This window comes from Myotis davidii, unplaced genomic scaffold (assembly GCF_000327345.1).
Source record: "Myotis davidii unplaced genomic scaffold, ASM32734v1 scaffold200, whole genome shotgun sequence".
Classification (NCBI taxonomy): Eukaryota; Metazoa; Chordata; class Mammalia; order Chiroptera; family Vespertilionidae; genus Myotis; species Myotis davidii.
This window is the reverse complement of record NW_006293700.1, coordinates 4,685,589-4,736,629: the sequence shown is the minus strand read 5'-3', so window position 1 is coordinate 4,736,629 and position 51,041 is coordinate 4,685,589. Positions and strand designations below refer to the sequence as shown.

Here is a 51,041-nt window from a genome sequence, read left to right as displayed (position 1 = left end):
TTTGAGGGGAAGACTGACAGCCAAGGTGGGCACACAGCTCTAGAGAAAGCAGCAACATGGCTACCAGGCAGTATTTTGGAACATGTGCAACAAGAAGTGCAAAGCTGTAAGGCTCACTCAAAGAACTTGTATAAATCTGTATTTGTCATGGGAGTTCGTGGAATTAATAAGTAGGGTTTTTTTTCTGCATAGATTGGATAAGGGTAGCTGAGGATGGAACAGCTAGCTGAGATGGAGGGTCATATATTGAGCGGGAACAAAAGCTTTTCACTTGTTTAGATACCAAAATTACTGTCTTGGTTCCTTATACGGGCCGAGGATCCTCACAGGAGGCTGCCAGGATAATGGTTGGCTGACTTCTTCCACCTGCACATGGAGCTCGTTTGTCCTTCCCAGGTTCTGTCCAGAAACATGCCTTGCATTTAGTTCACTTCACTTTAAGCTCCTTTCATTAGCTCATAAGCTTGAGATGATGGTCTGGGTCCTCAAGGGTCAACCTTCTCGACATTAGCCAAAAGGCTTATGTATATCCACACATGGTTTGGGACCATAAAATGTTTGTAATAGAAAATGGAAAAATGTGCCCTGACTGGTTTGGCTCAGTGGATAGAGCGTCCGCCTATGAACTGAAGGGTTCCAGGTTTGATTCCGGTCAAGAGCATGTACCTTGGTTGCAGGCACATCTCCAGTGGGAGGTGTGCGGATCTATGTTTCTCTCTCATAGAAGTTTCTGACTCTCTGTCCCTCTCCCTTCGGAAAGAACATCAATTTTGACCATCACCCATGGGCAAGATGACTTTGTGGAAGTCTGGAGTCAAGTGGAGAAGTTCCAAAGAAACCATTGGAGCAAAATATCTGAGATTGGACTAATTGATAAGATTAAAAGGAACAGTTTCGCTTTACCTATGTCACCTCCCCATCCCCACCCCCACCCCCACCCCAAGACAGCAGAACGTAATGCCAAGGGTGGTCTCCCAACAAAGCATAGTGCAGGATCTGGTTGTGTTACTGGTGAACTCTGCCAAACATTTAAAGGAGCATTAATGCCAAGCATTCCAAAAGTCTTCCAAAAAGTTGAATAGGAGGGAACAATAAATTCATTTTATGAGGCCAGCATTTTCCTTATACCAAAGCCAGACAAGGATACCAAGAAGAAAAAATAGAAGCCAATATCATTGATGAACATACATGCAAAAATCCTCAACAAAATACTAGCAAACAGAATATAACAGCACATTAAAATGATCATACACAAGGATCAAGTGGGATTTATCAAGTAGGATTCATCCTTGGAATGCAAGCACTGTTCACCCTACACAAATCAACCAATGTGAGACACCAACATTAATAAAATGAGGGATAAATCGTATGTCATCTCAATTGATACAGAAAATGCATTTGACAAAATTCAACATCCTTCCCTGTTAAAAACTCTCACCATATTAAGTATAGGAGGAATATATTCTCAATATTATAAAGACAATATTTAACAAGCCCCTAACTAATGTCCCACTAAGATCAGAAAAAAAGACAAGGATATCCACTCTTGCCACTTCTATTCAACATTGTACTGGAAGACCTAATTCAATCAATTAATCAAGAAAAAGAAGTAAAGGTATCTAAATTGGAAAGAAAGAAGTAAAATTGTCTCTGGTTGCATATGACATGAATTTATACATAGAAAACCCAAAGATTCTACCAGAAGAACTGTTGAAACTAATAAATAAATTCAGGAAAGTTACAGGACACAAACTATATTACAAAGCTCTAGGAATCAAAACAGTGTGGTACTAGCATAACAACAAACACACAGACTAATAGAACAGACTAGAGAGTCCAGATATAGACCCAGATATACAGTTTACTAAGATTTGACAAGGGCACTAAGAATACAATAGGAAAGGAAAGTCTCTTCAAATGGTGTTGAAAACTGGATAGCCACATGCAAAAGAATAAAACTGGATGCTTATCTGATTCACTCACACAAATTAACTTGAAATGGATTAAAACTTAACTGTAAGACCTGAACCATAAAACCCCTAGAAGAAATCGTAGGGAAGATGCTCCTTGGCATTGGTCTTGGCAGTGACATGACACTAAAAGCACAGCCAACAAAATAAAAAATGAATAAGTGGACCTACACCAAACAAAAACTCGTCTGCACAGCGAAGGAAATAATCAACAAAATGAAAAGGCAATCTATGGAATAGAAGAAAAATATTTGAAAATCACACATCTGATAAGGCACTAATATCCAAAACATATTAAGAACTTAACAGCAACACAAAACAACACCAAAACACAAATCCTAGTTAAAAATGGCCAAAGAACCTAAATAGACATCCTATAAAATAAAAGCCTCATGTGCAAATTGTCCCCTTGTGTGGTCATTGACTGGGAGTTTGACCACTTGCTATGACATGCGCTGACCACCAGGGGCCGGTGGGGAACATGGCAGGCATCAGCGAAGCGGCACTGGCAGCAGGTGGCAGTGGAGGCGCTGCCGGCCCTGATGGGCTCTGATGGGCCCGGGACAGCAGCAGGATAGTGGAGCAGGTGAGCGGGCAGCATCAGACCAACGCGGGGTGCCAGGTGGGTCTGTAGGGCTGCGAGCCTGGGGGCGCAAGCTAGGGCCCAATCTCCACAGGCCACCCTAGGGACCGCACCCATTCATGAATTTTGTGCACCAGGCCTCTATTTTTTCCATAAAAGATATACAAACGATCAACAGGTACTGAAAACATTCTCCACATCACTAATTATCAGGGAATGCAAATTAAACTACAATGAGATATCACCCCACAATGGATAACAAGTGCTGGCAAGGATGTGGAACCTTTGTATACTAGTGGGTGGTAATGTAGAATGGTGCAGTATGGAGGTATCTCAAAAAATTAAACTACCCTATGATCAGCAATTTCTGGGTATATATTCAAGGGAAACAAAATCAGTGTACTGAGGAGATATCTGCACTCTATGTTCCGTGGAGCATCATTCACAATAACCAAGATACGGAAACAACCTATGTTCCCATTGATACATGAATAGATAATGAAGATAAAATTATATATACTAGAAGCCCAGTGCATGAATTCATGCACAGGTGGGGTCTCTCCGCCTGGCCGGTGATCAGGGCCAGTCAGGGCCATTTTGCCCAGTCCTTGGGGAGGGACTGCAGGAGGTTGGACGGCTGGGGGGAGTGAGTGCACTGACCACCAGGGGGCAGCTCCTGCGTTGAGTGCACATCATAGTGACTGGTCAACTGATCATTTGGTTGTCCGGTTGTAACAGTCATTTCGGCATATATATTTGCATTTTCTTATTGCATATAATATTGCATATTATTCATCCATGAAAAAGTAGGAAATCCTGCCATTTGCAACAACATGGATGAACCTAGAGGAGATCATGCTAACTGAAATTAGCCAAATAGAGAAAGATAAAAATTGTATGATCTCATTTATATGTGGAACCCCCCCCAAAAAAATAGAACTCATAGAAATAGAGAGTACAATGGTTGTTACTAGGAGCTGGGGGGTGGAGGTGGGGGGTGGGGAGGTGTAGGAGATGGCAGATGCTAGTCAAAGGGTTCAAGCCTTCAGGTACCAAATGAATATTCCCTGGGGATCTAGGCACCGCACAGTCACTATGGTTAATGATAGCATGTGGTGCATATATTTGACATTTGCTGAGAGTAAACATTAAGCCACACAGAAAAAGAGGTAAGTATGTGAGGTGATGGATGTGCTACGTAACCTGATTGTGGTCATTTCACAAAGGCTATATAAGTAAAATTTTCACATTATGCACTTTAAGTATGTGCAATTTTGTCAATTATGCCTCCATAAAGCTAAAAAAGAAAACTATCTGATTAACATTCCCATGTAAAGCATTTGGGAAAAAGCGGGGGGAAATAAAGCAATGGGAGGACATAGAAGACTAGCAATTATTGGGCACAGCGCTTAAGAGTCAAGGAAAAATTATCTTTATAGATATTTTTGAAAAGCAAAGATTGGGATGTTTAGTCGCAAATAAAATCCGTTTAGCTAGTTGATGTATTGTGACTATCTTACATAACAGGCAGAAACAATTAAAAATATTATGTACTGAAATACCCCTTAGTTAGCCTATTAATCACACACTGAATCTAAACATTTTCATCATAGACACCCTGCCAACAGAATAACACAAAAATTATTCTAACATGCAAATTAGCTTCCCATTTCCTCTAATTGATTTTGTTCCCACCCACAAATTTTAGTTAAGCTCAGAATAGTCCTAGTACATTTACTCCTCTAAGGGAATGCAGCTACTAAGAGGAAATTTTTTGTTGGCTTGGATTTTGTTTTTATTTTATTTTGTTTTTAGCAAAGGTTGGGAACATCTGTGAGTTATATTTAGGGGGTTAGGCATCTCTTTTGCAAGCTAATATGAAAAACAACATTTACATCTTCAAGGTTCCAGGAAGACTATACCTAACTCAGAAATACATGGCATGTTAGAGCGTCTGAGGCTTAAATGACTGACTTAAAATGCTCTTTGTTTCTCAAAGAGTATTCTAAAAGTTCCAAACACTTATTACATTTCTGTGGTTAGTGCTCACCATGATGTTCTTCAAGAGATGTTTTAATAAGATCTAGTGGTTGTGAATGGACACAAGTCTTTACAGATGGTAAAGCAACAAATTGTGATGAACTGTGATGCTGCATGTGGCTCATTCACCTTATTGTTGCAGGATATTCTACTCTGTTCCCTTTTCTCCACATCCTTGCCAGCGCTTTACAATGGAAAATCAGAATCAAATACGGTAGCGCTCACCCAGTAAGCTTGGAGACTGAGTCAACGCTTCTATTTCTCATGCTTGAATTGTTACCGTACTTAATTGTTTTCATTGATATGCCCATTCACTTCCTTTGAGTCCTCATGCCTTTTTCTGTGTGAGGATCAATTGGCATACTCCACATCTTGATGGAAATAAAATTTAACTCTACCTTTCATCCTATTGTTATCATTCCCTCTCTAGTTTAAATTAGGAGTTTTAAATCTATTTTCAAAACTTTGATCACACAAATTTTGTACAAAATTGGGGGGGTATGGTCATGGGTAGGTTACTATGGGTCCATTGATTTCATGGGATTTTCAGAATTTGTAGTTGGTTAATCTTTTATGAATATCTTAAATAACAGGGGCAATTGGCAAAATTATGAACTAAAATGTCCCTTTATTAGCCATCTGATAACACACTGACTCTAACAATTTTATCATATATGTGTACTCAAAACCCCCACAAATGATTAACCTAACATGCAAATTAGCTTCATGTTTCTTTTTATTGATACTTTTTGTTTTAAAAAGTTGAAAATCACAGGTTAATACTCAATGCAACAAGTATTACTAGGAATGATACTGAACACATAAGAAATAATTGAGAATATGAATAGTGAAGATGACAGTGAACAGAAGGAAACAAATATTTCTCTACTTGATTTTGCTGAAAACTTTTTAACGATTTATACACCACCATATAAGCTTTTTTTGGTCCACATATGAACTATTAATGGTTGCCACATTTTTTAAAAATACGACAATCTCGTGGAGAATGTTATTTTTTCCATTAGAACTCAAGCCATTAAATCCATTATCCATTTTTGTTTCCTTGTCAACGCGATCTGTCTCTTTGCTTTGCCCCTATTAACGCCATGTTGAAAAATTGAATCTATTCCTTAAGTTAGTCTCTAATCTCTTTTATTATTTGAAAGAGAGTTTAGTGCTTGGAAACTTGCTCAGGGAAATAGAAATCCCTTCCTAAAATTTTCCACAGCACAAACATCAGTAGTGCAAGGGTGTACACCAGTGAGCCCCTGGCGTGCTTTTGAAGAATTGTTGAGCAAAATGACTGAGGTCAGTACAAGGCCTCTCAGAGGCTCAGCTAATTCATGTGTTCCAGTTGATGCCGATCCCTTAGACTACAAGAAAAAGCCATTGCTGTCTGAGACCCACCGCAGGCACAATTACGGTATCTGGGAGGGTGTTTGTCTGTTCTATTCACCTTCTGGACTCGAAGAGAAAAAGCTTAATAAACTCAATGCGAGTTTCAGATACCTTAAAACACATTTCCTTTTTAGTCCAAGGTAGAGTCCGTCTTCCCATATGAAATCATGTTATTTATTGCTTGACAACATTAATGAACATCATTATACATAATTTGTACATATTGGATAAACTAGAATAATTTGGATGCTCAATATTGAACATGTATTGTGGATGAGGTAATCGAAAGAACAAATGAAGTCACCCCCCCTCCCGCCCCAAGCTGTATGGGAAGACTAACGAGCAAATTTCAATCACCTCAGCCGCCCTAAATTCTGTTCTGTCTCTTGAACTCAACTCAGTGAAAGCACATATGTGTGTTTCAAATTCCTCTCCCCACACCACTGCCTAGCAGGGGTCCTCAAACTTTTTAAACAGGGGGCCAGTTCACTGTCCCTCAGACCGTTGGAGGGCCGGACTATAGTTTTAAAAAGAAACTATGAACAAATTCCTATGCACACTGCACATATCTTATTTTGAAGTAAAAAACAAAACGGGAACAAATACAATTGTTGTATTTGCATGTGGCCCGCGGGCCGTAGTTTGAGGACCTCTGGCCTACAGAGCTAGACTGTCCCCAAGGAAGGAGTCGAGGCGATTGTAGGGCTCACATCATTTCCCCCCTAAGGAATCACAGCCCTGCACTTCCTGCCCTGAAGCCAGTCGTTTCATTTATTTTGTCCAGTTTTCTGTCTTACTGTGGGAGAGTAAGTCCATGTTCTCAGAGTCCCTCATGATAAGATGTGGCAACCCCTTCATTCATTTAAGAAGTACAGCTGGTCCTGGAATAATTAAAATGTTGATGAGATGGCTAGGAACTTATCTGTATCAATGAGCCCTTTGGTGAAATTGGTTTTATTATATATCATTTTACTTAAATTTGCAGAATCTATCAGCAACATTAAGTGAGGACTTTCTATATAAACCTTCTAGTTACATAGAGCTCACATACACAAAGGTGCGCAAACCATGAACACAAAGACTAATTTTCATAAAAGAAATGTATCGGATACAGCATCCAGATAAAATATATCAGTGCCCAGCCCGGCCTGCACCCCTCCAACCACTGTAGCCACCGTTTGTCCTTGAACACCACTGATGACCTGAGCTTGTTTTTATTTTATTTATTTGTTTGTTTATTTAAAATATATTTATATTGATTTCAGAGAGGAAGGAAGAGGAAAGAGAGAGAGAAACATCAATGATGAGAGAGGATCTTTGATCAGCTGCCTCCTGCACACCTCCCTAGTGGAGATCGAGCCTGCAACCCGGGCATATGCCCTTGACCGGAATCAAACCTGGGACCCTTCAGTCCACAGGCCGGTGCTCTATCCACTGAGCCAAACGAGCTAGGGCTGGGCTTGTTTTTAAAGTGACGTGCGGTACATGCTCTTTTACGCCTGGGTTCTTTTGCCCGGCATATTTTTGTGGTTAACTGTGATGCTGCATGTGGCTCATTCACCGTATTGTTGCAGGATATTCCACTCTGTTCTATTGTGTCTCTACATCACGGCTGGGCAGTCTGTGCTTTGGAGCTCCCATAAAGGTCCCCTGCCACTATAACCATTCCTCACGGGCTGGTTTCCACAGCATCTGTACTCAAGGTGTTAGGAATGGACCTAGAAATTAAATTGTTGGGTCACAGGTAGATATTTATTTAACACAACTATATACTGGAAAATAATTTTACAAAGTAAATTGTTTACAGGTTCATTAACAGTGTATACTATTTCCTCAGAAACACCCTCAAAATTTGATCCACACCCTCAGACACACCAAGTATTTCCCGTCTGCTTCATTGAGCTACCTGGGTCGGTGTGCGTGGGACTGCAGGGTGGTTTTAAATTCCTTTTCCTGGTGCCTGCTCAAGTTGTCACCTTCCCATGTTTCCTGGCCAAGTGGGGTATCCCCTTCTGTGAGATCTTGTGTAAGTCTTCTGCACATTTTATAGTGGCTTGCTTCCTGTTTTTGAAAATTGGTTTGTTGGAATTCCGTATATATTCTTCTTTAAATCATTTGGCAGGTATATGGATGGCAGAAAAGTGGGAATAATCATCTCTTTTTCACAGGTGACTGTAAGGATTAAAACACACACACACACACACACACACACACACACACACACACTATTTTAATGTTCTTTTGATGAAAGTATTTTTTCTTCTTTTAATTCAGTGTAAGTTGCTCTTTTTCTCCTATTGGTTGGATTTTATATCTTTTTTTTTTAAAGCTTTGCTTAAACTAAATCATTATTGTCACTCTCATTTTATTTTCCTAAAAAAGTTTTGTTGCTTTACCTTGAACATTCTGATTTTGATTTTTCATGCGGGTGAAGTCAGGCTCTTGATTCATGTTGTTCACGTGAATATCCAATTACACAACACAAGTTATTGGAGACATCATTTCCTCGCCATTCTGAATGTTACCTTGTGATAATATAGATGCGTTAGTCTGTTTCTAGACTCTATTCTGTCCATTGTTTTATTTTTCTATCTTTGCAGCCATCTCTGCACTCTTAATTTTTTTGACCTTTAAAATGGGTTGGTACTATGGTGGTAGCATAATCCCCAAAAGTAAGAAGCTTAGTTGTACCACGTCCAAGCAAATTAGACTTCAAGGCAACAAGCATTGGGAGAGGTGAACAAGGAATTTTCCAAAGATGAAAGGTTGGCAGCTGAGAAAGGCATTTGGCAGAGAAACGTCTCTCATTTTGCGCTTTATGTTTGTCTTGCTTGTTGTTGATCTTTTGCATTCTTGAGAGCATGTTTGGAGGTTCTAGCAGGGGAGTATAGCTACTCATATACCCTTGACCCTCGACCAAAGACCGGTCCTCTCCTCTGGGGGGAAGTTCCTCTTCTCTGACCAAACTCGCACCTTGGGGAGGGATGCGCATGGATTGGTAAGGGAGGAGGCGGACACTTGCCTAGCCAGCCAGGTCAGCCCTGGCTTCAATGGGGTGACAGATGTCACAGCCAGATCACCCTCACAGCCCGTTTGCATTTTCGTAAAAATTTTAGGTTCATCTCATCCAGTGCCAGAAAAATATTTTGTGGGGATTTTTATTAGAATTGAATTGAGCCTAAACATATTTGGGGGGAAACTGATTTCAATTATTTATAATACTGAATCTTCTAGTCAGTGAACTCAGTATAGGTTAAGTTTTTCATTTCTATTTACATTTTTGGTTTTCTATATGTGAATACAAATGAATCCACGTGTAGGAAAGCACCCAAATCTTGGGTAATACCATAACCCAAGTGATATTATTTTTACAATCACTTGCATCAGCAAATAAATTGTTAACTTGTAAAATGGATTATATTTGGTAAGCTTTGTCTTCTATGAACTTTGAGACAGTTTTAAGTTTTTAAATTGATAGGACAATATGAAACCCCATTTACTCATGTGTGTGGTTTCAAGCTGACAGGCTTAACTCCTCTCTACCCTACCTTGAAAGATGCAAAATTACAAGTTTGTTGAAGTCATTGTGTGGAGGTCAGTAATAGGGCTGGAGGGTTACCACAGGAGTGAGGAACCTCACAAAGCTGTAACACTGTATTTTGATGTGTAAAAGTAAAAAGAAGGTTTTATCACATAGTGATGTTGAAAGTGTGATGAATACGTGGCTGTTTTTGCACCGTCTGCTTTCCGTCACCTTCCGTTTATGTGACTCACGGGAACAGACGGAGCTGAGCACTGGTACAAAGCTTAAATATTAACTGGGCCACACGATTGTTTCAGTGGATCTAATTGGCCAACAGGGATTATGGAAGAAAATGTTCAGAAAGTTGAATGTGATCAATCCAGGTCTCTATTTGGAGATCACTTCTGTTCCTTAAACTCTTCCCCTACTCCACACTATCCAAGACCCAGACCAGTTCTCTCTGTCACTTTGCTTTTTGGGTGTAGATATTGCCTCAGTGTTTTGCAGTACCATCTATGCAGTTGCTAGGTAAATGATGATATATGGCTATATAATTATATTTATAAAATTATGTAAATAAAATAAATATATAGCTATGTATATAATCATATATGACTTAAGGATAACTCTGATATTCTGTGTCATAAATAAAACCTTAATTGAACCCTATAACCCACAGGTTTCTGATTGCACATTCCCAAGCCCAAAGTCCAATCCGACAAATGAGTTACAACTAACTACCAAGAAATACTGTTGAAAGTTTCTATATAAACAAATGAGTGCTCCTACTTTTATTCTAAAATTGCCAATTCACCCTAAAGATGATCCTGTTTATACACTAAGTATACTAAGGAAAATATCTGCTTGGTAAAGGAAAAATGCTTTTCATGTATTGGTGTAGATATTTTCAATAAATTCTATTACAAGGTTGAATTGCCATGGTGATTATCTGGGTTGTCTAATCGGTTTACCTAATTAGACGTCCAGTTCCTACTCTGGGCTCCTCTCACCTATCTTAGATCACTCCCTTTCCTGTTCCTGGTTCTTACTATAACTTATATTTTCACTCCCCGATTGGGAAATATCCTCTTAGGAATCAGATTGTAATTAGAATTTTTTAGCATAATGTAATACAAGTAAACGTACTGACATCTCACTTGGTCAGACTCTTGCTATGAAAGGTTTAGCCTCAAGCACAAAGTAAGAGATGATTACAAATGTATATACCTTGGAGTCTCATGAAGGTTCTTATTTGAGAGGTTGGCAACATCTCACTGGAGCTACAGAAGAGCTAGGTCACCAGGACCTAGTGTAGGTCATCAGGGTCCCAGGGTAAGACTCTGTACCTCAGTCCCCGGTGAAAATACAGATGGGTCTGGAAGTGAACACTGGACTCCAGAAAAGAGAAAATTGTCAATTGAAGAAACAGTCATGGAAAATCAAAAGGATAATATTAAGCAAATTTTAAATTACCTGAAAAATATTTCTACTAGACAGTAATGTCAGGAATTATATTTAGAATACAGTTTTAAGAATAAATTTTCTTTCTTTTGTTAAAATATTTTTATGGAAAAACCTTAAACTATATTTTTAAGATTTTAGTTTTCTTTTTCTTCTCTTTTTAAATTTAATTTTAGTTGGTATGCAATCTTATATTAGTTATATTAGTTTCTGTTGTATAATATATGATTTTGAGATTTTTATACCTTACAATATATATAATCACATAGTCAGCATTCTATTGGCTTTATTTTTATTATTTCATTTGCTTTTCCTTTCCTATTTCTTGTAATTTTTATGAATAATATACATCTTTGTCTTTACCACTTGTTGCTTCTCTCCCTCCTCCTCCTCCTCCCCTCCCTCCTCTTTGTCTTGCTCCTTTTTCTCATCCTTTCCTTCTCTTCCTCTTCCTTTTCCTTTTTTGACTAGTATTGCATACAATCTATATAGCAGTATAAGGAGAATTAAAATTCTAACACTATTGAATATTCCAGTTTTCAACTTGGTATATTTTCCTCTCTACTTTTTCTCAGAAAATATTTTGTAGCACTCATTATAGAGGTCTTGCATGAATTTTTTTTCTTTTCCCTCTTTATTGATTAAGGTATTACATATGTGCCCTTGTCCTCACTCACCCCCCTGGTGTCTGTGTCCATTGGTTAGGCTTATATGTTTGCATACAAGTTCTTTGGTTGATCTCTCCCCCTTACCCCCATCCTTCCTTACCTTCCCTCTGAGGTTTGACGGTCTGATCGATGCTTCTCTGTCTCTGGATTTGTTTTTGTTCATCAATTTATGTTGTTCATTATATTCCACAAATGAGTGAGATCATGTGATATTTATCTTTCTCTGACTGGCTTATTTCGCTTAGCATAATGCTCTCCAGTTCAGAAAACTTCCCTGATGTGGGGAAGAAAAAAGTCACACAAGCACAGAGTGTCCCAAACAAGATGAACCCGAAAAGACTCACACCAAGACATGTAGTAATTACAATGGCAAACGTTCAGGACAAAGAGAGACTCTTAAAGGCTGCAAGAGAGAGACAGAAAGTTATGTACAAGGGATCTCCCATTAGATTATCAAGTGATTTCTCAACAGAAACACATCAGGCCATAAAGGAATGGAAGGAAATTTATCAAGTGACACAATGCAAGGTGACTGAGTCCAAGAATGCTCTATCCAGCAAGGCTATCATTCTTGTATGACTTTTGTTTGATTTATGTTTCATTAAGTTTTGATGCTATCGTAAATCATATTTTTATTTCATTTCCCAACTGTTACTTGATTACTATATAAAAGTAAATTTTTTGTTTATATTTAGACACCTGTGAATAATGACAGTTTTCTTTCTTTACCGTCTTTATGTCATTTATTATGGACTAGAGGCCTGGTGCATGACATTCATGCCATGGGGGAGAGGGGGCCCCTCAGCCTGGCCTGTACCCTTCTCACAGTCTGGGGCCACTTGGGGGATGTCTGACTGCTGGCTTAGGCCCACGCCTCGGGGAGCGGGCCTAAGCTGGTTGTTGGACATCCCCCGAGGGGTCCTTAGCGCTCCTGCCACTGTCACTGTCCTTGCCAGCCATGTGCCCGGCTTCTGGCTGAGCAGTGGGAGCACACTGATCACCAGGGGGCAGCTCCTGTGTTGAGCGTCTGCCCCCTGGTGGTCAGTGCGCATCATAGTGACTGGTTGTTCTGCCACTTGGTTGATTTGCATATTAGCCTTTTATTATAGGATTTAACTTCCAATGCAATTTTGAATAGAAGTGGTGAGTGGATATTTTAAACTAGCTTCTTCTTTCAGGAGGAGAATGACTGATATTTTATCTTTTTTATTTTTTCAGATTGAACAAGTATCACTTTTTTCTGAGATTTTAAGAATAAATTTTATTGGTTTTTTCCTGCACCATTGAGATTATCAAAGGAATTCCTCCTTTATTCTGTTAATGTGCTTAATTACATTTAATGAATGTTGAAACAACCTTGCATTCCTGCCACAAATTGCAAATAAACAAATAAAATAATAAAATAATAGTTATAAATAATAAACTAATTGAGATACATTTTTAAAGGTATTCATTGTAGTGATGGGAGAAAAGATAACTCAAGGAAAGTCTCTCTGAAAAGGTGGCATAAGAGCTGAGAGTGGTCTGTTAGCAGCATGTTAACATGAGAAACGTATTCTGAATAGAGAACACAGCATGGTCAAAGCCCTAAGTTCCACTAACCAAAATGATGATGATAATCATGATGATGCCAGACCAGTCTAGTGAGTCAGGAGGGTCCAATGTTAAGTGATTAGGTTAGAGAGACAAAATGTACACATTAAATAGGGTCTGGGGGGCATATCATGGAATTTAAATTTTACTCAGAGAGTAATGGGAAGCTATTAAAGCAGTGGTTCTCAACCTTCTTAATGCCGTGACCCTTTAATACAGTTCCTCATGTTGTGGTGACCCCCAACCACAAAATTATTTTCGTTGCTACTTCATAACTGTAATTTTGCTACTGTTATGAATCGTAATGTAAATATCTGATATGCAGGATGTATTTTCATTGTTACAAATTGAACATAATTAAAGCATAGTGATTAATCACAAAAACAATATGTAATTATATATGTGTTTTCCGTTGGTCTTTGGCGCCCCCTGTGAAAGGGTCATTCGACCCCCAAAGGGGTCGCAACCCACAGGTTGAGAACCGCTGTATTAAAGAGTTTTTAAAAAGGAGGTGGGGCAGGATCATTTATATTTGATTATGACATGCGAATACAAATTTCCAACAGAACTCCTTTTCTCATCCTACTTTAACATCTTAGTCCAGTTTTATGGTTTACCAAGGCATCTTTCTGAGCCAAATAATTTAAAAAATGACTACCTCTTTCAAAAGATATTTTTAAAAAACCAAAATATTTTCACTTGCATGAACTGTAATTTCATTGATTAAAATGTAAATTTAAGTAAATATCTTCTTTTTATACTTACTACTACTGAAATGCCATGCTTTTTTAGCTGGGAAAATATAGAAGTTGAAGAATCACTTTGCAGTTTTTCCAAAGTTTTCCTAAGAAAGGCTATGTATGCTGTGTGTCTGCTTTTATCTGAAACCACTTGGGAGTCAGGAAACGGTCATGGCCCCAGAGTGACTTGCTGTAAATACTTGGCCAGATCTCAAAAGCCATGTGTGACAAGCACTTTGAGCTTGCTGTGATTACAGAAAATTCTCAACCTTTAGGAATTAGCTTGGAGTGATTCTCATTTATAGCACTCTTGCAATTCCACCTGTGTAATTATTTACGGGACTTAGAGCAGCAAGAGCACAGGCTATGTCACTCAGACTGTCTGGATCTTAAGTATTGCCACATAAAACCTGAACCCCCGAGCTCTGCCTCAGGGTCACTCCCACTACCTGTTTCAGGTGCATCATCAATTCCAGGATGAGAGTTAACCATTTCTTTGCATATCTATCATTCCCTTTTCAGCCAGGTATTTTTTAAATAGTAATAAAAGTATGTATTGAAGTTATATATATCCATATCTATATATAAATATATAGAGAGATATAGATATAGATATTATAAATTTAAAACACTTTTTGGTATAAAATATATAGATGTTTGTTTGTCATTTTATAGTTCAATAATGATAATGTTTCCAGTCATATTTATAAAATGTTGGTCAGTAAGTCCTTGGGTAGTATAGGTAGCTAACTACAATGCTTTATCAGAATATAAAAATAGCATTGTCATCTTAGAGTACCATATAAAGAAGTAATAAGCAATATGTTTAAAAATTCCTATGTATATTCAAATTATAATCAATACCAGATTATGTGGATTACTATTAGAAGGTGGAATGTAACCCGAGAATTTATTTAACTGTTTTAAAGCTTGGCAGGCATTGCTTAGTGGTTGAGCATTGACCTGTGAACCAGGAGGTCATGGTTTGATTCCTGGCCGGGGCACATTCCTGGGTTGCGGGCTCGATCCCCAGTGTGGAGTGTGCAGGAGGCAGCTGATCAATGATTCTCTCTCACCATTGATGTTTTTATCTCCCTCTCCCTCTTCCTAACCAATAAAAATAAAAATATATATAGATTTATTCATGTAAGCTCTTAAAATTCATCTGACAGCATTAAGATGATTTATTATAAACTAGGGGCCCAGTGCATGAATTCGTGCACCTTGAAAGAAACTGTGGGCCATGAGGCTGCGGTGGGTACAGGTGTGGGTCTTGGCCCATCCTCTGCACCCCCACCTGGCCCCTCCCCCCACAGCTTCTGGTCCCCCGTCTGCCGGCAGCCCCACTCCCGCCGCTGTTGCTCCCATGAGCTGATGGCGCCGGCCCTGCTTGCACCCGCTGACGGTGTGGAGCGATTGAGGCCAGCACAGTCAGTGGGTGCAAGCAGTGGCTGCTGCCCTGATTACCCCTCAGGAGCAGGAGGAGGTGGAGAAGCCCTCAGGGGTGATCGGGGCCAGCAGCCGCTGCTTGCACCTGCTGATGGCACCAAGCGATTGGGGCTGGCGCCGGGTGCCATATAAAAATATAATACATTTTGTGCTGCAGAGTATCTTTTTAAACAAAGTTTATAATTTAAAATATGAAGTCTGAGTGGCAGCTCTGGCGATGATAGCGGGTGCGAGCGCTCGATGGGACTGCAGTGTGTGGGAGCAAAGAATTTTCAGTAACCACCAGAGGCTCGCCCCAATGACGGTGACTGGCACCCCACCTTGGTCTGGCGCCCCCACTCACCTGCTCCACCATCCTTCCATGGCCTATGCCAGTCATGTTCCATGCTCTGTTGCCTGCTGCCAACACCCGCCATGTTCCACGTGCACCCCTGGTGGTCAGTGCATGTCATAGCGACCAGTTGTTTGGTTGTTCTGTCTTTTGGTCTAGTTGCATAATAGGGTTTTATATATATAGATAGCCTGAAAAAAACTTATTTTTCAAAATGACATCTTAAAGAGAAATTTCTCCAAAATATGTTCTAAGAAACTAAGGGAAGAGATACATATGTTAAAATATAATTGAGACAACAATCTAATATCTACATTAGATCATGACTTTAAAATAACATCACAATACTTAATATCAGAAATCATTGATTTTTAAAAAATGTATTAGAGAGGAAAAGAGAGGGAAGCTTGATTTGTTGTTCCACTTATTTATGCATTCATTGGTTGACTCCTGCATGTGCCCAACTAGGAATCAAACCTGCAACCATGGTATATCAGGACAATGCCCAGCCAGCTGAGCTATCCAATCAGGGCAGTAATCATTGTTTTTCTTAAATCTGTTCTCTCAGGCTTCACTGTTTATACCTTTGATAATAGTTGCTCGTTTTTTTTAGTGTTTACTAAGCCCAAGATCCCATTATAAGCACCAGATTCCAATATGAGAATGACTTGAGTGAATTACATTCTGATAAAACCCTTTAATGATTTGATGCCACTTTCCCATATAAAAATATAATACATTTTGTGCTGCAGAGTATCTTTTTAAACAAAGTTTAAACTTTAAAATATGAAAAATAAGTTGATAAAGTATGTCTTAAAAACATCTATGAGAAGAGTTAATAATAATATAGATAGGGATTAAATGATGTTTTCCTTACTAAAAATAATTGTCTCTTACAATTTTTATTTTAAAAAATATGATGAACTGTCTTGTTCAAATAGTTACCATTATTTAAATATAATCCATTGATGCTGTCACCAGTTTGGCTCAGTGGATAGAGCATTGGCCTACAGACTGAAAGGTCCCAGGTTTGATTCTGGTCAAGGGCATGTACCTTGGTTATGGGCACATCCCCAGTAGCGGGTGTGCAGGAGGCAGCTGATCGATGTTTCTCTCTCATCGATGTTTCTAACTCTATCCCTGTCCCTTCCTCTCTGTAAAAAATCAATAAAATATATTTAAAAAAAATATATATATATTAAATATAATCCATTGAATAAGTATATTAGTTTTATCTTCTGCACATTTCCTTCTTGAGCTTATAACAAAAAAAATTCATAGTTGTGACTAATCTTTTATCTGATTGAGAAATCACTATTGATCACCTATTAATTGCTAGGAATTCTATCGACTCTTGGGAATTCAAAAATGTACCCAATGTGGTACTTACTCTCCTGGGGTTCACTCTAATTAGCAATAATAAAAGTATTGCAATAAATTCTATAAATGGAGCACATACAACCAACAGAGACACATGAGGAAGTCCTTAATTTTACCTGAGAAGGTTGTAAAAGTATCCATGGAAGGGTGAAGATACGTTAACTCAAGTAGGAGCATTAGAAGATAGAAGAAAAGAAAATGCCCACCAAAAGAAATAGTCTGTGGAAAGGGGGAAGCTAGAAATTTGTCAACTGATCTCTGACATTACAGAATCCTTAACTACCATAACACTTCCTAACTAAAAATCAGATCTAGCCAGCTTTCTTACTTAGTCACTTATTTCCAAACATCTGTAATTCAACTCCATCAACCCATTTAATGCCTTTTTCTCCTAACCCATCAGTCTTCCATGCCTTAATTTCTTTGCAAATAAATTAAACTCTCAGAAATGTTTCATATCTTCAGTGTTTCAATGTAAACATTTTTGATTAGTTTACTGTATTTTAGAAATTTGGCTACTGATGGTATTATAATCTACTAGAGGATTCGTGAACTGGTGGGGTCCCTCACACCAGTGCATGATCAGGGCTGGGGAGGGGCCAGGGGAGGGCTCCAGGGCGTGTCCAACCTGTCTTGCCCAGTCCTGATAGCCCAGACCCCAGCCACAAGCTAACCTACCGGTGGAAAGTATCTGCCCCCGGTGGTTAGTGTGCATCATAGCGACTGGTCGAACGGTTGAACAGAGGGTCGGACACTTATCATATGAGGCTTTTATTATATAGGATATTTCATAAGTCTGATTTTATAAATTTTATTTTTATTGATATTATAGTCCTTATGGTTGGTTAATTTCATCTTACAATTGCATATGATAATACATAAATATAAATGAATTTTACATGTTTCGGGTTGAGATCCTTAGGAATCACACTCCCAAGATTATCATATAGGACATTTATTAGGGATTATTAGGGAATGCTCTAAGGAGCTACACCCCCAAAAGAGGATGGAGGCAAACGTTGGTAGAGAAAGAAGTTAAGCTGTGACGCAGACTCCACACAGACTGCAGTCAATCCCATCGTGAGCGCTGAAAATGGGATGGCTCTTCCAAGTTGTCCTGAGTTGGGGGAAGACAGTCAAGCCTCTGCTCTTTGGATGTAAGCAGCATCCAGGAAGGGGCCTGGCAATGGATGAGGTGGCTTTCAAATGAAGTAAACTCCCAGAGATGTCTGCTAGCTGGGAGCTCTTAGCCAGTTGCACTCCAGCAATGGGTGGAGTACGTCCTTCAATCCAGAGTGTTGACTACAATGTAAGCCTTGTGCCTCCCACTCAGATGCACATCTTCCTATAAATGTAGGTAGCAGCTTCTCCAAGATTGTAGTGAACTGCTTTTTGGGGACAAAATTAAGAGGAAGGTAAGTGGGACAGATTGATGGTCCACCAAGGAAGCTGGACTTGAGGCCATAGCAAATACTTACCTCTTTCTTCTAGAATCTCACCTAGAGTCTCCTCGCCTTCAGCTGAACCTCTGCAGTCTCAGTGGCTCGCCTGGTGGCATGATCCAGACCTTCACCCATCCCTGGGCTCTGAGCCTTCAGTCATCGAGCTCTTTGCAAGTATTTAAATAACAACTTCTAAGTCAGTAAAATAGTAGTTTATTAAGAAATTGGGAGACTGTTGTGGGAGTTGAGTGTATACATGTAAGGTTTAAAACTAAAAACAATACTGGAAAAACGTGATATAAACATATACTTTCAAACTGTAGAGAAAAAATACGAGCAGCTGCATAGCAGAATACGCTCCACGTCCCTCCATACTGAGCAAAATATGCCTTCAGAGAAATAAGTATCACATGATCCCACTCATGTGGAATCTAATGAACAAAATAAACTGAAGGACAAAATAGATCCAGAGACATGGAAGCATGAAACAGACTGATGAAACTCGGAGGGAAATTGGGGGAGAGGGGAGAGATTAACCGGGGAAGTTATACGCATATATGCGTAGCCCATGGGCACAGACAATAGTGTGGTGAAGGCCTGGGAGGGGTAGTGAGGGGTGGAGGTGGTCAATGGGAAAAAAGGGGGGGGGTGATATCTGTAATACTGTCAACAATAAAGATAAACTGTTAAAAAATAAAAATAAATAGAGCAGCTGCAACATTTGAATGTTGCTACTGAAGGTCAGAAGGTAGGGAAGAAGGGAATGGTGGGGTGGAGGACTGCACTATAAACTTCAAGCATAATTGTGTTTTTAAAGGATGTACTGATATTCCCCTGATAAAAGTAGAAACTAAAATAAAAATTAGTAGACTTTTATAAAAACGACCGGTCCTCATAATACAAGAACATTTACAAAGAAGCTTTAACTATGACTACAGAATAACAGAAGTGAAAACATTGAGTTTAAAAATTTACATGCCAAGTATTACCTATACAAGGTTGAAACTAGCCGGAGCCATATATTTCATTACTGTGACAAAACTATAAAGCAAGCAAAACTACATAATTAACACACAAATGTGAGGATGGTCCCTTTAATCAGTGTCTAATTCTACGATGATTTGGAAATGTGCTAATTAATTTTGCTCTGGCATCTAAACACCAGTATTATGGAACTCTATGTAAATTTAACTAAATGCCCATACAAAAGATATTAGCATTATCTCTACAATTATCAAATCATTTTTGAACAATAATGAAGCACCCCATTTCAGTTTTTTTATCTCAATTTTTATTTCGAAACTTCAGTGAAACAACATGGTATCACAGTTTTGAAATATTTTAATCTCACTATAATTTAACATTTTAAAAAATCTAGTAATTTTTGATTTCAAACAATAAAATTTATAAAAATAATTTTACATTTATAAAATGAATCATTATTTCACAATAAATTATTCCATCTTATTACATGAAAAAGTATTGTGCTATATAAAAGGAATAACTTTATCAATATTTTGAAAATATCAGTTCCTCTCATCCAGCACTGTTGGCAGTTAAGTATACAAAAATATATTACAAAGTCCCTGACCACAGTTATTAAAACAAAATTGTTGGCAATAATTTGTAAAACATAACTGTTTAGTAAATACATGCAGATAAGTTAAAGGGTTTACTAATATGACTTTGTTTTATATTTTAAAGCTTTTTAATATATTCTAAGAGAACAACACAAAAAAAGTAAGCCGAAATCTACAAATAATATCTGTATTAATAACAATCAAAAACATTCTTATTCATCACATAGAGATACCAAAGTAAATCTTCAAACAGGGTAAGAAAACTTTCCTCTTCTCTTTCTCTCTCTCGGAGATTTCCCAGTGACATGAAGGTACCAGCTCTTGAAAGAATTTATTGATTCTATTTAACCAACGATAGCTTCGAAGGAATCATTTTCTATTTTAAGAGTTCAATTTCACTTTAAGAGCCAATGGGTTAGTTAACATTTACTGAACCTTTTTATTTGTAGGGTAACCGGGGGTTACACCATCATAAGCTTAGAAACCTTGAAAGGTCCTGAAATTATCAGGGAGGTCAGTCTCTTTCGGCTTGGGATACTTGTTTGTATCACTGATAATTATTCAAATGTTTGTTGCCTGCTGCAGACAGAGAGAGGAGGCTGGGGAGAGAGAGAAAGGCCATGGGTTTACAGACAACCCATCATGCATTGTTTTTTAAGAAGCTCCAGCTTTAGATGATATCAAATCGTTTAGGGCTCCAATGAACTGTGCTTGTCGGTCCAGAGTTAGGCATTCAGTATATCCCTGGGTTGCTGGATTGTTGAAAACCTGATAAATTAGTCATTTTGCTTGTTTTCATGATAACCCATCTGGTGTATCTTTTATTTTCTTTAATTTATTTAAAATATTATTTTAGGGGTAAGACTTTTATTCAAAGTACAAAAGTGGTTTCTTATCAAGCTGCCAAAATTTGGCACTCACTGCTTGCATGTAAATATGTGTTATAGGTAACATGACTGATAGTATTCCATCAATAGTCAATTACATATATTTAAAAACCATAGCAAGAAGCTCACATTTTTCATCCCACACCAGAGATTTATTCTCATGAAAGTCAACCAGACCCTGGCCTAAATGAAGCTCTCCTACTCTCCAGGTTTATGAATGTTGGTTACATGATTTAATCCCTAGGCTAAAGGTTTCTTTATAACTGAAAGATAATAAAACCTCTTTTTCAGGGTTGTTGTGAGGACTAAATGAGGCAACACGCGTGTGATAGGTGGATGGTTCATTTGTCTCCCAATATTAGTCTCCCCGAGTTGCAGTTTTGGTTGGCACAAGGCTTTCTTCCTCCTCTCCCAGTCTCCCTGGGGGTTGGATGTGGGTATGTGCCAAGTCCTAGCCAATGGATGACGACTTCCGGAAATTGTTTAGGATGGAGAAACAAATGTCTCTCTTGGTGGAGCCACTGTTTTAGGGATTTCTTTTTTACAGTTTAACCTGTAACCTATCTGCTCAAACTAGCACCTTTTATCTTAACATGCAGCTTCAAATACAGTCAGGTCTGAAAGAATACACAGTCATCTTTGGAATGGCTATTTATATTTTTCTAAACTGCAAATAGGTATATTTAACTGTGGCCCAAAGACACTTCTTAGCCACAGGATGTCCATGAGGAATTGTTCTTCAAAGAACTATGCCCGATTTTACAGTAACTGCTTTATTGTTTTCTAATTTGCAAGTTTAAAATTTATTATTTATTAAAACCTTGGTTCATTGTATATTCATCTGGGATTTCTGATATAATAATATTCTCAGTCAAAAAAGAACACTTAGTTCTGCATAACATCACCCTAAAGCAATTATTTACAGATTTAAATTAATATGAAGGCAACAAATAGAAACAGTACATTAGATTCAATGGTTTAAGGCCCGGTGCTCGGGGAGCTGGGAAAACCATATGGTATAAATGTATGGAAACTCAGATATACAATGGTTGCAACTGAAGGTTTCAGACAATAGCAAAAACAAACAAAATGAGTATAAAAACAAGAAAATAGGTTACCATCTTACAACAGCACCATGAAGAAGCCTTGGCTAAGAGTTTGCCAAAAGCATATCCTGAGATTTTCAAGACTGGTAATTTTTCACATTGAAGCAGTGCTGTTCAGAAGTAAACATATCCTTACAATGGCTTTTGTTTGGAGAGAGGCTGGTGTGAAATGACTGAAGCTTGGTTTGCGGCAATTTTGTATTGTTCTTGTCCAGAGCCTTGTGGTGGGGAAGGGAGTGGGGTTTCAGGAGTTGCTAAAAAAGAATCAGAGAATTGTATGTGATGGCAACAGTCACCCTGACCCATCATCCCATTAAGTCCTGCATGACACCAATACACATTGTTTTACTTTTCGTGTGTTTTTAAAGATCACACATAAAGTAGTGCTTTATATAACACTAGAGGCCCGATGCATGGAAATTCGTGTAAGAGTAGGCCTTCCTTCCCCGGCCTGGCTTCCCTCCAGCACCGGGGAACCGGGCTTCCCTCCTCCGCCCGCCAGCAAGCACCCGGGACCCAGGCTGGCTTCCCAGCTTCATCAGGCAGGACATCCGGAAGACGTCCGGTCTAATTAGCATAATGCCCTTTTATTATTATAGATTATCAGCTCACTGACATACCACTGAAGGTGCTCCTCTACCCTACACCTCACCAAATAGATTTATATTGGACCAGATCATTCTTGAAAACCTTAAAGAATCCTTTTAAGGTGTGGTCTGTCTTTCTTAATAGCGTTTGTGAGCATTTGATTCTCCCACACACCCAGCAGAAAAAAGTTAATGAAAAGAACGAACAGAATGCTAGTGTTTTTTTCAAATCTTAGATCTCAAGTGTTATAATTTTATAATAAAAGTGCACATGAAATAAAATATGTTTGAATTGGCTTCCACTACTTCGACCTCATTAGATGACATTTTAAAATGAAGATAAGATACTTTTCAAGTGCTTTGAAATCTATGTTGTAGTTAAAGGCATCTGAAAAATACTGGCTTTGTCACATCAAGATTATTCTATTATAATTGCTCTTGTTTGTCATGCCCCTGTCAATGCAAAGAGCAAAACTAGTTATTTCACGGTTTACAATATAGTATTTCCTTCCACTGCAAACTTTTTTCATATTATAAAATAACCTAGGAGCTAGTTCTTAAAAACTTAAAAGTACTGTAGTACTCATTATTATTTCATATATTCAACAGTGTAGAAAATATTTGATGATCAGACTGAAGCATTGCAAACTTTATAGATTTTTTTTCTCCAAAACAGTTACTTAAATTTTGAAAATAATTCTGTACAAATATGAGGACAGACTCTTTTTGCTTGGTTTTCTTTACTATAATAACTTTGGTATTATCAACTATGGATTAGCAACTACTTAGGAACAACAGTTTGAGATAGTTTAATTGACAGAAGAATAAACAAATTGCTTTAAACATTTATTTTGGGATACTTAGCGTGGATCTGAAACTGCAGAGGCCTGCTCTAAAACACCAAGAAAATATGCACAAATTAAGTTTTCCTGTGCTTATGTGTATGTTTTGTTTTGGATTAGAACTATTCTAAATGAGCACAAGCAAAGCAAAGCTTTCCTTTAAATGAGTCTTATAAATATTGTCGAAAGAGGGAAAAAAATGAAAAAATGTGATGATGAGATTCTAAAAATATTAGAGGCAACAGCATGCTTGCAAACCATTAGAAAACTGGCAATTAAAAAGTAAAGAATTCAACCGCCAGCAGAATTGTTCAACCTTCTCGCCAGCTGATGCCTATAATGCTTAATGTGTTGTTAATGTTCTAAGTTTATGAATAACTGAAATTGGAGAGACACAACTCTGAGTATTTTGGTGTGATACTGAGCTTGCCTCTCTTGGCTCTTGACCACCTGTTACATGAAAATGGTAACATCTGCTTTGCAAGGATGGTCCCCAAATTATCACTTCCAAGTACACTGGGACCCGCAGGTTAAATGAGCCACCCTAACTCCAAAAATGGTATTTTTTCTAACAATTTCATTTCCACCTCTGTCATATACTCAAAGAACTTTTGTTTTAGACACAATTACATAGGTCGACCAATGCTTGTATACTACAGGGGAGATGTGAGAACACACATTTTTGTGGCCTCTACTTTTTGGCCACTAGGTAGCAGTCAGGTGGTACTCACTGAGTTGTTACATTTCCTTGAACACTGAGGTAAAACAGCATTATAACGAGATATGAGTGGCTGCTGTCAATTCAGCAGGTCATACAGGTATGCATGATCATGGCACCACCGTAACTCAAGGCATCTCAGTGAGGTAGCTGGCTTAGTGTTCAGGGGCGATGGATCACAGGTAAATCTGGGATAATTACTATCAATTCAGTGGTAACTCTTGATATTTGGTCAAATAGGGATTATTATCTCCAGGATAGCTTACAGAAATAGAATCGTGTTAAATATGCAATGATATCAGATTAAGTGGGACACTCACAATCCTTAGTATTTATATAATTATTTTAGTTTCCAAGTGTTTGCCCAAGCAGCCCTCACTGTGCACAATTCTGATATGCACGGATCTCAGTCAGCACAGCTAATGGCACCAGTCCTGCAAAAAGCATGGCCAAGCATCGTTAGCCTGGTAACTCCCAATTAATTGTGAGTACCACATGACCAGGAACTTCACTGCTAATGTGTCTCCAATAATCACCTAAGTAACAGATGTCCTGTCATCAGTGACCTAGGGCATCATGTCTTTCATTCTGTCCGTATTTTATTCACATTGGCACATATTTTATTCAATTCACACACTGACAACAGAGTGTGTACTTGAGTTCCCTCCGTGTCTCCCAGTGATAAATCCACGTGACATTTTGCAAAAATAGACAATTGAAAGAGAATTGGCTAAAAAAAACTCCACGCATACAACACGACTCAAGTGCAGCAAAGAAACAAAAAGTGATAACCATGGAATCAAAATTCCAATTGCACATGAGTGTAGTGACAGAAGATAGCTGACCGTGGGAATGTGGGCAGGACTGCTGTTTGAGACCCTAAATATGCTTCTAGGACCTTAGTGAAGGACACTCATCAGCGTTCAGCATAAGTGAGGTGACTGGTTGTGTTAGAAAGGACAACGATGCCCCCGGGGAAATGAAACTGGCAAAAAAACTTCACATTAAATGGATTCTCGGACATATTTCAGGACATGGAAAATGCAAAGGAACCAGCACAGGAAACATAGTCAGTAACATCATAATAACTTTGTATGGTGCCAGGTGGGGACTGAAAACATCAGGGGGAACACTTTGTAAAGTATATGATTGTCCAACCACTATGCTGCACACCTGGAACTAATGTAAAATAATATTAAATATAAACTGTAATTTTAAAAAAAATAATAAAAGGAGGGGGAAAAAAGAAAATGTTAGAAGCTGATCCTAATGTGGGGAAAGCAAAAAGAACAGCATAGAGAATATACATAGGTAAAAACATTGTAATAACTATGTATGGTGCCGGGTGGGTACTTGAAATATGGGGGATCACTTTGTAAAGTATATGATTGTCCAACCACTATGCTGCACACCTGGAACTAATGTAAAATAATATTAAATATAAACTGTAATTTTAAAAAAAATAATAAAAGGAGGGGGAAAAAAGAAAATGTTAGAAGCTGATCCAAACTTCAAAAGGGTAACATTCATTAAAGCACATAAAAATCCTCACTTGCTCTTACAAGTTGCAGGAGGAGGAAGCAAAAATACTGTATAAACTATGCTTCTTAAAATTTTTACAAAGAAGTAAAACTTTAATTTTCAGTGTTTCTAATGTTTTACATTACAGTGCACAAAATAAATATTAGGATTACTATATTTTTCAACTTCCCTATATTTATTTTTTTTTAATTTACTTTGTTTTTCAAACTTCCCTATATTTTTCTAATGTATAGTTAAAAGGGTTCTTAATGTTGTGACAGATATTTTTGTTCATTTGTAACTGAGGTATAATTGACATATAACGTGATATGACAGACATTTTTAAAGGTCACAAATAACCATAATTTTCCAGTGATTATTCGGGTTTCTATGCATGGCCCCAGCCTGCGTAATTATTTCTATAAGCCTGCAGACCAGCAGATCTGGGACTGCCCCTATATTCTTTTCTGCTCCCAAACCCGTGAAGTAGAAAGATTGAGGTACTGTATCTCCATTTTAGGGAGCAAACTCATGCCTGGAGAAGACGTGACTCGCTGAATGTCACAGTCTCCCACAGTGGAGTCCTGAAGAGGATAACACCCAAATCTTACAGTTCTGGGTACTCATAGATTCTTTCCCCCAATTCCTCTTTTTCTCAAGTAATTAAGTTTAGGACAATTTATGGTTGAAAAGAAGCCCACATACTTACAGATCTGGTCTGGATGAACCAGTGTTGACATGGGGCCTAAAAGTATGGTTTGTCCAGTTAATGGGTCCTGAGACAAATGTGGATGCATCGGATGATGGAGATGGCTGCCGTCATTGGAAGCACCTACCGAAGATAAAAAGATGGTGATAGTTAATCAGAAATGGCGAGTTTACCTTGGAACAAATGTTTTGATTGACAACTTGAATATTGCTATTTTTGCAAAGTGCTTTTGGGGAGTTCAAAAATAAATTAATAGAACCACTGCTGTATTGAGGACAATGTCAGCTTTCACTGTACACTGGCTAGATGAATGCTGTATCATATTATGTTGTCTATTAATAATGGACCTTGTATGCTGTTTCCTGGAATCATTAGGGTGGCTGCCTGTTGTTAAGGCAATTCCAAGAATCACTTACCTCAAGTTTATAGTATTTGGGGTCGCCCTAATAGCATAAACAACTTTTATTTCAGGAAGACATCATTAGGGACACATTAAGCACCAGAAAACTAAAAATAAAATAAAGCGATGTTATCAGGAAATTTAATCTAGATCAAAATGCTTTCCTAACTTTCCTAACTATTCCTGGCATTTACTGCAGTAATGAAATCTCATTTTTCCCTTCTCATTGTCTTGTGTCAATTAATTATTTCAGAAGCGAAGTGTTCATATATATAGGGTGTCCCAAAATTCACGCAAGGTTTGAATTTTGCGTGAGCATTAACAACAACAACAACAACAACAAATAAAAGCCTAATTTTACTTGGTTTACTGAATCAGATTCTAATATCTGTTGCCCTTTGATTTCAATCCCTTCAATTTGATAAGCATTACCAAGTACCAATTATGGCCCAGGAGCAGGGACAATGAAGACCAATGAAGACCACGGCTTTGCGTATGTGCCAGCAAAGCCATGGAGGCCATTTACCCAATGTGCTATTCCATACATAACCCTGTACTGTACACTTTATGAATCAATACAAAATTTACAATTTTTAATTATAAACCTGTGTTTTCTATCAAAATTACTTCTTGCTGGAATTTTGGGACACCCTATATACACACACACACACACACACACACATATGTGTATATATGCATATACACATATTTTGGGTTAGTTTGCAATTCTGATATCTTTGGGTTTTTACAGGAGTAACGGCATAGAAAAATACAATGATACTTCAAGGACTATTACAAATAGGAAATATAGTTCTATTCACCACATTTGAAGGACCTGAAATTTGAGGTTATTGGGACCGTGAGGAGTTAGATGGTGGAGGCTAGTAAGAATGGGGGTTTCGTTGCGTTCGTGTATTTTGTCCCCAACCAAGGGGTACTGCAGACTTTCTAAATGTAAAAAGAAATTGAGTTCATTCTGTCACAGACAGAAAATAAAAGGGACAAACTTATTCGAAGGACAAGGTGGGATGCGAACAAGTAAAAGAGCCTCACCGCCCAGCAGCATCTCCTGGAGCAGGTTGTCGATCTTCACCATCCCGAAGAGCTTCACGAACTGGATCTGCTCGATCATCTGCCAGGTGATGCTCTGCAGCGTGGGCAGCAGCAGGAGCAGCTCCCCGAACCGCCCGCGGGAGTCGTACTGCCGGTCGTTGATATAGTCCTCCAGGCTCAGCTGTACCTGGAACCGCATGTTCTTAATCTTCATGGGGTCACTGAGCCCTTTCGCATCTGGTAAAGGAACAGAGAGGGCAGCCTGAAGATTGGGTCTTAACAACGTGCGACGACAGATGTTCCAATATTAAAAAGTCGTCTTATCTTTATTGTAATTATTGTTTAATGGGTCTTTGGGAACAAACCTGGATCAAAAAATACAATGGCCTTCAAACAAGCGTACTCATTGTCATCGATCTGGATTTCCTGAAACGGCCGGACCAGCTCGTCTAGGACCCGGTTGGCCACGCGGCTGATCTCGACCTCACAGCTGTTGCGCTGAATAATGTAGTTGTTTCCTGGGGGGAAAAATAATAAAGTCATCCTGCCCCCAAATTATCAGATACTGTTTAAATTTTTACAAAACAATATTTTAAATGGCCTTCCCTTGCATTAATATTAATAGTACTTCATTTCTCAGTAGTGTTACGTTAGAAAAACTTAAGAACACTTAAAGGATCAATAACATTGATAATATGATCACATGCATTTTCATAGCCTCAGTCACTGTTGATAACACTCAAGTACAGGCTAATAAACAAGCTAATAATTGACAAGAGAGAAGCAAAGTATAATGATTAGCTTTCCGCTATGTCAGTTTTCTACCAGTGTCTTACTCATTAATCAGCTTAATTCAAAGCCCAAAGAATCTTTCTGGCTTAGAGTGGATTAAAAACACCATCCTCTAGTGGGGTTGGTATATGTAGGTATGACTACGATTGAGACACTTTTTAACAAACCTAAGTAGATATATTTTATTCCAATTGATAATGAGAAAGGTACTGTAGGGTCCTCTGAATGCAACAGAGCATTTAATGGAATTTGACAGCATGGTCTCTATAGTCACATTATGTGGTTTAGAATCCTGGCTCTATCCCTCACTAACCTTGAAACCTCAGCTTAACTTTCTCCACCTGAAAAATGGTACCTATCCCTTAGGGTTATTGCGAGGATTAAATGAGATAGTGCTGACCTACATATCAAAAAGTACGTACAGCAATGCATATGGCATAATAAGTGCATAGTAAATATTAAATATTATTATATTACATTCAATTTATTCATGTTTGGGGACAAAAATAATATCACATAAATAGAATAAACAATTTAGTAATCATTTCATACTAGCCAGGAAAAGGTAAAGCTAATAAGCATGAGAGAGATCTTAACTCTTTCTATAGGAAATCTATGTAAGTTAAGTAGGGTGGGAGGTTGGAGATTTAATGAGGACAAAGGCTTTTCCTTTGTGTCATATCTTCTCCACTCACCTTCCCTTCCACCCACCTCCCTACTTCTGCTTCTTCTGGCACTATTATTGAATCATTAGAAATTTTCTGACACTGTTACCAAATTATTTTTAACTTGGGATGTTGCACATATCATGGGCAATGATATCAAAGGAGATACACATGCTCATTAAAAATGTACCCAATAGCATATATTACAATTACCTATATTACAATTACTAAGTAGACACAGAAGAATGGGAAACAACACTGAGACTCCCTAAGATGGTCACACAAGTCATTAATTCTTTGTCCTGATGATTTAATTAGACTCAAGAATCTGTTCATTGAGCAACAGCTTTCTTTTACTTTTCATCTTAGTACACCCTGAACGCACACTGAACTTCCCTGCAATCAAAGCAGGAAAAATGGGAACCCGGGTGAGGATATCAATTAGACCCAGTCTGCGAAAGGGGAGCATCTGTCAGTGTCTCAGAACGCTCGGGACACACAGAATAGATCCTGTGTAAGAATGAAGCAGGCAGAATTTTTTCTTAAATTAAAAAAAACAACAACAACTTACCCAAAAGCAAAATATCTTTATATAACATGGATCTCTTTGTAGCTCCGAGCAGTAAATGCTCCCCTGCATGAGCTCTCAGCAAGGCCACCTTAATGAAAAATTCCAAGTTGAACAATTAATGATAAAATATGATGATTAACAGATGATATCACATGAGTCTGGGATTAACTTAGAGTTCTTTAAGCCTAAGACTTTTTATTTACTTAACAAACTATAATATTCATAGATAGCTGCCATCAGTAAGCCTTCTATGTTTCTATTTGACAATATCATAGAGTTTAACTTTTCAAAATTTCTAAAACTCATGAGTCAATGTCAGCAAACACACAAACACAAAGACTCAACAGAACAACTAAGTGTTCTGGAATGAAGTAAAATCAAACCAAGCAGTGTTCACGTTCTGGCTTGGCCACGTACTACCTGTTTGATCTTGGGTAAACCAACCAGTTACGTTTGGGACTCATTTGTTTTCATCTACCCAGTAGAAATAGTGAATAAAATTTCAAATTCTAGACATGAGGATTACATGAGAAAATACGTGTAAAAACAATCTCTTACACATAATAAACTGAATAGACAAGAGCGAAGTGAGGGCCTGTGACATGGGGAAATGAGAATGGTGTAGGACTGCTAACACACTCAAGACTGAACCCATAATTCCTTGCACTAAGCTCTGAACTGAGTTTCATGCATATACTTCATTGCCTACTGAATATCACCACTAGAGGTAACAGGAAGCGTTTCTAATTTAACACTTCAAAGTAATGCTTCTCCAACATCTTCATCCTTGTCCAACATGCTTGTTCATGACAAAAACAGGACTCCAGTATGATTCTTCCCTAATGGCTCAGCAAATCCTATACCACCCAGGCCAAAGCCTTTGCTTTCTTGCCCTGGCCTTCACAATATACTCCAAGAACCTAAGAGGTATTCTTGCTTCCTTCCTGGTTCCTCCATCCTAAGTTCCTCCATTCTAAGCCCTTCTTGGCAGAGCTACCAAGATGAGATTTGTAAAATAATCATCACTTAATATCACTCCTCTGCTGGAAACTCCTCACTGGTTTCTTTTTTTTTTTTTTTTAATATTTTATTGATTTTTTACAGAGAAGAAGGGAGAGGGATAGAGAGTTAGAAACATCGATGAGAGAGATCAATCAGCTGCCTCCTGCACACCCCCTACTGGGGATGTGCCCACAACCAAGGTACATGCCCTTGACCGGAATCAAACCTGGGACCCTTCAGTCCGCAGGCCGACGCTCTATCCACTGAGCCAAACCGGTTCGGCATCACTGGTTTCTTATTGTCCTTAGCATATCATCCAAACTGCTTGACCAAGGCCGCACAGGTTATAGCTCAATGCTTTGTCCCCATGCACCCTGCAACAGCTCTGCCTCCCCCAGAGTCTGTGAAGATGCTCTTTCTGTACCCGGAATGCTATCTTTCTCCTTGATCTTGGTATGATTGGCTTCTTGTCTTCTGGGTCTCAGGAAAAATCTTCTCTGATCCCCAATTTAAAGTATCTGTTACCACTTGACCCCCAGTCATTGTCCAACAATTCATCCCATTTCATTTTATAGGATTTATCCCTATAGAATCAACTTACTCATAATCTGTATGTCTTATTGTCTGTCTCTCCCAAATAGAAGGTAAACTTTATGAGAAAAATGATGCAATCTGAATTTTTACTTGCTGAATGCTCACAGTTCCTAAAACTGAACACTAGTCCTAACACATGTGTTTGGGTGAATTTACTGAGTGAATTGATATAGAATTCAGTTTTGAAAACTGTTAAGTGGAGGTTATAAAATGTATGACACAGAGCTCCTGAGAGCATTAAGTAAAAGAATCTAATGTATAAGGCAACTGACAACTAATTCCCCAGTGTCTTATCCACAATAGACATTGGCAAGCCATGGCTATTAATGCTATATTGTTAATATTAAAGTCTGAGCTTGTAAAGAAAAATTGTTTTCTGACAGGTTACTGGTATTCAATTTCCCAACTTTTTTAATCACTATCTTAAGTCAGCAACTTTGAAAGAGGAGTGATAGTAAACATATAAAACTGATAAATAACATAACCCTACTTATATGGCTTGGGGTGAGACAAGGAGGTTTTAGCAATTTAGCATTATTCACTGTGAAACAACCTTCCGAGCCAAGCTATCTTTATGATATGTCAATAACCATGACTCATAACAGGAAGGTAGTTACAGAACGTTTTGAGAATGATTTCAGATTTCACAAGATTTTTTTTTTTCGTCACCAAGCAAAACGCTCTCCTGGAAATGTAACTAAACTTCCTACGATTACGTTTTTTCTGGTTGTATAAATATTTTGTCCTTTGAATTTTAAACAATTGCACCTTTCCCTTTTATTGTTTTTGTTTTTGTGTGTCCGTGATAAAGAACACTGGTCAGAGAATGTAAGATATACACGGGATAAACTACCTATCCTGGTTTATTCAATGTGCAGGAATTGGAAATTTTCAAATTATTTGCATCTACAAGATATTATATATTGCTTAGATGGAAGAGTTCAAAATGAATCTGAAACTAATAATCTAATCTTCATAGACTAATTAAGAAACTAAACTTTTAGCTAATAATTAAAATGTCTTAATGTACGTATGACAAAGCATGGCAATATATGTATTAGGAAAAATCATTATATCTGAATTTTCTCAATTTCTCTGTAGATTTCAGAGCATGATTCTACAGATATTTTTGCTAGACATATAATTTTTATACAGTAATGCTTGAATAAAATTGTCAATATACAAGGCAAAATTTTATATGTTAATTGTACAATGTGCCCACAAAGACACCAATACACCTGTATGGTTTCCTCTAGGAGTGGCCTGGAATTTCTGAAAAATTTCACAGGTTCCTTCACTAAATACCCAGACACAATAGTGCACCACCATTTACCTCCCAGGCATTTGCTCTGCAATCCTTTGTCTCACAGTGGCAGTTACTTGCTATCTCTCTCAAGTTTTTAAAAAAATGTATGTTTTTAATTGATTTTTTATTTTTTAGGGAGAGAAAGGGGGAGGGATAGAAAGACAGACACATCAATGCAAGAGAAACATCCATTGGCTACCTCTTGTATGCCTTCTACTGGGGATCAAGCCAGCAACCCGGGCATGTACCCTGACCGGGAATCAAACCAGGGACCTCTTGGTTCATGGCTTGACTTTCCACCACTGAGCCACACCAGCTGGGCTCACTTAAGCTTTTTACACTCCAAGGAGGGATAACTGTCCTGCTCAACTTTATCAAGTCGATAAATATGCAAGACCTAAAATAGGAGTTAAACACTGTGCCTCTGATAGAACAAGGAGGTGTATGGATAAGAAAACCAATCTTTTTCTCATGAGATAACTTCACCTTTGTCAAATGGGGTAAATCTATTATAAACATAATTAAAAGAACACGAAAAACTGGGCAACGTTAAAAAAATAGGTGTGTGTGTTTTTTTTTAAGCATTCAGAATTTCTTTAACTTCTACCTGATCATCCAGTGGTAACTCGCAGAAGGCAGGGATATATTTTGCCCATTCAACCAAGACCAAGAGCTGCTGTTTCATAGATTCACAGACATCACCAATGTTTGCAATTTTCTTCACATTTATGTCTGTGCTCACACCAGGGCTTGAGGCTGACATCTAGCATGAACAAGAACATTATGTTAACTTCTCATTTGAAACAAGACATAACCAATACTCCTCTTTTTTCTATGAATGCCATTGACGTGGTGCTATCATTGTCACAGTATCTTGAAATATGCTAAATATTTTTAAATTGAGAACTGAAATACCTTTCAGTACAAGTTTAATTGAAAACATTCCCTGCACAGCACATACTGTGGGAGCACTATCTTATTTTAATGGACACAATTGTAGAAAAAGTTACCCAACTTTTGGGGAGTGCCATAATCTAAACTGACTATACAAAGAAATAACAGAGTATTTATATGAAATATGCTCTGTGGTTTCCTTTTTCATTAAAAAGTGATATTTCCATTAAGAAAAATCCATCTTTAAATTGGTTGAAAATATTTACAGTGGATAAAGTTTAACAAACTGGGAGAAAGGATTTAGATGAGAAAGAAGACGATTTATGTTCTGCACTAAATAGAAACCCGTAGAAATAAAATCAAGAAACCAACCTTTGACTTAGCAACATTAAAAAGCTTAATCTAATAATAATTTTTACAACTCTATATGATTTTGAACTCTATAAAAATATGCGGCGTCAAAATGCTCTTCTGCTGAAGAAGTGACTTTCTGCAAGTTATGGACTTTTCTGCACTTTCTGAATGTGTGTGTACGTGTCGCTCTGAAGTGCGTGTGTCCTTCCTCACACCTCCCCGTAAGCCATTCTCGAAGCATTTTATAGGCCATCAGGTAATCTGCAAGCAATGCTGATGATAACGGTGAGGTTAACCACATCGTATTACCCTGTGTTATCAAAAACGAAAGTAGCTGCACTGACTCATTATAGAGCTGGATTAATAGTTAGCTATTTCATAATTTTCTTTATAATAGAAAAAATATCACTAACATTTCTAATAGAAGCAATGTTAAAATAAACTGTCTGAAAGGGTCTGTTTAGTTGATTCTAAAGCCACTGTTACTTATGTAGATAACTAATATCCTATGTAAAACTTTAGAACTGATATTCTCACGCTAGAAACTTCAACTTTCTCTTGGGCTTTTCAAAATCTGGCTCTTCCCTTAAAACACCTATTTCCAAAGCAGGTGCCAAGGTGAGTTCTTGAGTCTAGAAACTGTTTGTAAGGAAAGAAGCTCTGATGATCCGTCTCAACCAAATTCCCCAAAAGTTGTGGTAACTCATTTTACACATTCAACCAACAAAACGAGATTCTCCCCCCCGCCCGAGCCTTGTGCCACACATGAAGTATTTCAAATGAATTTTGTAAACAAATGTATATTTTACAAACTTCCACTGAAATACATTTCATTGTCCCATTCATAAATAGGAACTGGTCCAGAATACATCACAGTGAAGTCAACAGTCCGACCAATATTTTCAAAGTAAAACTCTTGAATTTGCATAAACATGATTTAGGTTAGTAATGAGTACATTTGAAAAAAGTTAGATTATTTCAGCATTACATCTAAACAGCCATTTGATTCTATAAGCAGGGCGAGGTGCTGGTGCATTTGATTCTATAAGCGGGTGGGATGCTAGTGCGAGGTGGGTACCTGGCGAGACCGCATTTCTGCCTGTGCCAGCGTGTTAATGGAGGGGATGTTGGTGCCATCAAAAGTGCTTCTTCGGGTGCTGATTCGATCACGTTCATTCTGCACAGCTAGGGGAGAAAAATCACAATGACTATTGGTTGCTTCTCTTCACTACGTGCCACAAAATAAAGTATGGAAAGTGAGAGGGATGTTTCTAAAAGACCTGGGAATGTAGAGAAGTGTGACTGAAGACACTTCTCATTCTGTGTCACCTTTAAAGACAGAGCCAGGCTTGTCACTTGAGCTCAAAAAATACTGCCTGTTGGGATTTCATGATGGCATGCATGTTAGAAAGTGTTGGGTCAGCCAGTTCAGGTGTGCTGTATTTCGGTAAGATGGTTTTCCAAACTCTTAAAGTTAATAAAACCGTGAGGTAACTGGAGGAAGAGTATCTATCGCCATGAGATTGACTAGGTCAAAGAGAAGAGTGTATTCTCTATCAGAGATATGAGTCAAGTTGAAACCTCCATTTTATTATTCTTCTAAGTCATGAGCAAAAATGGAAAGAAAATTTAGTTTAGTTGTGGTGACTTTAAGATTGCAATCTTATGAACTCTTAGGAAACAATGTTCTTGGAAAAGTTTACAACATGAATCAAGCCAAAGGCACAGCAGGTAGGACGTCTCTCCTGAGAAGACTGAGGCTGGAAACGCAGCATTTGGGAAGGTGAAAACCCCCTATTACAGAAAAGACTTCTAAGAGAGAGCTAGATCGACCTTTTTTCAGTAGAGGAAGAAAGAAAAATTTGTATCCCCAAATTCCTTATTGAAAACTAAAACTTGCAATAAAATTTCCTAAAACTAATAAGAATGAATAGAGGGCAAAGGTTTGACTTGTGTATTTGTCACATATAGAGGAACAGAGGTCACATGTTAAAAGTTGGATTTCAAACTTAGGAGGTTTTGAAATTATCTCAGTTAACCAAAAAGGATGGAAACAAGTCCTATAGCCCCTAAATTATTTAAGTTAATGCTCTGCCCTGTTCTGCTGGGAGGATAAAACATTGAACTATCATAATTTTTAATGCAGTTATTTTTTATTATTATTTAAAAAACTCACTCATTTCTGCCCAGCCAATGTGACTCAGTGGTTGAGTGTCCACTCATGACCCAAGGGATCACCAGTTTGATTCCTGGTCTGGGCACATGCCCGGATTGAGAGCTCAATCCCTATGTTTCTCTCTCATTGATGTTTCTATCTTTTTCTTTCTCTCCCTTCCTCTCTCTCTAAAATTATAATTATAATAAACAACTTTATATTTTAAAAATTCATGAATTTCTATGCTAAAATCTATTATCTATCCAAAACATACTATTAACTATCAACTCATTAATTTGGAAGAAAAAACACTGAACTTTTTGCCTTTAAGAGTGAGTAGATTTTAAGTTGGAATAAATCAATAATATTTTATTTTAAAACCTTATTTACTGGTAGCTTATCCTTCTCTTTTTTCATTTCTCTCTCTCTCTCTCTCTCTCTCTCTCTCTCTTTTGCAGAAATTGTCATTGACTTTCAGCCTAAACTAATGAAATACATTTATGGAGATAAAAATAAAAATGTAAGTTATGCTTTTATGAATTGAGCTTACATTATCAATCTTTTAAAAAAATGCTAAAATATATCATGGACATTTGTAACCTTCCTACTGCTAAAGTTTTCAACAGAAAACCCTGTTTATATACATTTCCACCTTAAACTGGATATGATGCTATCATTGTAAATAAGGGAAATACAACTACGCTAAAATCCGAAAGTTACTTCCTAATGTATTTAGAAAATACTAATGTATAATTCTGTGAATAGTAGATGATATAATTTCACTATTTCAAAAAATAATTCACATAAAAAAGGGTAAAACTCTTAAAGGAAATAAAGGATGCTGATCTGTAAGTGGAGATGGATGAAAATGATGGGAAAAGTATGTAATCAACCCATAAACTATCTGATATGCCACTAGATATAAACTATTTTTTAAAACAGTTTATTGATTTTTAGAGAGAAGGGAAAGGAGAAGAGAGAAACATCGATGTGGATCGATGCCTCCTACACATCCCCTATCAGGGACCGAGCCTGCAACCTGGGCATGTGCCCTGACCTGGAATAGAACCAATAACCTTTTGGTGCAGAGGACGATGCCCAACCAATTCAGTGACACCGGCCAGGGCAGGCATAAGTCATTTTTAAATAGGAATGTGCCTCTCCTTTAACTCTGGGAACTTTCATTCGCCTTCTTTTTTGAGACTAGCAACCTGAACAAAACTATTGAAACTTTAGTCTCTTTAAAATATTGAGTGTCAAAAGAAAAAAACAGCTATGTTCAAGACAGGTTTGATACATCTTACATTTCTAAAGAATAGTGATTTCATTCCATTAATTGCTTAATAGTTGGTGAAATAGTTCTGAAAACTATCTCTGTGTATATGACTGGCACAGGAATGTGGAAAAAACTGATATGCATAAATCTTATAGTGACTATTCCCTGCCAAATGTTTAAACCTTTCTAAATTAACCTGAGTTAGGATGTAGGATAATATAACCAGATTATTTAATATGTTCAGAATGAAATTGTTCACACTAAAATAGAGTATCCATTCTATGTCTCTGTTCCTCAATAGAAGACAAGCTCTGCGAGGGGGAGAAATATTCTATTATGTTAACTACTGAAACCTCAGCACCCCTTACAGTATTGGGAAAGTAGCAGTGCTCAATAAATATTTGTTAAATAAATACATGAATGCATGCGCAGTCCTTGTTCAGTTAATGTTTGTAAAATAAAGGTATTCAATCTTATTAACAGTAAAAATGTGCTTAAAAATACAGTTATAATTTCAACTGGTTAATAGATATTGGCCATCTATTTTTTGAACAGGATGTTGGAATGTTACTTAGACAACAGTTTTGTTGACAGGTGTAACACAGCAGTAAAAAAATGACATCTGGTTTAGTCATCAGATAGAGACTGGGTGTCAGTTCCTTGGGTAAATCCTTAAACTCAAGGAACCACAGATACTTCAATAAGAAAAATCAGAACTCATGTGAAAATGTTATTATGATGAAATGAGAACGTGTGTATAACACTCTTCATTGATAGTATTAAATTTCCTGCTCTAAAACACTTTCTTAATCGACAATATCTGCATTGATTTCTTTTGTCCTTGTCAACAACACATTGCCGACTGAACCTATAATATTAAAAAAAGAAGATGCATTAATTTTTCAGATAATTATTTATGGAAAGAAGCAAAGAAACAGACAGACTTTAAATAAGTATGCCTAAATTTGGCGCAATAGAAAGAATGTATAAGAACAATTAATTGAACACTCATATATAATTCAAAAACAAAAAAAGAACAAAAAAGAACAATAAACTGACTTTTCCAGATTGTGAACATTTGTAGCTTTCCTCCTGCTAACTTTTCGAACATAAAACCATGATCAGCACATACACGGGAATACAAGCCTCACCTCCCATGTAGCCTTTAGAATAAAATAAAACTGAATGACAGTGCGCACGATCATTTCTGTCATGAGTCATGAAAGCCAAACCTAGTTTAAACATCTTTGACATATAAATTTCAATTGCCTGTTGCTAAAGGTTTTCAGTGTGATGGAGACTGTATCAGAACTTCATTCCTTTGCACTTTCTTGCTTTTCTCATTGTAAATATTTTTCAACTTATTTTAAATGTGCTTCACATAATTAAAGTTAATAAACAGATGCCCAATTACATGTCAAGAACAGCACTGAGTAGTCTCTGCACAATTAGAGGTCACCTGACATCCACTAAAATGGCTCTAATCAGGAAAACAAACAGACAATACCATTGTTGATGAGGATGTATAAAAATTGGAACTTTCTCACATCACTGGTCATAATATAAAATGCTGTAGCTGCTTAAGAAGAAAGTTTGGCAGTTTTTTTAAAAAGTTAAACATAGAGCTATCTTATGATCCAGCAATTCCACTCCTAGGTATCAACCCAAAAGAAAGAAGCCATATGTTCACACACAAACTTGTACACAAGTGTCCACAGCAGCATTATCCTAATATCTAAAAGGTGAGGACAACCCTAATGTCCATCAGTTGGTGAATAGATACCGAAAATGTGGTTCCCACACTCAAGGGATATGATAAATAACAATGAACAGGAGTGGAGTTCCGATACATGCTAGGACTTGGCTGACCCTTGAAAACACTATTTTAAATGAAAGAAGTCAGACACAGAAGGCCACATAGTATATAATTTCACTTATATCAAGTAGACTACTGTGCGCCTCATACTGGTGGAGAGGAAGTTGGTGGGAAAGGGTAGTGGCTGCTAAAGGGTAAAGAGGTTTCTTTATCGGATGATGAAAATGTAGTGATCAATTGTAGTGATGATTGCAACTCTGTGGACATACTAAAGAAAAACTGAATTTTGCACTTAAAAAAAAAGGAGTACCATTTCTGGAATTAGACCTGAAGCTTGATTCCCAGGTCCACCATTCTTGATAGGATTTGGCAAGGTAATTGAACACCCACTCACACACACCCCAGTTAATTTACAATTGTAAGAAAGGAAAGGCTTGCTGTAAAAGATTGTTATGTGAATGTACTTTAAAGACTTTGGGATAAACATTAGACATATAGTCAGCAATAACATTTCTTTAAAATTCTGGCTTAATATTACCCATATGTATATCCCTGATTACTTGTGGTTGATTAGTAATAACGAGAATAAAATAACATATTTTGTGGCCTATATAAAATATTTCTTCTAGAAAATATGAATGGCTACTAAATATGAAATGAGTAAAAAACCTATTATAGATTAACTGAGCTGGAAGAGAGACATACTTCCTGGATGAGGAAAAAAAAATCATTGTTCATTTGAGAATACATGGCTAAGGAGACTCAGGAGAGAGGGCCAGGTTACCCACAATCACAGCAGGAGAACACATTCAATTAACATTAAACTAATGCAAAATGGAATACATATGTATTAAGCACCTACTGTGTATAAGATCCTGGTGTAGGGATTAAACAGAGAAATGTTATCTATCTCTCCCACTCAAGGAAACTATAATCTAGCAGGGTACACATACAAGTTTACAGACAACATAATAAATAACCTAATGTGAGAAGTATTGAGACAGTAATTTAAAGTGCTTGAAAGGGCAAATCCAACTTCAGTGTGATGGAAGAGTTAGAGTGAAAATGAAATTAGTAAATCTAAGAGAACGGATAAATTTAAAACCAGCAAAATGTGAATTTTAAAAAAACCTTTATGATCCTAAATTTGTATCAATAAAACAATTTTCCAAATGGAGAATTGTAGCATTTGCTTAAGAGCAAAATATGTAAAGAAGGCCAAGGTGTAGCAATACTCATGAAGGGAAAGTGTGAGTCAACTCTACATGTTGGAATCTTTTCTGAATTTCTAAAAGTTGCTATGGTAACACTCCTTTCCTACTTTTCTCAGATAGGAAGCATGGAAATCTTGAAAGCCCTTTATGCTAATGATAGACTCTGATTCTTAAAAGTTTTTCATGGATTTTGTTGTTTGGATTGTTATTGTTCATATCTATGGATTTCACCTTTAACAGAACACAGGACTCAAAAAAGTACTGTTTACCTGTTATTTTGTATTTATTTTTGTTGATGACTTTGGAAATCTACATTGGTCTACATTTTATCTTTGGAGTTTTGCTGTTTATAAAAGCAAGATCTATCTAAATATTATTTTTTGTTTACCAAAATGGTGTTAAAGTGAATGATTTACATTTTTTTTTTTTACATACTAAGGTTTCCTGGAAAAATTACTAGAAAACACTAGTTAAATATTTGGAGAGTTATGTATTAACTTTTCCACGCCCTTAGAAATCAAATGGCATCACACTGGAAAAGAATTAACTTCTTTCCAGGCACAATCTGCACTCAAGAACTGTCATTCTGAACATTCATTGTGACATATCTAACCCTCAATTGTGCTATGATATTGACCAGATATTCAAACAGAAAAGCCAGCCTACTAGAAATGTGGGACACATAACATACAGTTTTAGATAAAATGTTAAATTCAATGGCAAAATTGTGGCACAAGAAATAGATTTAAAATTTTAGAACTGAAAATATAAATTCATCCATTAACTTAAAAAAGCTAAAAATAAGGCTACCAAAGTCATCCGTACTTTTATAATTTTGTTTGAAAAAACTCAAGATACAATGATGCTTAAAAGAATACCAATACTTCAAAAAGGATGCAATTTGCACAAAATGTTCTTTTTTCAGTCGTCGACGAGTATACTCGTCTAAAACTTTACCTTCAAAAACCAGCTACATACGTACCATTCTAAATCTTAAAAGAATACCAATACTTCAAAAAGGATGCAAACTGTGAAGCCATTGAAATGCAGATTTAAGTATGCCTATTGGCATATGAACATGTGGTAAAACAATAAAGAAATACCAGGAAAAGACAGGAAACTTCCAATAACAGTCACCTCTGGGAGAGAGGGGAGAAAGAGAAAGCCTTCAGGGGCGGTGTCCACCGGGCTCCAGCTATATTGGTCTAAGTGGAGTGACACGTATGTGGAATTTTTTATATATGTTGTAATAACTCTGGACATTTCATAAAAGAGAACCTCCTTGGTGAACGCGCGTCCTGCTCACACACCCAAACATCCTCATCCTTAAAGCAGCTTACAGACTGTGCTCCGAGGGCTACAGAAATAGAAAAGCTCTGAATTGTGTTCCCTTCTTGCATGCCTTTTGAAACACCTGTGCAGATGCCTTTGCTAAAAGGAGCGTTTCCGGTACCTGCACGAGTACACGTGGCTCTTGCGAATGCTGCGTCTGAAGAAGCCCTTGCACCCGTCACAGCTGGACGCTCCGTAGTGCTTCCCGGTGGCTCTGTCCCCGCATATGGCACACAGACAGCTGACCCCGTTGTCTGCGGTATTCATACTTGTCGTCTCTGGGGCAGAACTCTCTGTTCAAAAAAAGGGGGTGGAGTCGGTATTGAGTCTTTCTAGTTAAATCACCCAACTAAATATTCAGAGGCTTGAAACAGTCCACTCTAGGCTTCTTGGAGGCCCCGCAAACTGCTTCCTTCAAACGAATGGCTGTTTCTGCCAGTCTTCATCCATTCTCCTCTCTGACTGTTAAACATTGGGACACGACAGGGCTCAGTCCCCCAACCACACTCTTTCTCAAGGGCAGCTTATCTAGTCCCACAACATTACATATTATCTGTATGATTAACAGCCCCAAATTTTATCTCCAGCTCCTATGTCTCCCACAGGCATCAGGCTGAAATGCCCAAATACCTATTTAACAACTTTACTTTGACATTTAAGAGCAATTTTAAATTAATGTATACAAACAGAACACCTTTATTTTCCTTCTAGAACATGTTCTTCCTTCAGTCTTCGATGTAGGTCTATAGTACCATCCAGAACCTAAGGCCAATAACCTACGAGTCTTCAATGGATTCTCTCATCACTCATACCCAATCCAATAGTAAAGTCTGTATTTAAAATACTTAGAGAATCCATAACTTTTCTCCCTTTTACTATGGCCACCCTTATCCAGTTGACCATAATCGTTCCCCTGGGTCAATGCAATAGCCTTCTGTCCATTTCTCTCCTTTCATCCTTGCTCCCTACTGTTCATTATTCCAAAGCCCCACAGCGCTCCTGGTATAAGAAAGCCACATGTTACCAGCCTTCTGCATCCAACCCTTAGATACAGGTAAGTAACATCGTGGCTTCTGAGGCTCCGTGGATAGAGCCCCTTCCCACCTCTCCCATTCCATCATCTAGTACTATCTATTTTTCACCCTGTTCACTGTCCACCAGCAAGGTGGCCTTTTTTCTCCCTGAATTCTTTTTCTATTGCTATTCCTTCTGCCTAGAAGGAAAGTTCTTCATCACAAATATCTTCCAACTGGTTTTCCAGTTTCTGTTCTACTCGCTCATTTTCTGTGAAATATTCTCTGAACCTCCCAGATTCATTTCCCATCTTCCCTTCAAGCAGAACCTAGAACTCTGATTATTTAAATAATAATAATAATAATAATAATAATAATAACTGATGTATTGTCTTAAACTATATTCTGTAATGGTCTGCCCATTTATTATTCATCTCTGTCTGTAGAAGACAAACTTTGTGATGGCGGAGCATTTATCTGTCTCATCCACCTTAACTGTCTTCTAGCTCCAAGAACTGTGCCTGGCATAAAGTGGGATCTACTATATAGTTATGAAGAAAGAGGCTTTAAAAATCCACAGATGATTTTACTTAAGTATTTAAATGAGTTAATGTTGTTGACTACATCTTTAAAAATCTGTATGTACTTGCCCTGGTCTGTTTGGCTCAGTTAGTTGGACATTGTCCCAGTCAGGACACATGCATGCATTGCCAGCTCAATCCTGTGAGGGTGTGTATAGGAGGCAGCCAATCAATGTTTCTCTCTTCCTCTCTCTCTCCCTTCCTCTCCCTCTAAATAACAACAAAAATGTATTTTTTTAAAAAACCACTACATGGGGCTTAAAAAACCTTTATGTACTTAAAAGATACTGAATATATAAGGTAATATTTTTAATTTTTAATTTATATAATTGTATAATATTAACGTAACAATTCATTACTATATCTCCAAAATAACAAAAGATAAAATGAATGGTTGTCATGTCCCAAGTACATTCTGTAACAACAAATATTTTCCATTTACTAATATTTCTGAGTAGACAGATATAATCTATATATATAAAAGCCTAAGCAGCTGTTACAACAGAACGACCAAATGACCAGTTGCTATGATGCGCACTGCCCACCAGGGGGCAGACACTCAATGCAGGAGCTGCTCCCAGACTGCAGGCCCCAATCGCCAATGGGGCCTGCTGGCCAACATCCTGGTCCCTCCCCCCAGCTGGGCCCCCAGGCTGGGATGGGGATCCAGGGGTTGGTGGTGGCGGACGCAGCCCCTTTCCCTTGGGGCCGGTGGCCAACCTCCCAGGTCCCTCCTGCCGGCCGGCAGGTCCTGATCACCAGATCAGGGCCAGGCCCTGGGCTGGGACGGGGAACCAGGGGTGGGTGGCGGGCCAACTCAGGTGGTTGAGGGAAGAAGCTGGGAGGCGGGGAGGCAGGGAACTGTGCAGTGGCGGCGCGTGGGCGGCGAGAGAAGGAGGAGGCGAGGAACCTGATTGATCCTGATTGCAGGCCAGGCCTGGGGATCCCACCCGTGCATGAATTTCATGCACCGGGGTTCTAGTCATGTATAATTTCATCAAGTTAAAAAAATAATAAGAACATGCTTAAGGTTAACCATGTGACTTATAGTTCTCAAATGTAAGAATTTTTCTTTTTGTAACATAAACAAAATAGATACTAGAAATAGGCAGCTAGAAGTATTTTAGAATTGACAGCATTCTATGATTATATGAAAATACGAAAAAATTCAACACTCATCATTGTCTTAGAGACACACATCCAAGGCCTCCACAAGCCCAGGCTGTGTGAGGGCTGCCAGGCTTTCAACAGGTGAGTGATACCCCCAAGTGAACTGTAACTGAGTGACTTGAGAGCAGCTGTGGGCGGAGCCGTAAAGCTGTGAGCTCCTTCTGCAGCTTTAAGTTTAATGTCATACTCATATGTTATTAAAAACATTACTAGAAAAAAGTCAAAAACATTTTGAAAAGTCAATTATTTTAGTAAATACGTATGGTATGCCTATCTCTACTATTAGCAATCGATAGTCTTTTTTTAAATCATGATTCTACTGAAATAAATAATACTCTGTTAAATATCTCTCATCAAATCTAAACATAAGGAACCAAAACAGTGACTTTCTAAGATTTGCACTATTGGTTCATTTTAACTCTCTTTGTGCTAAAATTTCAAAATTCTTCTTCTGACAATTTGTAATACTTGTTCCACCAATAATACAACATAGAAGAACATTAAGATAATCTGAGTATGTTACATTCTCAATTCTGAATTACACACACAGACACACACACACACACACATTTTCCACACTACACATAATTACTAGGTTTTAAGAGTTCTATCAATTATAACTGATCTTAGACAATATTTTTACTTAAAAAATAAATTTAAAGTCAATGGTAAACTGTATTATAAAAAGACCTGAACCCTAAACAACTCATGTCTTATTTAAAGTTAAAATGTTACGGTAGATGCATACCAAGAGCTTTTAAGGCTAAACATTAGCTTGTCAGTGGGGTTATAATATAAACCTTTATTTCCTTTCATATTTGTGTGAAATACAAAAACTTGGTAGTGATTTTCAATGCAGTTTCTCACTGGCAGCCATGAGAACTGGAATAATGAAGTAGGGGGCAACTAGGAAAACTGTCCAGTGTTCTATGGAAACTCTGTCCTATTTGTCATCTACATGTTGCCTAGAAAATATACTTTACAGCCAATCTGCCAATGTTACTTATTACTGTGATTTACAGTAAACAAAATAACTCTTTTTACCTAACTGGGCCATGACAGAATTCTGAGGTTACTTTATTAAGCATAGCAGGCTTTTTCTATTGCAAACATAAAATGGGCAGAGCATTATTAATTTAAAATTTGTGATGAAGTCCAGAAGCTCAGATGTATGGCTTTAAAATGTGAGTCCCAATGTATCTCGCAGTAAAGCCTGGGACTACCGCCCTGGGAAGCTCACTCTGACTTCTCCCACTTACTTATACTTACTTAAAAATATATATTTATAAGCAGATAAGAACTCACCATTTGAATTATACAGAATCTGCATGGTTTCAAACTCCAAGGTTGTATACGTTGGGTCCAAAACTTCACTGTAATTTGCCATATCCATGTCCAGGATCGGTTCCGATACCCTCATCATTGACTTGGAGACACACATCCAAGGCCTCCACAAGCCCAGGCTGTGTGAGGGCTGCCAGGGTTTCAATCTGCGAGTGATATCCCCAAGTTAACTGTAACTGAGTGACTCAAGAGCGGCTGTGGGCGGAGCCGTAAAGCTGTAAGCTCCTTCAGCAGGCCAGCTCGGCTCCTGGCTTCTTACTTTATGGCATACGAAAGCAATTTCCTGTGATAATCTTGGAATGTTGCATGAAATCACCTTACCTGAAGTGCTTAGTGGACTAACTTGATTTCCTAGATTGATTTCCAGTAGATAATAAATGATGTCATTAAGAGGATTCAACATAGAAAAGAGAATCAGTGTCAGGTTTTAAATTGTAATTGAACCAAGATTGATCTTACTGAAGGGGCTGTAATCACATACTACATGTTCCCAAAGATGGGACTTCACCGCTGTAAATGTGATAAGTCACAACGCTAAGTTAACACTTAACATAAGCTCTTAACAATTTCAAGTGTTCTTACCCATACAGTAAAGCTAACTTTGTTTATGTTGTAATAAAAAAGCTTGTAATTTGAAATGACAGGGATTTAAGATATATTTCAGTAGGAACCTGGGCATAACCTTAATAAGGCCTTTAACATATTCTCTCTAACTATCAATGTATGAGTCTGTGTCCCTTGGGTGTTTGCAAACCTCCCAAGGGCAGAAGCATTGAATAAATAATTGTGACATGAATAAGGTTCCATTTCTTTAGACTTCTGATGCCTATTATATTCTAGGTATTAACCTGAAATGACGCCTTCCCTCACCAGTGTGGGATCTACACAATCTCATCACCAACCCTCTATATCTAACTTCCGTATAGCACCCGATATCTTTTATGTGTATATGTGACAAAGAGCATTTAGAAGATAGTATTCAATGATTATATTTTACTTCTGAGAATACACTTATGCATTTTATCTTCTAAGAAAAAGTTCCACCCATGGTTACACTATGAAGTCAGAATTTTGTTTCGACATTTGTTAAAGATTACTATAAGGTACTATTTCTTACTCAATTTTTTAAAACCACAAAACTTGTAAATAAATTAGTAAAGAAATTATTGTACTCTTCACCTGGGCAGGCTAGGCTGGCCTCTTAAACTCAAAACCACATGAAGAATTGTGAAGACAATGGCAGAGTCCCCTTAGCCTCAAGTCACTGAATCAAACAGTGATCCCGAAATAGCCCTCTGGCCTTCATATTCTGTAGTCTCTTAATAGTGAGAATGATATTTGCAGGATACATTTTATGGGCTGATTTTCTTTAGTGAAGACTAACTGTACTAGTAGTTAGTCAGTTTTTGGAGAAGTAGACAGCAAGAAAACCCTGTGGCTTTCATGTGCATGAAGCGGTTCTCATTTGTGGTGAACTTACACAAAAGTGTTTCCGTTGTGAACCAAAGGATTGAATTGTGTGCACTCTCTTGTCTAGGTAGTAACCCACTAGTGCTGGGAGATGTCACCAATGGGAGTGTTGCAACAGAAGGAAAGGAAGAAAAATATAAGGCAGAGAGCCCAGCCTGTGTGGCTATGGTTCAATGTTAACCTGTGAACTGGGAGATGGCTCGCCAATCGGTCTTGGCAAGGTTTGTAGCTTGATCCCCGGTAGGGAAGGGCATGGGAAGGCAGTTGATCAATGATTCTCTCTCATCATTGATGTTCATATCTCTCCCTCTCCCTTCCTCTCTAAACTCAATAAAATATAATTAAAAAAATATATAAGGCAGAGAACCATTCATTTTTTCCTTTTTATTGAACTTATTGGGGTTGATACTGGTTAACAAAATTATACGGGTTTCAGGTACACAATTCCACAACACATCACCTGTACACTGTATTGTGTATTCACCATCCCATCAAGTTACCTTTGAGAACAATCTATAATAATAAAAGCTTAATATGCTAATTAGACCGGACAGCCAAATGACCTCCGGATATCATTCTGGATGTCCTTCTGGACAAAGCTGCGGCAGCGGGGGCTGAGGCAGAGGCAGTTAGGGCGATCAGGCAGGCATGCAGAGTGGTTAGGGGCAGTCAGGCAGGCAGGTGAGTGGTTAGGGGCAATCAAGCAGGCAAGCAGAGGCAGTTAGGGCGATCAGGCAAGCAGGCATAAGTGGTTAGGGACGATCAGGCAGGCAGGCAGAGTGGTTAGGGGCAATCAGGCAGGCAGGTGAGCAGTTGGGGCAGGCAGGTGAGTGGTTAGGGACAATGAAGTAGGCAAGCGAGTGGTTAGGGGCGATTAGGCAGGCAGGCAGAGTGGTTAGGGGTGATGAGGCAGGCAGGTGAGGGTTAGGGGTGATGAGGCAGGCAGGCAGAGTGGTTCAGGGAGATCAGAAAGGCAGGAAGGCCAGCAGTTAGTATCCAGCAGTCCCGGATTGTGAGAGGAATGTCCAACTGCCATGGGATCACGCCTAAGCAAGCAGTTGGACATCCCCCGAGGGGTCCCAGATTGCGAGAGGGTGCAGGCCCGGCTGAGTAACCCCACCAGCGCATGATCAGGGCTGGGGAGGGACACAGGAGGTTGGCCAGCTGGGGAGGGGCCACAGGAGGGCTCCAGGGTGTGTCCCACATCTATCTATCTATCTATCTATCTATCTATCTATCTATCTATATAAAAGGCTAATATGCAAAGTGTCCCCTTGGGAGTTCAACCAGGAGAACAGGAGTTCAATCACTCACTATGATGTGCGCTGACCACCAGGGGGTGGCACGAAATATGGCAGGCGACCAGCAGTGGTGGGGCACTGAGGGAGTGAGGGAAGGAGGACACAAGGAGGGGGGACAGCGGGGGGAGGGCACACGGTGGCAGTGAGCAAGTGGTGAGGGAAGAAGGAGGTAGGGAGGCGGGGAACCTGATAGGTCCTGATCACCAGCCAGGCCTAGGGTCCCTACCCGTGCAGAATTTTCATGCACCAGGACTCTAGTTCATTTATAAGATTGCAAAACACTAGAAAAATGTGGATGCACTAATCCCTCCTTATCTGTGGGTCATTTATTCTATGAACCACCCCCGCCCCCAGTGGATGCCTGAAACTGTGGACAGTGTTGAACCCTATATAAAACTATGTTCTTTCCTATACACATATACCTATGATCAAGTTTAATTTATAAATTGGGCCCAGTCAGAGATGAACAATAACTAATAATAAAATAGAACAATGATAACAATATACTATAGTAGTTATGTGAATGGCAATGGGCCCATCATCAAATAAAATGAGGGTTACTCAAAGAGAAGCAATCGGATACCATGGCAGTCAATCTGATCACCAGGGCAGTTACTACAGGACAAACTAGATGCTGGGCAAAGGGACAGAGCAGGAAGGCAGGATCAAAACAGCATGGTTTAGAACATGATTTTTTTTTTTTACTTCTTGAATTTTCCTTTTTATATTTTCAGACTGAGAGTAACTAAAACCGTGAAAAGCAAAACCATGGGTAAGGGGGAGGGGGCTGTGTAAAGCTCAGGAGAACAACGCTGTCACAATGTTATTGTTCCACCTCATCCCATGCCCATGGGCAGGATCACTATGGGCATGGCAGTCCACTCACGGTTCATCTTGGCACAGTGGCCAAATGTAGCCACTAGCAATTAACCAGAGCCGCCTTTTAAGATGAAACCTGCTTGCCATTCATGTTACTGTTATTATTTTCTTCATTTTATAGAGTAAAAACTGGAGAGTTTCCAGAAAATACTGAAGATCCAAATAGCAGGCATATCTCCTCAAGTGGACAGTTTGTCTTTTTAATGATATTGGGATCTGGACACACACACAGAATCCAGTCAGCTTCCATCTAGTAAAGGAAAGATTCTCTTTGCCCCCGGCCTGCCCCCCCCCCTTCCCCCATCAAATATATTACAAAGTACAGAAGTCCTCTTTCTCTTAAATTCTAGGATTTGTAATTTTACTTAACTGGTTAAGCCAATAAAAAAATTAAAATAGAGAATCACGGAAAAAACCAAGATGGCGGCATAGGTAAACACCGGAGATTGCTGCCTCGAACAACCACTTCAAAAATACAACTAAAAGACGGAATGGACATCATCCAGAACCACAGGAAGGCTGGCTGAGTGGAAATTCTACAACTAGAAGGAAAGAGAAAAGCATACTGAGACTCAGAGGAGCCGCAGTGCGGGAGTGAAATACAAAGGTTCGGAGGTGCATGCGGAGAGGGCTGGTGGTTGAGGACACAGGTGTCTTTTTCAATCGGGAGGGAGTCTCAAGCTCTGAGCTCCAGTTCCAGGTGAGTCTCTAGGGACGCAGACTCATACAGGAGGAACTGGACTGTCTGGCATAAATCGGAACTCGAGGACAGCTTTCTCTCAGGGGTGCTTGCAGCGATTGCCGGGACACTGAGAAGCAAGGCCTCTGAGGGCAGGACTGAGAGCAGCCATAACTGCTCGCTCCGCCCTGTTGATCCCCTGGGACCCCGCCCCGCCCAAGCCGTGCACAGAGGCTTTTGCATATGACAGGCCTGGCCCTTTGCAATCCGATAATTACCTAACAAACTGCAGCTGGCCCAGGGCCCCAGGGCAATTTGCATTGCATCACAACTGGCTCCTGCTGGGAAGCCTCAGGCAGAGACTAGATTAGCACCTCCTTTGAGATCCAGGAGCCAGTGTGCCCAGTGGTCAGAGTGGGACCATCCAGATTGCAGCTCCTTGGATCCATAAAGGACACATGTGGGGGCAGACTCAGTGAGCACCAAAGCCCCACTGAAACAAGTCTTGCCCCAGAAGGGTGTCTCCAGCACAGAAGTTCTACCACTGCAGACACAGCTGATTCTCACAGCCAATTGGCCTGTGTTACCTACAACAATCAAGGCTTAACTACAACAAGACTATGTACAAAGCCCACAAAGGGGTTCACCAAGA

General features: G+C 38.5%; 1 protein-coding gene across 1 annotated transcript; it reads right to left on the bottom strand.

Moving 5' to 3' along the window:
- Window positions 1-20,405: 20,405 nt before the first annotated feature.
- On the bottom strand, window positions 20,406-46,192 carry HNF4G (hepatocyte nuclear factor 4 gamma). Its single transcript, XM_015566275.1, has 11 exons — window positions 46,022-46,192; window positions 42,074-42,245; window positions 38,376-38,458; window positions 36,721-36,730; window positions 35,238-35,346; window positions 33,519-33,674; window positions 30,010-30,097; window positions 28,347-28,499; window positions 27,982-28,218; window positions 26,529-26,651; window positions 20,406-22,405 (listed from the first exon to the last, which is right to left on the bottom strand). Exons 1-11 carry the CDS (start codon window positions 46,155-46,157, stop codon window positions 22,284-22,286), a joined length of 1,389 nt encoding a protein of 462 aa, XP_015421761.1. The 5' UTR covers window positions 46,158-46,192; the 3' UTR covers window positions 20,406-22,283.
- Window positions 46,193-51,041: the final 4,849 nt, after the last annotated feature.

Excerpts from the sequence above, each read along its gene's own strand:
- HNF4G (XM_015566275.1), bottom strand. The coding sequence starts at position 46,157 with ATGTGTGTCTCCAAGTCAATGATGAGGGTATCGGAACCGATCCTGGAC. Across the intron at positions 42,246-46,021 it reads GATTCTGTATAATTCAAATG|AGAGTTCTGCCCCAGAGACG; the intron begins GTGAGTTCTTAT and ends TTTTTTGAACAG. Across the intron at positions 38,459-42,073 it reads AGCCACGTGTACTCGTGCAG|GTTCAGTCGGCAATGTGTTG; the intron begins GTACCGGAAACG and ends TTAATATTATAG.